This window comes from Syngnathoides biaculeatus, chromosome 8 (assembly GCF_019802595.1).
Source record: "Syngnathoides biaculeatus isolate LvHL_M chromosome 8, ASM1980259v1, whole genome shotgun sequence".
Taxonomy (NCBI): Eukaryota; Metazoa; Chordata; class Actinopteri; order Syngnathiformes; family Syngnathidae; genus Syngnathoides; species Syngnathoides biaculeatus.
Genome location: NC_084647.1, coordinates 23,339,149 through 23,411,237, shown reverse-complemented (window position 1 = coordinate 23,411,237; position 72,089 = coordinate 23,339,149). Strand labels below are relative to the sequence as shown.

At 41.0% G+C, this 72,089-nt stretch overlaps 2 protein-coding genes and 1 long non-coding RNA gene across 8 annotated transcripts; 1 reads left to right on the top strand and 2 right to left on the bottom strand.

Annotated features, from left to right (window-relative positions):
- Window positions 1-26,858: 26,858 nt before the first annotated feature.
- mfsd1 (major facilitator superfamily domain containing 1) lies at window positions 26,859-41,222 on the bottom strand. Of its 2 annotated transcripts, XM_061826654.1 has the most exons (17): window positions 40,654-41,222; window positions 40,449-40,501; window positions 39,669-39,781; window positions 39,474-39,516; window positions 39,321-39,388; window positions 38,084-38,192; window positions 37,907-38,009; window positions 36,331-36,429; window positions 35,970-36,081; window positions 34,121-34,177; window positions 33,014-33,170; window positions 32,241-32,338; window positions 32,050-32,162; window positions 31,902-31,949; window positions 31,743-31,809; window positions 28,576-28,681; window positions 26,859-27,179 (listed from the first exon to the last, which is right to left on the bottom strand). In XM_061826654.1, exons 1-17 carry the CDS (start codon window positions 40,826-40,828, stop codon window positions 27,120-27,122), a joined length of 1,581 nt encoding a protein of 526 aa, XP_061682638.1. In that variant the 5' UTR covers window positions 40,829-41,222; the 3' UTR covers window positions 26,859-27,119. The 2 variants fall into 2 exon arrangements, with proteins under 2 accessions (XP_061682638.1, XP_061682639.1); XM_061826655.1 differs by lacking the exons at window positions 26,859-27,179; window positions 28,576-28,681 and adding an exon at window positions 28,774-29,557.
- On the top strand, window positions 41,112-51,627 carry LOC133504440 (uncharacterized). Its single transcript, XR_009795958.1, has 3 exons — window positions 41,112-41,250; window positions 46,339-46,389; window positions 51,335-51,627. It is a non-coding gene; the product is annotated as an uncharacterized LOC133504440 (long non-coding RNA).
- p2ry13 (purinergic receptor P2Y13) lies at window positions 44,064-52,523 on the bottom strand. 5 transcript variants are annotated; one of them, XM_061826665.1, is made up of 5 exons: window positions 52,473-52,523; window positions 51,076-51,091; window positions 49,678-49,777; window positions 48,553-48,942; window positions 44,065-46,026 (listed from the first exon to the last, which is right to left on the bottom strand). In XM_061826665.1, exons 1-5 carry the CDS (start codon window positions 52,516-52,518, stop codon window positions 45,559-45,561), a joined length of 1,020 nt encoding a protein of 339 aa, XP_061682649.1. In that variant the 5' UTR covers window positions 52,519-52,523; the 3' UTR covers window positions 44,065-45,558. The 5 variants fall into 5 exon arrangements, with proteins under 5 accessions (XP_061682646.1, XP_061682649.1, XP_061682648.1 ...); XM_061826662.1 differs by lacking the exon at window positions 52,473-52,523 and having other exon boundaries at window positions 44,064-46,026; window positions 49,678-49,869; window positions 51,076-51,274; XM_061826664.1 differs by lacking the exon at window positions 51,076-51,091 and having other exon boundaries at window positions 49,678-49,869; window positions 52,473-52,517.
- Window positions 52,524-72,089: the final 19,566 nt, after the last annotated feature.

The window sequence follows — 72,089 nt, the reverse complement described above, 5'->3', positions numbered from 1 at the left end:
GGAATTTGAACCCCGGTCTTAAGAACTGTGAGGCCAACGCTCTACAAATGCTCCACCATAATGCCCTGAATATTAGAAGTATTGGAGCCTCTCCCTGGTAACAATCATGGGAAAAAAAAGATGTACTACATTTTTATTTTGTTTAAAGCTTTCACTTGACAGGAATTATTATATGGGTTGCAGTTGGAGAAATAAATGGCCTGGCAACAATGTGCCATGAGCCAAAGTGTATAAATAAAGACCGCAGCCCCCAAAATCAGGTCAATTAATCGCACCTGCCTGCATGTCGGACTTGAAAATAGCGTCTTATAACTCCAAAGATGCAGAACATTAATTCCATCCTCTGCAGCATCCAAATGCCCTACTCAACCACAGTCCAGAGGCTTAATAGCAGCCAGCTCACATTTTCTAAAGGCAGCTCGTTCCTGGCTCTTTGGGTGACCAAGGGGAACAAAATTGAGTCACAAACGTAAACATCACTGCATTCAAATGAACAACCCAACTACATCTAAAGACAATGCTGCCTATTCATTTCTGTTGAGGTATAAAAAGACCTCAATATATGTGACATGTACCGTAATTTCCGGCCTATAAGCAGCGACTTTTTTTTCCCCACACGGTTTCAACCCTGCGGCTTATGCGGTGATGCGGCTAATTGGTGCATTTTTTCAAACGGCCGTAAGGATGCACTTGAGCAAAAAAGGTAAGAGTGAGACCAGTGAAATATATGTGCCAAGAAAGTGACTTTTACCGGTATGTTTTTTTTAAACTGGCCCTGTTAGCGCCGTGTTTCTGCTGTGTTACTGCCGTGTCTCAGTGATTTAGGTATGTTTTTTTTTTTTTTTGACCGGCCATGTTAGTGCTGCGCTACTGTGTTTCTACTGTGTAGCTGCCGCAGAGGTTTTTTTTTTTTTTATCTGTATGTTTTTGTTTGTTTTTTTTAACCAGCCCAGTTTGTGCTACCGTGTTGTTGCTATGTTAAGCTAAACTAAGGTATTAAAACTTTGAAAACCATATTACCATATTTCTTTGTAAATATCTTGTGTTTCAATGTGGGTATCAATGTGGGCACTTGCAGCTTTTACACAGGTGCGGCTTATGTATGTACCAAATGGTATTTCCTTTACAAATGTACTGGGTGAGTCTTATAATCCGGTACGCTCTGTAGGCTGGAAATTATGGTAAATGTAAAGTTGTCAAAGAAGTGGAAAAACAGTCATCCATTCCATCCATTATGCGAGCCGCTAATCCATATGAGGGTTGCAGGAGTGCTGGAGCCTATCCAAGCTATCTTCGGCCAGGAAGCGGGGTATACCCTGAACTGGTTGCCAGCCAATTGCAGGGCACCTAGAGATAAGCATTCACAATTACAATCACACCTAAGGGCAATTCAGAGTTTCCAATTAATACATGATTTTGGGATGTGGGAGGAAACCGAAGTGCCACGCAGGCACGGGGAGAACATGCAAATTCCACACAGGCGGGGCCGGGATTTGAACCACGGTCCTCAGAACTTTGAGGCCAACGCTCTAACCAGACGCCCAACTGTTCCACCAGTGGAACAACACCTGCTTATACACAGCAAAATAGACTGTCCGATAAGTAGCGCAGGCTGTTTGAAGTCAAAATGTAAGCTACAAGGTTGCATATTTTAAAGTTTACACTGTTGATATAGAAAATATAAATTATGGACTCTCACAGAGGGGAACCTTAGTTTTCATATATTTTTCACACGATTCAGTTGCTGGTGAATTTTTTGTCAATATATGAAGGCAATTTTTGTACAGCCACTCAGTTTTTGTACAAAGAAAAAAGGTGTGACTCAGCCATTAAATTTGCCAAAATCAATGTGGCATATGAGACTTTGTTTTTGTTTGAGTGGGCATGAGCTCACATGCTCATCTGAAGCATTTTGTAAGTTGTGTAAAGGGGGATCACCAGATGGCAAGACATATTCCACAATGAAGCTTTTAGAAGTCGCCAAGGCAATAAGAACCGTGCCGGTCTAACACATCTCGCCTTCAGTCAAGCCTTCAAAACAAAAGTACAAAGTATAACAACATAGTTTCAGCACGCATTCTTCAGCTCCACAGTGGCTTATTTAGCTGTGGAACTCAGTAAGCAAGAACAAAATTGTCTGATAGTAACTGGCAGACAAGCCACCATAGCCCCAAAAATGTTTTGAAGTGGTTATTAGGTGTGCGTTTATTTGAAAGGCCTTCCTTTCAATAGGATGCATGGCGCTAATGCTGCCCCAACTTATAGTGCTTCTGCCAAGCTTATTTTATGCAATACAACAAAAAGTTCAAAATGGTAGCTCTTTGAGAAAGAAGGCATGAAACAAGACAACAAAAAACAACTTGCAGTGAAGTACTAATATAACTAATCTCCCGTTCTTGCCATTTTCCATTCACAGTTAAGAATCTTGAATGAAGGCAAAAGTGATAAAAATTGTTCATTTAACCACTTCATTAAAAGTTATTTCGTACTGTTTTTAGTATGTAAAAGTTAATTCCCTATAAAATATACTTTTGTAAATATTCTGTAGAGGCTCTTAGTTGCCCTTTCAGTGTGAATGTGAATGTTACAATGTGCCGCGATTGGCTGGCGACCAGGTCAGGGTGTACCCCACCTCTTACCTGAACATAGCTAGGATAGGCTCCACCACACCTGTGACCCTAGTGAGGATAAGCAGAACGGAAGATGGAGTGAATGAATTTTGGTGTGGTTAGAATTATTTTTTTTAATTTTGGGGGATTTACTATACATTGTTTCCTTTGAAAATATTGCTTTACTTTTCATACGATTCGGTTTTAGTCCAATTTTTAGGGAACAGTTTTATCACAAGAACTAAGGACCCACTAATGGAAAAATGGCACCCCAATGGATTAGTGGTTAGCAGGTCAGTCTCACAGTCAATCTCAGTTCTATGAAGTTTGCATATTCACTATTTGATTGTGTGTGTGTTTTTATGCGTCCTCCCACATTAAACACAAAACATGAAAGTTAGATTAATTAAAGACTAACTTTTCCAAACAGGAGGTGTGAATTGTCATGAACTGTTTAGGATTTTTTTTTTTTTTTTGTGGTTTGTGATTGGCTGGTGACAGTCTAGGAAGTACCTCAACTCTTGCAAAGTCAGGTGAGACTGGTTCCCTCTTACCCGTGATGAAAATGGATGGATAGCTAATGGACAAAATTTCTGTCCACATGAGGGAGTACGAAGGTGTGTATTTTCCACATCCACATACATTAGTCAACACTTGATGAAGGTAGGACGAGCGAAAGAGATGAAGGAGGAGTGATGCACATCTAACAAGACTCACAAATGCAATCTCGCCGAAGCTTTAATGCAAAGTGATCATCTTTCCAAAAGCCACTCCATGTTCTCTTTCCCTCCTCCTCTTTTTCCTCTTTTCAGCTCATCAGCCATCCATCGTTCCCGCCACACGTCCCAGAGTCATCAGCACACTCTCATCTTTCCTTCGCCAAACTGTCCGGCCATGATGAATCCCTGAGAAATCCTCCCAATGGGCTTTTACAGAATCAATGGCTGTTTCTTGAGCATGGCGTTATAGTTTTTTATGTCTGGGCGTAAGCCAGCTGTCAACTCTTACATGGAAGAGGGTAATTGTAAAATATGAGCATTTATTAAAAGAAAAAAAAAAGGAAACTATAATGGAGCCAGGAAGCAGAAATAAATGATGGATTTAACATTATGTACCTCTGCGACTTAATGGACTTCCATTTTTGTTGAATCGTGAGTTCTAATGGTACGTGTCCATAGGAAGCAACCCCAAACGCTGTCACTATTAACTTCTCTCTGTATTTATTCTAGTATGGAACATTGCAAGGACGTGGTTGGAGAGGTTCGTAATTAGTCACATGCGGAACAAACCCAGTTATTGAAAGATAAAAATCACAAGCTTTACAACCACGAGAATCACCTCCCTTCATTATGCTGATTTAGTGCCTATAATCTATTATGTGGAACCAGCTAAAAGCCTAATAAACATGGATTAAATAGTCACGTCTTTAACTTGTTTCTTTAATGAAATGTGAAATAAAAATAAAAAAGCCACGCAGTTGAACTCCGCAATCGAGACTGCATACACGGATGCCATCCAAGTCATATTTTGCAAGAGCAATTACATTTTCTGCCATAACCGATACAAATGCGAAGAGTTACGGCTGCCCAGGAAGCTGGCCCGGCCCCATTTTGACAGTAAATAAGCTAATAGGCAAATGGCGCGGCTATTAAATGAGTTAAACCCGATCGATGTCAACTCCAGAGCAGAGGTATATAAATTTATTTCAAATGAGTCACCGAGTGGCACCAATAAAGCAAGTCATCTGTTAGCATCTGTCTGCAGAAACGAGGGACTGCTGTGTGTCTCCATGGATGTGTGTGCGCACACAGGCAAGAGAGGGAGCGAATGATGACTTCAGAGCGAGCGGGTGGGAAACGGGGGATTTCGGGAGGGGGGGAGTGGAGGTATAGATGAAGTCGTCACTTCCCTTTGTGAGAGTGCGGTGCTGTGAGATGAGAGAATGATCTCCCACACGAGGCTGCAGGAATGCTTACACTAACACATTCCAAGCAATAGGAATAATTCAGAAAAAAAATTTCCACAAAGCTGGAAACAGATCAATGTCCACAACACAAAAACGCCCGCAGAGGGACAAAGTTGCCTGAGCTCTGATGATGTTAAAGTCCCTCGTTTAATGGCACTTTCACGCTTACTGTATATTAACAAAGGAGTAGAGGTGTGTTATTACTTTGTGTGCAATGGTGCATCAGCACCCCATTTTCAACAAAGCGCTGATCCTTTAAAAAAAAAAAAAAAAAAAAAAGCAGCCAATGGACTGTGAATGGCTCGTGACCAGTACCAGATGGGTCAGCTGAGATCGGTTCCAGTTTACTTAGAACTTTGTGAGGAGAAGCTCTGTAGAGGTCGTGGTTGTGACGTCACAGTTTGCACGGCGCCATTTTGCCGGTCAAACCTAGCAACTCTGCACTGCGCGAGCCGTTGAACCAGAGCAGATTTTTCAAATTACCAGAGACCTGTTATGCTGTTGGTTGTCACAACAGACGAGACAGATATTCAAAGAGATCATTCTTTGGAATACCATCTGAAAAGACCAGAAAAGATCGATGGATTTTGGCAGTTAAATATGAAGGATGGTGCCAACCAAAATACACACACCTGGGTAGCGATCGCTTTATTTCAGGTAGGAATTATTCTTCTCAATCTCAAATTACCAAGAAACATTTATAATTCCAAATTGGCTCATTTGAGAGCAATGGGTATTTAAAAAAAAGAAAATAAATAGTCTCTTGCTGCATTGAGGTTAACGTGTGGCCGCAAACCCTTCATTGTACACTCCGTGGAGATGACTGTCCTCTGTTTGTTTTTTTTTTTCAATTATAGTTAATGAATGAGAGTTTGTGTAAAACCAAAGGTCATTTATTTAACTATTGGTATTTGTATTGAATACCAGCTGAAAATATCGATGGATTTCGGCAAAGGTTAACGTGTGGCTGAATACGCTTCCGCATTCACGAGCCGTCAACCCGTCACTATGTCGGATTTATTCCTGATTGAGAACAGATCCAGCAATGAAGTATTTGTATGCGTCCAGACTTTTATACGCTTTCAAACCTTTCTGTGTAAATCTCGACGACTTACTCACCAGATACATATATGCAGTTGTCCAAGACAAGCGGAAGTGAATTAACGGTCCAATTTCTTATCCGTGAAAACATCGACTTCGGCATTAAAAATGGGTCCTCTATGCCAAACGTCTCTAATTTTTCCACGTACCTTTGTTTGTTATCACCTAATTGTTTAATGGTATCGGGCAAAATTCTGGGCATCGTGCTTTTCGTTTCATTTCAACAGACTTAGCATTGAACAATGATTTGTTTGACCAGCAATATGGCCAGTAACGTGATTTCGGTGATGTAGGTGCATGAACCCTATACTGTATTAAATTAATTTAGACTTAACGATAACAAAAACAAATATATTTGAGACAAAATGCACTACATGTAAATCCAAGATATTTGATTAAATACTCTTTCATAATTATAAAATATGATGGATTCTTTGGAGATTGAATGGCCTTTGACGACTTAATTGACCTTGTTGAAAAAATATGAATTCACTGATGACTGTATTGACTGTTTACAAAAACAGGGAGGCTAGAGCAATTTAGGACTAAATTAAGGAGCACTACTCAGTTTCACCATTTCAAACGTTGCGACCATTAAATTCAAAACAAGTTGCCATGTTGTCACCAGTGTTAATGGTAGATCCAAAAGTTCCTCTTCTGAAGATCTTTATTCAATCACATTAAGCTCTAATGTGGTCTCCCTGTATTCAGTTTTTACAATCCATATTTGTCATTTTGACACGAGCATCCATCCGCCTGTCATAAAACGCCCAAATGTCACAGTGTTGATTTGCCAGAAGCTGACACGGTCTGTCTATTAAAGACTGCTGCAGTACACACCCCGGAAGGATGCTACCTGGTTTGGAGCAACTCTGCCTTTGACAAAACACACGACTAACCCCCGGAGGTTAGGAAGGAGAGGGAAAGCGGTGTGTTCAAACTGTCAGATAAATTGATTTACTATCAGAAAGGCCAGGGAAGGTGAGAGCAGGGCATGTAGGGCTCGGCGCCTCTGTGTAAAGGTAATAGTTTACAGCAGGCCTGTGTCCGCAGAGGCTCGGGATACATACTGTACATACATGCGAGAAGACTCCCAGGGAGATGAGCAGTAGTAGCAGTGTTGTAGTAGTAGCTGACATTGAGAGAAAGTTTTATTTTTGCTGTTGTGCCACTGGGAAAGTGTTCTTAGATAGAAAAAAGAAGGGGGAAAATCCAGTGGATGTTGCAGTCAGCCACATTGTGTGTGGGTAAGTGTGTTGGTTTGTGTGTATGCCTCGTGCTCAATAGCAGTTTCATGAAATATGCATGAAGCACGTTTGAACCCAGGATACCCGCCCATCCCCTCCCCTTCCAGACCAGCAGTTTACCAAGGTCCTTGGAACCCACAAGAGCCTTCCACACACGTTCACTTACACGGGGTGCACACATTCTGCCATTTGGGATGAGCATATGCATTTTTACTCCCTTTCAAATCAAAGTCGGCAAAATCTCAATTATTGGATTCCTCCGAAAGATTATCCTGGGAGAATATCCTGTGTGGGGTGTTTGAAAAAGTGAGTTTTCCTTCCTGATCTGCTCAGAAAATTATCGAGCCTGACAATCATCAATGTTATTTTTTTTGAATATTTTGAATTACAAACCCTTACATATGTGGTGAACATCAAGTTCATTCTGAATCTTACAACTACTTTGGGTGAGGGTACAGAGGATATACAGTGAAGAAAATAAGTATTTGAACACACTGCTATATTGCAAGTTCTCACACTTAGAAATCATGGAGGGGTCTGAAATTTTCATCGTAGATGCATGTCCTCTGTGAGAGAGATAATCTAAAAAGAAAAATCCAGAAATCACAATGTATGATTTTTTAACGATTTATTTGACAGTCTCCAGACCTAAACCCAATAGAAAATCTTTGGACGGTGCTGAAACTCCATGTTTCTCAGCGACAGCCCAGAAACCTGTCTGATCTAGAGAAGATCTGTGTGGAGGAATGGGCCAAAATCCCTCCTACAGTGTGTGCAAACCTGGTGAACAACTACAGGAAACGTTTGACATCTGTAATTGCAAACAAAGGCTACTGTACCAAATATTAACATTGCTTTTCTCTGGTGTTCAAATATTTATTTGCAGCTGTATCACACAAATAAATCATTAAAAAATTATACATTGTGATTTCCGGATTTTCATTGCTTTTCTCTGGTGTTCAAATATTTATTTGCAGCTGTATCACACAAATAAATCATTAAAAAATTATACATTGTGATTTCCGGATTTTTATTTTTAGATTATCTCTCTCACAGTGGACATGCACCTACGATGCAAATTTCAGACCCCTCCATGATTTCTAAGTGCAATATATTTATACTTGCAATATAGCAGGGTGTTTAAATATTTATTTTCGTCACTGTATGTCTATGGTGTCCTGTATTAGAGTCACACAGTGTGTTTTTCATTGTCATTGTTAAAAAGTGGTTAAGATGTTACAAATGTGTATGTTGTAACCTACCTGAGACGTCTAATGTGACACCACTTTGCACGCCAAGGCTGGTAGGGCCATTTTCGCCAGTCAAAAACCTTCTGGTTGTTGTGTACAGTTCTACAAGACAACTTGTATTGCTTAATGACGCTCCGTGTTTATGTCCTCAATGCATATTCTGTTGCAGAGGGTTCATTGCTGGAGTACTTAGAGTGGGTCAAACAACATCCTTGTGTGTTTTAACATACTTGGCCTCCACTGATGATTCTGATTTTGAAGACAGCAAGGTAGAAAAAGGCACAGCTACTATAACAGCACTCAGTAAAAGTGCGGACCACAGCTCAGGCGTATCGTGAAAACAGCATCTAATCAGGGCTTGGAAAGACTCATCCATGAATTTATCTCAAGAAGGTTATACTACAGAAATGGCAGGAAGAAGGAAGAAGAGCTGCAGTACATCCAGAATGCTGCTGCTTGAATCCAGACTAGAACCAGGGAAATACAAGCATATGAGCCCAGTGCCAAGATCTTTACACTGGTTTCTGTCACTCAGAGAATAGAGTTAACAACAGTTCTGCTTGTGTATAATCCTCTTCGTGGTCTAGTGCGAAGGTAAATTTCTGATATTTTACAGCTGTATGAACCTTGGACTCTGAGAACTTTGGGAGTGATCTCGTGCTAGCAGCCAGAGTTAAGACTAAACAGTGTGGCTATGTTTCAGTTTTATGCTGGTAAAATCTGGAACAGAAGAAAGGAGACTGGCCTTAACTGCGTTCAAAGTTAAAATACCTGCTTCTGTTAGCTTTGCCGAAGACAACAACGTATTTTATCTGCACTCCTCACTTTCAATTTAATGAAATATATGGAATTATTTTATTTGCCTTCTTATTTGATGTGCCCGTTAAGCATTTTGAATTGCTTTATGTACAACTACTGCTCTACAAATGAGAGAGGGATATGGCGCAGGTAGAGGCAGGAATCATGGCAAGTACAGAGGAGGAATAATACAATGTGAATCATCGGCCATCACTCCTGTACTACTTTGCTAAAAACAGCTTTTGTATGCTGGTGAACCAGTGTCCCAGTTTATTAAAATAGCCCTGATACACACTGTGTCCAGAAGGTACAGCAAATATCTGGTCAAGTCCTGTCTGGATATGTAGGTAGAATATTGCATTTGTATTGTTTAATAAATGGGGCAACAAACATAATTTATTGGTATTTTGTTGGTTGCAGGTGTGTATGCGTGTGTGCGTGATTTTGGTTTTTAAGTTACAGCAACTTTGTAATTAAGAAACCATTTGCAGCTGCGCTAATGAACAACAAACTCCTTCAAGCAGAACAAACAAGCTCAAAACAAACATAACAAACACATGCATATACACACACTGGTCTCACCAGGAGACCGGTCCATCTGTTTGTTAAGGGAATCTTTTTTTTTCCTCCCAAAGCCAAAAAAGAAGGCCACATACACAACAGAGAAAATGCGGACATGACATCATATTTTTCTGTCTCTGCAAAGGGTTTGTACTAAATGCATGGCTGGAGCTGTGCACACACTGCGAAGGTGGTAGACTGTGTGAGTGCGTCCTTGTCTATCATTTCAATGTGAAAGCATCTTTTGCTGGGATTCATCTCAGCCTCTGTTGTGACTGTTTATCTGCAATACCTTTGTCTTTCATTTGGCTGCCATGGCCTGTGAGCACTGTTTAATTTCTACCTCGTCTCTCTTGGGAAACACGAGGGGGGAGGAGGGATAGTGGGGAAGAGGGGGTGATATTGAGGGTAGAGGAGGTGTAGGCAGGGGAGGACACGGCAAAAGACACTTCATTAATCAATCAACCAGCTTTGAAAATGTAGCTAATTAAGGGCTAATTACAGATCTCGGCAGCTGGCACCCTGATCTGTCTATGCCGACGTGACCCTCGTGCCGCCCCGGATGACACTGAAGGTAAACACCCCTCCCTCCCCATCTTCCTCATCCCTCCTGCTTTCTTAGTCTACCTATTCAGCACAGCAGATAAGGCTCACAAGGCTCCTGTCACAGCGTTTGTGTTTTTCTTACCGGGAAAAGGTCGGTGGTCGTAACAGTGTCGTCAGGACTCTGGCTGCTTCCATGCTTGTCATGTTCCTGCCAGCTCCCACGACGCGACACGCTGGCACGCCAGGCACGCTGGATACTGGAAAGTGAAGGACGGTTGAGTGATAACAAATAAATTCACCTGAACTCTCACACAAGATGATGCAGAGCGCAATCCTATCGAAACTGCCGGTGAACATTGGTGCTCCTGCTTAGGCACATTACTGAAGGCGTGCCTACAGTACATCTAATGAGAACTGTTACAAAAGCTGTATCAAAAATGTTTTGGCTTAACATATCACCAGAATATTCGAAACTCTTGAAAATTACAAGCACTATAACAAGCCACCTAACCCAGGGGTGCCCAACATACAGCCTCAGGACAAAAAAAATGGTCTGGTACCGGAGTTCAATCCCCAGGATAAATTTGAAAGTGAAAAAAATTATATAGCGACCATGAATTTATTGTATTTGTACTGTTAAGAATTCTATAATTTCCAACTATCTGTGACGCAGTGAATGTGTACACACTATAGAGTGGCTATCAAATCAAACCTAGACCCTCACCCACTCTTCCACATTCAAGTCAGAATACTATCTGATGTATTGCTAGCTAGCTCACTGCACATCACAATTGCGCCGTATAACCACTGAAGTAAATGAAGGCAGCCAGTTTGGATTTAGTGAGATAGAAAGAACTCACACCAGAGTACACAGTGTGTAACACGGTGTAGTTTTAGCCATGCACTACAAAAAAAAAAAAAAAAAAAAAAAAAAATCAGGTAAAAGTAAAGTGGTGAAAAATAATTTGTCTCCACAAGTGAGTATGACTTATTTGGGCATTTTCAGCATCAAATAACAAATCAAGTTTTTTAAATATAGGAGGCCATGCAAGCAAAGCAGGCCTATCATAAAGGAGAAGCTTTATTCCTACAAAGTATATTTAATAGTATTTTAAGCCTGTATCATGTTATGCACTTTGAACATCAACACTAAGTTTAACTTGGTAAAACTAAAACTTTTGTAAAATAATTCAAATACAATGTATGGCACAGGCGGCATAATGGAGCGACTGGTTAGAGTGTCTGTCTCACAGTTTTGAGGTTCAAATCCCTGTGTGGAGTTTGCATGTTCTCACTGTGCCTGCTTGGGTTTTCTCCAAGCACTCCGGTTTCCTCCCACATCCCATAAACATACCTTAATTGGAGACTCTAAATTCCCCTTAGGTGTGATTGTGAGTGCGACTGTTGTCTGTCTCTATGTAGCCTGCGATTAGCTGGCAACCAGTTCAGGGTGCACCATGCGTCCTGCCGGAAGATAACTGCGATAGGCTTCACCATTTCTCCCACCCTTGTGATGATAAGCAGTTGAGATAATGGATGAATGGATGGATGTATTGCACATAAATTTTAAATAAACATTGCAGTTCAATACTTCTAATAAGCAGTTGTTAAATCTTAAATACAAATAAATTCAAGTTGAATACAGCTGAAATGTACTTGGGCATTGTTTTGTGTATATACCATTAGCACAGCCTGCACACCACGCGTGGTGCTCGTAACATAATTTGTGTACCACTGCTTTAAAAGATGATTTTTTTTTTAATCTATATAATTACAAAATTCTTCAACACTTCCCTTAACTATTCAGTAACACATAAATCTTAACGACACACATCTGGGTATAAGCAGGAGGTGGTTATGTAAGTCCACAATTTGATTATTTTATAATCAAATAGAATTATGATATTGCTCAGTCTTGGAGGATGTCTGCTTGATAGTTTCTGCGCTGATTTTCTGAGTTCAGAATCCATTTTATGTTGTAAAAACAGAGCTTTGGAAGATATTATTAAGGAATCCACATGGCTGATGTTATTTCTCTTCCGTGCGTGTCTATTTCTTAATTGTTTTCATGTTTTGTTTTTTTTTAATTAACTGTTTTCTACTTGGAGAATTTATTCAGCCTGTCCTGACTTCTCCCCAATTGTCTGGACCCACACCTCTGAGAGAGTGCCACTCACTCTCCACTTTTCTTTCATCCCCTCAGTGGCCCCGACACTGAGGTCCAGTGTGGGGTGTCGCATCAATTACCCGATGGGAAAACGCATTCACCTCCGCTAGAGCAGAGAGACAGCTGAAGCAAATGGAACAAATTGAATCAAGAAGCAGAAATCCAAGTTCACCAAACCAATAACTATGCCCTTTTCTTTCCCCCCATTCCTCGTTTTCTCCACTTTTACTTTTCCGTCCACTCCCTTTCCCTGGAAGTCTGTCTCTGCCCTCTGCGTCGCAATCATATTAACTCTACACTGAAACAATGGCTTTCCCTTTCTAATCTCCACTTTCGTGGAAAGAAAAGCCCAAGGCAAGAGCCGTTTTACCCTGTTACACCGCAGAAAGAGGAGATGTGTCGTCGTTGGTCGGCGTCATGGTCAAAAATCCACACGTGCACAACTAACACACAACAGCTGGGAGGCAAAGAGCCCACCGGTCATGTGCAAGGTGACAATGAGCAAATGAGGGAATAATGGTAACAACGGGCTTTGGAAAGTAATCACACAGTTGTCACTCACACAATGGCCTTGATTTCCAGTTGCAGCTGCTGTTGCCCGCGGCGATGAGCCCTGTTGTCTGCCTCCATCTCGCTCCTCTGGGGGTGGCTGAGGATGAGCAAGGATAGGAAAGAGACAGCAAGACAGACTTGGGTGCAGTTTCAATACGCTGTTAGGGTTTCTAAATAGGGTTCCTAGACAATGTTAGGGATTTAAGCCTGGGTAGGTTTCAAAATAGGGTTTCAAGACTGGCTGAGGTTATTAAATATGGTGTTTCAAGGTACGGTTACGTTTTCAAATTAGGGGTTCAAGCTTGGATTGAGGTCTCAAATTAGAGTTTACGTTTTAGGTTAGGTTATTGTTTCCATCCAGGACTGAGGGTACAAATTAATGTTTCAAGAGATATTTATAGTTTCAAATTAGTGTTGCAACACTCTGTTGGGGTTTTAAATATGTGTTTCAACACAGGGTTATGGTACAAATTAGGTGTTCAAATCTGGGTTGGGGTTTCAAATTATAGTTAGGGTTTCAATTTAAGGTTTTAAGAATGGGTTATGTTTTAAAATTAGGGTTTGAAAACGGTTATAATTTCCAATTAGGGGCTAAAGCCTGGGTTATGGTTTCCATCAAGAGTTAGGGTAGCAAAATTTTGTTTGAAAACTCTATTTGGGTTTCAAATTAGTGTTAGTGATTTAATTTATTCTTTGAACCCTGGAATTATGCTTCCAAATAGGGTTTCAAAATTAGATTAGGGTTTAACATTAGTTACAAGAAAGGGTTGTTTCAAAGTATGGTATCTCGAGATTAGCATTCTATATTCAGATTTCAGCCCAGAGTTAGGGTTATAGAGCATCCGAAATGCAATTTGAAAAATAAACAAGTAGGCCGTCACCCAGTATCCAGGTGTGTAGTGTATTGATCCTTAAAAGGTATGGTGAGGTTTTTTTATGAATGTGTGTCAATAATGCTGTATGCGGAGTCTTACCTCTCCGTCTTGGGAGCTGTTTGCCCTCCACTGTGATTGCAGTAGCGATGATACCTCTTCACTTCTTCCTGCATGGCATATGGGAAAAAAAAAACACCAATACATCACAAACAACCGCATACATCACAAACCAGACGAGAATTGGCTATCTATGAAAGAGTTTGGTGTTGATCCAAATTGGTATTTTTCAACCCTGGCAAAGAAAAGGTCTGTGCTCTAATGAGAGTTATTCTAGTTTAGCACATCTTTCTATTATCTGTTGATTGGCCACAAGGCTGTATTCCTCGATTTGTTCACATGAATGTAAATAACACAGAGTGCAGTCAAAGGCTGATTATGCATAAATGTGTGTGTGTGAGTATGTTTAGTGTGTTTGTGCGTCTGTGCCAACCAGGAAAACACAGAGTGTGGTCCAAGGTGTGGTGCTGCCACAGAGCTAATTGGGAATATGCAGATGGAAACAAGTGAGCAACACGGCTTCATCAACCATTTTCCTGGATGCCAGCAAAATGTGCACAATGACGCGCGTAAAAGTACTAGGACAATTCGTTATTACATTCAGTACTACAGGGAGAGGAAGCAAATATAGTTTCTACAAAATGTTAAAAGTGAGTGACTCTCTAACATGGACTTCGGATAAAAGTGTCAATTTAATTTAAAAAAAAAACAAATTGGTCTTATCATAAGAGTGTCCAAAAATGCCCTTCTTACAGCTACTTCTTTTTGACCAAGTTTTGTATCCGCTTTAATCATATTTGGCTAAGACTCTGTGTAGAGGACCTATTTGTGAGAGCATGCATGTTTTTTATGTTGACAGCGCTGGCTCAGGAGTAGAAAAGGTAGGCAGATATATTTGCTCGTGATGTAAATAAGCTTGAGAAATTTGAATGAAATTGGGATTTTAGCCCTCTTGGCAGGAAAAAGGTCTAAAAATCGGGAATGCATGGGTGATTTTAATTCATATTTCACATTTACTCAGGCACCATAGAGACAATGTCCATCCATTATACGAGCCACTTATCCTCATTAGCGTCGCAGTTGTGCTGGAGTCCATTCCCAGCTATCTTTGGGGAGAAGGTGGGGTACACCCTGAACTGACTGCCAGCCAACCGCAGGTGACATTACATTCCAAATACTAGAAAACGTTGGTTTGGTAAAATTTGTACCCTTTAAGCGTGTATCTATGGCAATTTTCAGCCATTCATAAGGAAGAACATTGCAAACAGTGATTAATGATGATATCGGTATAGGATGCCGAGAGATAGGATCTTAATTTTGTGCCTCTGCTTGTATCTTCATTGGCATGAATGGAAATCTCTCATTATAATCCAAAATTATAATCATTATATATCATTCTAATCCAAAATTGATTACTTCGGGGCACTCGTGGTTGAGAACTCTTCGCACCATTTACACAATTGGACCCTATCCCAGGTGACCCTGGGCGAGAAGTGGGGTATACCATGAACTGGTCGCCAGCGACATCTCGTATCAAGAAAAAACTATAAGTCGAGTTCCTTGTATCTCAAGGCGCCGCTATGGCTCTACCAAACCAAGCTCATCCAAGCACATACTGAAAAATTTTGCTCTTTTTTTTTTTTATTAAAAACTATTCAACGGGTTTAACATTTTGGATTACGGACCTAGATGGGACAGATTGGGACAGAAAAAATTCACTTACCACATGGTAATCTCTCAGTATATTATTTCAGTGATATTCGACAATTGAGCCTTTGCTGGCTTTGATCAGAGAGGAGGGGGATGCTCAAATTCACTCCATTTATCAGAAACCTGAACCTCACCTCTGTCCCAACCTCAATTGGGATGGGGTCCAGCTCAAGAGTGATCTTAATGGAGATAATCAAGATTGAACATCAATGGATGGTCTTTGACGAGATCTGTACAGGCAGAATCTGTCTCAGATTGTGTACGTTTAATTCTGACGAGTATTGGGGAACTGAACATCTGCAGAGTGAATGACACCAACTGTTCAAAACAACAACATAAATGAAAGTTAAAAAAAAAACAATATTTAAGTCAAAGCTACATTAACAAGAAGACTAACTTCTTTCTCCAGCCATATGTTCAATTAAACATTGGCGTCCATGATGAATTGTCCAAAGTTGGCTTTTCTTTTCATCTGAATATAGATTTAGCTCATCAGATACCATTCATTACGAATTCAGCGCACCGCTACTACATCTTCATGACAAGATAATGGAATTTTTAATTCAGACGGCAATATTTCAGAAGTGAAATATCACATATTAAAAGTTACATTGGAGCTCGAGTCGCTCATCTTGTTTTGCAGATGCCTTCATTATCGTCCTGAGGCTTCTGGGTGTTTACAACTGGCCATAAAGCGCGGGTCACCGCAGAGGAGGAAAAACACTTGGAAGATGTACGTGAGCAAAACGGACTAAGATCACTGCGGCTGACGACAGGGGAACCGCAATAGTTCAAATCAATATTGTAATTGCCTGAAACATTGATACGAATACCAAACTTCCCTGAGGAGCTTGTGATTCACATTACAATCGCATTTAGTTTCCCCAATTCTAAAAGGCTGATCAATACACTGTGCAGCGGACACAGTAATTTGCTGATGAAAAATTAAAAGGATGCATTCAAAAAATCATTTGTAGGAGTGGTCATCTCATTCACATGCATGAGTACACTCACATGTACATACTATAGTCTTCTGATTTCATAGTAACACACTCGGCAGGTCAGTCTGTACACACACACATACACACGCACACGCACACACACCTGCACACATCAATCACCCGGGATTGGCCATGGAGTGTGAACCATCTGCATCAGTCCAATGTCTAGTGAGCTGCAGCTGGACATGCATGGAAGTGACTGATGAAGAGGAGCCGCACCAGTCGAGATGCACATTAAGTCTGAATTAGCGTAAATCAATTCTGTTTAAAAGGAACATATCATGAAAAATTGACTTTTTAATTGCTTGAACACAAAGAGTTGGAATTTAACAACCAATAAAAAATGTCTGTAATTGTGTTTGGTGAGGTGTCCAAGCACCACGTACACACAGTGTATGAACTTTTTCTCCACCATTTAAAATACTTTTATTGTCATTAGGGTCAATAATTTTTTTCCATACATTCTGAGCTCTGCTTCAGGAAGGAGAAGCAAACCGGCGAGCTCTAACCCACTGTTAGAGTACACTTGCCAGCAGTAGCTGTTGCTGGTATTGGCATTATGCGTGCCCACACATCACATTAGAGTATCAATGGATGGGCGGCAACATGCCCCACAAAAAATAAATGCTACATAAATTGATTTACTATTGGCATTATGGCATGTAAATTCTGCATTATTTTTCTGGTGAATTTCCACCCATTTGTGGAAACATTGTAGGGGGCATTTAAGGAGTTTTGCTAGTAAAGTGAGCGGTGGTTGATGTCAAGGTAGTATGACATCTTACTTGTTGGAAGAGCTCTGTATTTGGAGGAGCTGCGAAAGTTAGCTTATTGTCGGATGACTGAGAGTGTCACGACTGCATCTGTATTTTCTATCTTTGCCGAGTGGTTAATTAAAAACTCGAGTTAACCAGTGATATAGGTCTTGTTACTGCTCAACAATCAACAATTGCAAGTGGTGGTGTTTTTTTCTGGTTGCAAATGAATTCACATTACATCTAAGTTAAAGTGTAGTGTTCTTTGAAAAGTTTTTTTGGTATAGTGTACGGCTACAAATGTTAAACAGCAGAAGTTCTTAATGTACACTTACTGGAAATAGGCTTTTTGTTTTCCTGTTTATTGATACTATATCTGTATTAATAGATGAATTGAGAGCACTTAGGTTCATGACCATGCTCAATTCATGCATGTTATTGTATTTGTTTGCAACATAAGGACCATTTTGGCATTTGAGGAGCAAAGAGTGTTTGCTCACTTGCATGAAATGTGGTCAGCTCCTAATGCTAATGTTACTAAGACAAATTGTAGTATCCAATTCCTGATCCTTGGGTTAGAATGTTACAGAAGTGTTAGTAAAGCACTTGGGACCTCTTTTCAATTGTAAAAATGAGTGCGTAATATGCCTCCAATAACATACAAAAATCCGTACTTGAATGTGATACAAGTGTGTGCAAAGGAAATTTTAAGTTTTGTAGACCTCAACTTAAGGTTGATTAAAACTTCAATTTCTGTCAGATCTCTTTCACATGCTTCTCAATGTCTCTGAGTGCAATTCTTAGTAATTCAGGATACAATACATAACCATCATATTAGAACACCTTCCCCTGTGATGGAGCATGTATCAAAATGCAAAATGGAGCACCTGAGACTATTCCCTCCACGCCGATTTACCGTTAGAGAGAGAATCTGGCTAACATATGGTGAGGGAGGGGGGAATGAAAGCAGGCTCACGCACACACACACAAACTTGCTTCCATCATTGCGAGGGTTTTTTCTTCAGTGATCAGAGTCCAAGCTTACTCATTCAGATGATACTCATCGTTCAAGACATGGTAATAGCAGAGAAATGACTACACACAGGGCAGCAGTCAATGGTTGCTACACAGAGTTGTGTCAAATACTGTCTTACAAAGAGACCAACACTCAGTTTTAGTTGACATTGGATAAATAATGATGAGATCACCGGAATAATAGGTAGGCATGATGCAGAGTAACTTTACAGCAAACTCCAACCAGTGTGAATAAGTGTGTTAAATACTGTACATTAAAAGATAGCCGTATCAGTGTAAAATATGTATTAATATAATTCTCCTGGTTCTTCATCAATCAGCACCCTCTCTCTCTCTCCCCCAAATATGAATACAGTGCCTCCAGGGATGTCTGGATCTTAAGGAGGATACAGACATACAATACTCTGGCCAAATTTGAGCATCTTTTACCCCTTCCGATCAAAGACCGTAAAGACCTGATTAGCGGATGTCTCTGAAAGATTATCCCCAGCATACACGAAGAGTGTTTTTTTTTTTTGTTTGTTTTTTTCACTCCCTGATGTGCTCGTGAAATTTATTGTTAAACCCGCTCAACATTTACAATGGCAAATCCTTACGCGTCTGATGAACAGACTCTGGCCAAACCACAAACTCCACGAATGAGATGAATTTGACGTGAAACTGAATGCTGGAATCAATCAAGAAGCAAACTGAAGCTCACGCCTACGTTTGAGCAAGAAGTGGTTGTGTTGAGTGTATAGTGTTTTGTTTGCGTACTCTGTCTCATAAATCATTCACAACAATAAAAATGATAAGAGAAAGTTTGTCACCATAATCTACATGCAGTTACCAGATAAACTAACAATCTATCTAACTCCTATTTCATCTACTATATTCTTACTTTGTGGTATTTTACGGTAGTCTGGATGCCATATGCCATTATGGTGCCTCTTACATGTAAGTCTTGGTAGCAGGGCTTCCAAGTTGAGATAACTGGTCACAACGACGTCCACTATCAAAACCATTGACGACCAATGTATTATTAGAGAGTAATATACTTGTACTTTTTTAATCTTTGTTTTTCTCTTAAAACTCCCTATGTGCCTTATGCTGCCCTCTATGCCTTCCTGTCCTGATGCAAATGCGCAGTTTGGTAATCAGGGTCGGACGGGATGTCACTATGTCCAAACAGAAAATCTGCATGACATAACTTGTCTTTAATGGCACCGGGGCATGGACACATTTAAATCAAACTGCGGCTGGATCCATTTCTGTTGAAAAGGGACAGTTATATCAGTATGCTATTTGGCTAGTTAGCTGCTAACAATAATGTTGACACTATTCAGCTACTTATGGCTATGAAAGGTTTACTTTAGCCTAAGGCTAAAAATTGACGATTTCATTAGCCTTAGCATACAGTAGTTATGCGTGTGATCTAACCGCAATGTCATGTTTAAGTAGGAAATGTGGCAAAGCTAATGTCTTAGAACGATAATTTACAGTGTTAAAATAATGTGTTCTTGTGTCATGGACGACTTTGTTAACGGTCAACAATATTCACACCTCGGCAGTCAAATATCCTGACTGAACAATCGTAAACATGAGACCAAGTTAGCGCTAGAGTTCTGGTTACTAAGACTCACAAATGTTGGTTCATAAATCCTGATGCGGTTGGTGAGAAACAGTACAATATGCTGCACATCTTGAGTACACCTCACAATGTAAGATCAGTAATACAGGTTTTGTTTCCCCTCATCATATGTGGGCTCTCTCACGTTTAAAAACATCAGCTGTAGACCACATTCGATAACCCATAGCTACCAATGCAAACACCTCTTTAGAAGTGGACAGAGTCAGAACCGAATGACACTAATTCAGTTTAGGATGAAATTGCTCAACAATAGCACTCCATATTGCATTCAAATACGACAATTTCATCTGTAATGGGCATTTTCCCCACGCAAAAATTGTCAAAAGACAATAGTGGTCATTATACGTAGCTATAAGGAAAAGTAAAAAAAAAAACTGACCTTTTGGTGACCAGTTCAATGCCTTTCGCCCATCGTTTTCTGGGTTAGGCTTCAACACTCTTGCAACCCATGTGAGAATAAGCACATGGAAAATGGATGGATTTTAAAAATGTATGCCACCAAATAGAGGTTATGAAAAGCTGTACAGGGCACTTTCATTCCAATATGCCACTGCCACCTAGAGGTTATGAGAAGGATGTACACTTTCATTCTAATAATGCCACCGCCACTTAGAGGTTAAAAAAATGTAGCCTCTCCTCTAATTGCAATATGACAGGTATACGTGTGACTGCACATATGTAAAGTTGTCCTCATAAATTTACATAATCTGTCAGAAATTGTAAAATGCCCGTTTTTTCAAATACAACTGATGATTAAACAACAAATATTGTTTTTTTTATGTTTAGGTTTTGTTTGATAATAATGCTTTTCTAAAATGCTTGACAGTTTAATTTGAATCCAATTAAAACAAGATTAAATTCTTTGGTGCCACCGGTTTTCTTTCAAGAAATGTACCCATTTTACAAATTCTGCCTGGGTAGTCAAACATATGACCACAACTGTGTATATTCCCACTTACTAAATAAAAGTAGAGCTGGGAATTTCAAACAGAGTAAGTAAGTAAAGTCCAGTATTTTCCACACCATAAACCGCACCCGATTATAAAACAGAGCCTCAATCACAGAGTCTATTTTTGTACATAACACATACGTAAGAAACACGGTATAATAGGGCGCATGCTAAAACACACGCTATACATATACCATTTACAACCGTGTTACTGATAGATAGCCTGTAGTTAGAATTGTGCCCCATAGGGAGGTTTCTTTGCTGATGCCATTTTCTGGGGTCTTTACGCAAACAAATGTTTTGCAGCATATCAGTAGACCTACCAGAGGTGTGGCAGAGGTAAGCGTAAGTACTGTAGGGATTTCATACTCTTGCCTGATTAGTTTGTCGCTGCCACCATAAGTAATGTATGTCTTACGTCCCTGTGTCCCCAGAAAATGGTTCAACAGTCAATCAAGCACAACGCTTACCAAAGACAGACAACAAAGTGTTTTAGAGATTTTGGAACTCAATGTACGCATAAGGATTAAAAGGCGCACTGTCAATTTTTGAGAAAATTACAGGCTTTTAATTGTGTCTTAATGTGCAGAAAATACGATATTACATGTTCAAATCAAGTGCTTAAGTTTAGAATTATTATTTGAAAATTTAACAAAATACAGATAATACTTCATGTTTTGATCCTATCAGTAGAAGCAAAATCATGCATTGTAAAAATGCATTATTCATAGGTAGAAGTGGTTTCCAGAATTCTGAGGTCAACTTTGGAGGTCATATTACACATGGATGAGCATTATACACAAGAAATGATGGTACTCTAACAAAACAGAAAGCTGTGGTGATTATTACGGTTTCTTCAGGATTTTCTTTTGCATTACGCAAACAATTTCTTAATTAACAGAGTAACAGAGATATTTATTTTCAGTATTGTAGTTGACATGGCAACGATCAGCTCTGAGTATGATGAAAAACACGATACTAAAACAACAGAAATCTTTATAATGTGAAAATATTGCTGCTGGTATGAACATTTCACACATTGGAGGAAAAAAATGATATCCCCGTCATAAACATCCTACTACTTCAACCACAGCATCTGTGTTTCCAGTTTGAGCGGTGAGCAGATGTTCTGATTAAGTGTGTTGCATGCTGGGGCTTTCTGATCAGGAACGACCTCATGCTGGATGGTGATGGATGACTTCATCATTCCAGCTACAAGTGCTGCGTCAACAATACCACCTGCGCTGTATATATCCTGCCTAACCCGATTAAAAAAAAAAAAAAAAAGTCCCCCTTCAACCCCCAGAAAGCTGCTTAAATAAGCTCTGTGTAAAATGGTTAACAGCACCAGCCTATTGACCATAAACACTCTGCTGTCCCATTGATTACGGGGTAATAGATAGACAGATGAACGTGTCTCTGAGCGGTGGGTTGGGGAGGGGATGAAGGAAACGCGGGGGGGGGGGGTGCACGCCTGAATGATGAACCTGAATCACTCCCACAGACACCACCAAGTGGAGTGGCCTCTATATCCAATAAACTGCATTTCTATATCCTCACTCATATTTCACATGCCGATTACTGCTTATAGTGCTTTCTCCAGGGGGGACAGCAAGTGTCCTCCATGGAGGTGAATTCCTTCTCGGAGATAAACCGCACCAAATTCGGGAAATGTCATTTTTGTGGATAATAGAAAGTCCACGATCAGGTGGCACAGTAAAAATGGATTGGAGAAAAAACAATTCAGAAAGTAACAGTGGCATGTGTGCAAGTGTATTACCGGGGCTGTATGTTGCACCGTAGTAACATATTGCCATGTGTTGAAAAACTGCGCTGGAACAGCGCTTGCACTGCTCTCAAAGCTCAATGTCCTCAGCCGCCAATAATACGCACCACTACATCACGGGCATCAAATATTCAGCAGTTCATTGCAAGCAGGTGAACTTGCGCACTTCAATGTTTGCAGGACGCATATGACTGGGCTAAAACAAATAAATTTGAAATTATATGATGCCTTTAATGACAACATTGTTGAGAAAGAAAATGATTGCATTTGTCAGTCCATTTCTACCCCTAGTAATGCTACGATATGGAGCTCCAGTGTAAATAGTTTACCCTTTTCTAGGGCCAAAATTGATTTGTAGACTGAGGAAATACCGAGAGTACAAAGGTTCTGTCTTTAAGATTGCACCAATAAAATATACAATTCTGTACTTTAAGTAGTATACACTGCAGCATGTAGATGTTATGATAAATCTGATGACATTAAAGGTAAATTATACCTCTAAAATGACAATGATGGACTTTGACAAGAGTGTAGAATACTTCTGCATTATATGACGAATCAAGCACTATTAAGGGTATAAATTGTTCCCTTGGGCGCAATAACAGAGTTTGAGAACAGTGCAGTTTTCTTTGCTATATAAAAAAGACACAATCTGCCTGAAGGAGTACCTTTACGAGGATTAAACGTGTGTACCACGGCAAATAAAAGTGTCCGTGAGCCTATATAGATAAAAACCAAACTGAATCCATCCATCTGAAAGACGGAGGGAAAATTGTTAGCAGTTAAAGTTGCATGTTGGCTTTGAGTTAGCCTGATAATGTTGTTTAAATGGCTCTACTCCTTTTTTTTCTCTGCTGCTTTTTAATTCTAATCAATGAGCCTTCATGTCATCAAATCAACTTCCTGCTCCCATTAAAAGCCCGGAAAGTGCATTACATCATTGCTTGTGCCACTCGGAGAACTGGAGAGTGTGGGAAGGGAAGAGGAGGAGATCCACCCACGCAAACATTTTTCTGTTGCATGAATCCAACCCACCCTAAGAAGGCTGAAACAATAGTAAGGAGGGTGAGGGGGTGGTGGGGGGGGGGGGTCTCACCTGGTTGTTGATGCGCAGGGCAAGGTGCTTCCTCTCCCGTGCCACACTACTCCCAACGCGCATCCTCGGCTCCTCTGCCGGATGCATGCCTCTACAAGGACACCGCTCAAGTTAGCACTCCGTACGCAGACGCGTGATCGCGTCTATGCAGAGCACAGCGCAATAGGAAGCCGCAGGAGTGACACCAACCTGTGCGTGGAGTTCCTCAGCATGGATCTGTCCCTCTCTCTCTCTCTCTCGCTTTCTCTCTTCTCTCTGCAGCCAGTCACGGATCAAGTGGACACTTTGAGAGGGGAGCAGCCGAAGAGATGACCTGACTTGGTTTGGAAGGGGGTGGGTGGAGGGGAGAAAATCTCCCAGCCAATTGGACGCTGAGCATGTGCGCGCGTTTTTATACAGCGTGTCGCTCCGTGTATTCGTGTGCACGCCAATATACATGCTTTGGAAATGCACCAAAAAGTGTGCAAAATACGTGTGCACGTAGACGTGAATGAAGCAAATGGCATTCTGCTCCATCATGTTATCATGTAAATCATATATTTACTACATGCTTTCAACAAGTTTACCAACTAATTCACTAAAATGAACAAGGATGGGAAAACAAATTAGACACTCTTCAACAAGTCTCTCGCCCACTGAAGTAAAAAAAAATATATATTTAGCACCATGAATAGTAATAAATTCAAATGTTGCAGAAAATTACGTTTCTTTCAGAAGTTACCGAAAATTATACTGATAGATTCTTTCTACGGAGTAAAACAATTTTCAGAAGGCTACTTAATTTTTATATTAGCAATCATTGTGTTTCTTTTGTAATATTCTAATTTCTTGAGATGTGTGGTGAATTGTAGTGTTTTTTTTTAATAAATGCAAACGAGTTTCACTTTTTGGCTATATTCCATAAAATATAATCAGTGTGTTGTGACTGTGTTTATTTTTTTTTAACTACTGAAATAAATTGACTTTTCTACAATATTCTCTCCTATTCAAATAAACCTGTCTTTGCCTTATTTATTCCTCATTTCCCTCTTCAAACAAAAGTTGAAAATCCTTATTTGCACGTGACATTCTAGAACCTCAAAAAAATTAACCATCCTCCGTGATTGTAACTGACTTTCAGTTTCCTCCAATTTACAACTAATAAAGAAGCTAATTTGTTCCAGGCTCGAAGTGTCACCGTAAAAGCTTAAATCTACAGCCAGTTTTTCCCCTTGATGCCTAACGAGTGGAAACAAAATCTAACCACTGGGTAATTAAAGGGAAAAGTAAGTAAAACTATTCACCCTTTGAAGACACCCGGGATGTTATAGTAAGGAAGCAGGAACTTTAAGGAGCAATACTCAACTTGTTATAGGTTTAATGCTGGTAAATGTGGTCCATGGAAATTAAAAAAGAAAATGGAAAAAATAAAACTAGATTTGAATCTATTAAGATTATGGGTGCTCAATAGGCACTAACTTCTTTATGGGCTCCAAACTGTTACAGTAATTCTCAATACCAGACGAGATCTGGATTGTGAGGTCAACTACAGTGGTTTAGCAAATTGTTCCAATTTCAATCCCAAAAAAAATCTAATAGTTTAACACATTTGAATCGTGTGTAACTGATGTCATTTTCAAGTTAAGTAAATTCAAAGGACTTTTTTCTGTGCAGCCCATTAATTGTGTATGCGAAGCAAGCACCAAGTGTCGAACTGAAAAATGACTTCCCTCACGTCAGTACGTGTATACAGGGATTTGTCTCCATGCCAATGATACACTGGAGAAAGTCACAAAGTCAAAGTCTTGTAGAGGAGGGTGCACATCAATGACAGTGACACACAAGTATAGTTTAAGGGCCTTTTTGGTATTAGATTTAACCTGTGGCACCAGAATGGGCAATTAGTGTTTTATGAAATTAACACACACAGCTAAAACTTACTGAGAAGGACTCAGCCAACAGGAAAGTTTTTGTGGTTCTGCTTTTGCCCCACCTGTACTGTTAACCGTCCTGCAATGCCGTCTTCTAACAATACTGCAAAGCTTTCCCATGATCCAGGAATAATTATCGTACCGTGAGCTTAATACCATGATAAAACCATACGGTGAGACATAAGTAGATATTGTTACATGCTTAGTTGGTAACTAACAGCATTTGTGATATATGTAATGTGATGTGTGATTTAGTGTTTGTGCTCATTTTATTAATTGTGGTTATTTTGTGACATGGTGCTACTGGGGGATAGAAAAACGCTTTTGGATCCTTGATGTTTCACAGCTTGGGGAAGAGCCCACAAAACGTAAGATCTGAAAAAACGCATTTTGGGGTATTGTACACTAATCGATATCTCCATATAGCAAAATGTATAGTCACATTTGTAATCTCACTCAAACATTCTTCCTCTCTACTTTACTCAGTGATCCAATTTGGTATTGCATGCACCACTTTTAGCTTTAAGATTGTCATGGCAACATGCTTTGGTCCTCCTTGATTGAGATGTAATTGTTTAATTTTGGTCTTAAGCAGCACTAACTCTCACAGTGAAGACAAGGGATGACGATCTTGGTTGCCTTGGGGTCTTGGTACTGTGTTACAATCCTTTTGCGAAAAACTTGGGTGCACTTACAGGACCTTGGAAAATGTTCATTTGCACTGCATGAACTTTTGGGCCTTGTGGGGAAACACAATGGGACAGAGGAAAATTGAAATAATTAATGATTGTCTTAACTTTAAAGGGAAATGGAGCTTTTGTGTCCAATGCATTATACTAAGGGTATCATGACTGTAGAGCCCTCTGTGATCCCTCCTGCCCGATAATATCAGGGACAGGCTGCAGCACTCCCGCGATCATGAGAACTAGCGGCTCAGAAAATGGATGGATAGATAATTTATACTCAACAGGTCTGATTCATCCTACTTAGCACATTGAATTTAAGTAATTTAAGGCACCTCTAAAACGATTGCACGGAGTGTAAAGTTGTTAAATGTGTCGAGTAGTTCCAAGTGCACACCGAAAGGCTGTGAAATCAAATAAACGGAAGAAAAATGCCAGCATTGAAATTTGAAGGAGTTGGTGCCCTCTGTCGTTGCATCTGGACGGTCCCCATTAGTTTGACATTTCCCTCGGAGTATGTGTATTGTGGGGACGCAGTGGCTGTTTGATTTTTTTTTTTTTTTTTTTTGTTTAATGGAAAAAAAAAGGGACTGGTGCATGACAGGCAAACAAATAGAAATCAAACAAGGGCAGAGGCTATACCTGTCCACACATCCGCAACAACAATTACCAATGTGAAGGTAGAAAGTGACGTGAAGGTACATATGTGATATCTACAAGTTCAGAAAGCGGTAAACAAGCTCTTCCTTTCTCCTTCTTCTTATTGTCATTGCATACTTGTCTAGAGTGACATCGCTAAAGTGCCAGAGGTGTGCAGACAGCCGAATGAAGGGCATTACTTCAGAACGCTCCTGTGGGCAAGCGATGACAGATGGCTGGAGCAGTGGCCTGGCAGCTGAGAGCAGACGGGAAAGAGCATGAGAAGACCTCATTTGGAGCCGAGGAGATGGTGATAGATAAACAAATACATCAGCGGGGCATTAAAATCAATCCTCCTGGCTCACCATCAAGTTCTGAAGTAGGACATTATAGGCCTAATGAATTACGGACAAACCCTAGAACAAATAAGGTTCTGAAGATGCACATGAATGCTCACCTCTGCAAGCATTTAAAGCAGGGGTGGGCAAAATATGGCCCATGGGTCAGAGACGGCCCAGTCTGTTCTTTAATCCACCGATTTACATTATCAAGACTACAGTAATACAAAAACATAGTAATATAAAAAGATCTAATCTAATAAAAACATAAGCTGATTGTTATTATAACAATTTAAAAAATATCAGGAAAATAAACAAACATACAAACTACTATTTAACAGTGAGTGGTCTTAGAATGTCCTTATTTTGAAGAAAAGCACCCTTTTTGTTTTTTTTAACCGATTTTACAAACTCTAGAGCAGCTGTCATTGCTGAACTTTTAGAAACTGAGAGCTACCAGTTTGATACGCACTTCCAAAATAGCAGATTTGCTCAAAACACCTTCAATAAAGTTATTAATAATAATATTCATCCATGCAAAAACAGTGATAATGTTAATGACTTCTCAGAACTACAAGCAGCAATCTGTTCACAAGCTAGACAATTAATATGCAATACGATGTAAAACCAGATCAAAAAGGTGTGAAATAACAGTCAGAAAATAAGGCAGAATAACTGCACAATTTAAAACTCAAATGTGATTCTTAAGTAAAAAAGTATGCCTACGCGTTTTGAAGATTAACTACAAGTTGGTTTTGCTTTTTCTTTGGCTTTGGCAGTGATGGGAACAAGGTCAAACCTGATAATAACCATTGAACAGGAAATCATACATGTTGAAACGGGAACTAAATTTTTCTGACCTAGTCAGTACGATAAGCAACTGAAATCAAAGAATGTAAGGTGCACAACTCCTTAAAAACTGATCTCCCAGGCAAAGGCATAGTTGTCACACTGCACTACACAGAAATTAAAATCTCTTCATCATATTGCCCTTTCCCCTTCTTTCAGTCTGTGTCAGTGTGAGAGTAATTCCACTTTAACTTAATTTTAGAAGTACGACACAGAGCTCTTCATTGATACTTTTATCAGCTCGGAATGTCAAATTGGTAAGACAAAGCATGTGCCTTAATTAAGATGAAATGATGGTGTCAGTTGTATACAAGATCATTTAAATTAAAATTGCTTCCGAAATGGAGAAAAAGAAAAAAATCTGAAACAAATTGGGAGCAAAACATTGCAGTCCACCTTATAGGTGCAACTGCAATGGCTGATACTACACTCTCGCCATTAAGTGATTATTTGTGTGCATGATACCTGTGCTCCCAGCTTCGAGAGGTAGCGGTTGCGCAAGCGAAAAGCCGACATGGGTGACAGTCTAGCCAGGTCGCCCTCTGTCAGATGACTGGCCCGCCGCTTGTTCCTGAACCAACAACAAAGTTCACACTTTTAGCACCTCAACAAACAAACATAACCACACAGACTTTAAGTAAGATAGAAATTAAAATCTGTGAGTGGTGTTCAGAAACTTGTTTAATTTAAAAATGGTACTTGGTTTGACAAAAATAGCTAGTGATTGTTCAAGTGGTTTATAGCGTTTTTGACAGTACAACTTGCCTGTAGTGCATCTATCACTCTCATACGAAAAAGTCAATTACTTTTTTCAGCCCGCAACTTGAACTTAATGAAAAACATTGTCCTCAAAAGGACACATTAATAAAATGTCTTTAAAATGTTGAATATCATAGTGGTTATAAAAATAAAAAAAAAAATGTAGTAATTAATCCCCAAGCCAGTGAGGAGTAGATAAAGCAATTACATGGTGACTAAAACTTAAAGAGCAATGTCCTTTTAAAGCAGTCAACATTAATGTTCCACAGTACAAATGATTAAAAATATCAAGTCCCTCTGCTTGGAGAGTCTCCAGAAATTATCACAATGATATCTACAGAAGATAAGCAGAACATTCAAATACATCTTTGAAAATGACTCTCCACAATATGAAAAGGTATTGGGTGTCTTGGGTTGCGAGGCTCCTCTTCCTTCAAACACTAAAAAGACCTTCAAAATGGAAATAGAAATTTCTTCTTCAACAGAAGGAAAAATAAAACATGTCATGTCCAGACAGTCAGTTGTGATGGGGAAGTGCCACAGATGACAGCACTGGGCAGAGTCACAAGTCTCGCAATCCCGCCCCCAAGGCCCAAGACTGAAAGCTGAGGGGTGGAAGGTGGGACCTGCTCCCTCTGTACGCCCAGGACCGTGAGCCATCCCTCATCATCACCATCAACATCATCATCTGGAAAATAGTAATTACAGCACGGAGGCGCATTAGTCAGACATAAAGTAGAAGACAACAAAGAGAAACAGATGTGATCCACAGTTTTGATACAATAGTTGTACTACTTTTTAACGAGTGCAGCCTTTCTTTAAACCCACTCTAGAGTCCTGTCTCATTGAAAGCCATAGCAATGAGTCTGAATACGCAGACTGATCGTACTTTATGGGTGCCTGCTAATTTTTCTGTCTCAGATGTGGGAGGCACATAAAACAAGATCCCTGAAGTGTGGCTCACAAAAACGGAGTGCAATACAGGGAGTTCTCAGGTTAAAAGGGTCTCGACCTAAAACGTTTCGACGTCCTCCGACTGCAATGGACAATCCAAACTGCTGAATGGATTGTCACCAGCACCCTAACCACCCTTGAAGACTTGGACACCACTCCAACTAGGGCCAGAGTGGGCAGGATGGTCTCAGACCCTCCACATCCGCCACCAGCTCTTCCAACTCCTTCCATTGGGTAAGCGCTACCAATCAATGGAAGTAAAAACTAGCAGGCATTCAAACTTTTTTTTTCCCCCCCTCTGGCAATTAAGTAATTAAACTTTTGATCAACAAACGTCCTATTTATCAGCCTTGCACTGTTGTTGGGACACATCCTCACATTTTGTTGGTCCAATAAGTATTAGTATTATTAATATACTGTAGACTATCGCACGATTCGTCACTTTAAACTGCTCCCTTTGCACAATTGTCATTGCACTGATCTATAACAGGAACTGCGAACAGGTAAGGGCACTCTGTATAATCCTAACATAATGTGGGGCATTAATGCACACTTAACTGCTCTGAATGAAGAAGACTGCATCTTGCACATCTGTGACGCTTGTGACAAATAGTTCCTATTAATTGAATGTCTCTTATTCGTTGTTCTTGTTTGTTTGTTCGGAATGTCATACGAGGGCGGCACTGACTGCCAGAGACAAATTCCTTGTGTGTTGTTACAAACCTGGCCATTAAAGCTGATTCTGAGTGAAGGCTTGCATGTACAAGCAAACGAGGAGAAGCCTATTTGAGGTTTAATGTCAGGCAGGCTTGACAATTGTAATATTCTTCTGACTGGACTCACCCAAAAGAGCGTTCAACAGCTGCAGCTCATTCAGAAAGCTACAGATCGGGTTCTGACCTCAACTAAAGAATTTAGTATTTCTACTCCAATTCTAAAGTCTCAACATTGTATAGGTGGGTAACTTTGATAGTAAAGTTCTGCTCCTGCTATAGAAATTACTAAATCGTTTAGGTTCTGAATACATTAAAGACATGCAGAAGGAATATAAGCTCAGTGGGGTTTTGACATCTGCAGATTCACAGATAATGGCACAGAGAGTCCAAAGCAAACATGGTGAAGCATCTTATCACTGCTATACTGGACGTCAACGAAATAAGTGGCGAATAGTATTTAAGTCAGCCCCAAGTGTCAACGTCTTTAAGTTCATATTAAAATGGAAGAAACTTTATTGAGAAGCAGGGTTAGAGTTATTAATACCATGTTGTAAAGCTCTAAACTTTGGGCACATTTTGAGAAGCCCTCTTAGCATGGTCTGCAATACTCTGGACGGTTCTGAAACTCAAAATGTTGTTAGACTATGTTGTTATGTTTCTCAGCATGCCACACCCCGGGAATGTTGGAGCGCACTCTGACAGGAAGAAAAAAAAATTAGAAAGATATATATATATATATATATATATATATATATATATATATATATATATATATATATATATATATATTGTTATATATGTTGACATTAACAGCAATATTTAAACAATACAGCATTTTAATATGGTTATAATGTGCAGTAGTGTACATCTACACTATACCTAACTGAGATGCAATTCTGTTATTTTTATTACATTTATCAGAGCGACAACAAACCATCTAAAAAGTGACTAATCTTTGTAAAGGCTCTTCAATTAGAGCTCACTGTGCTGTACCTAATGAAGTGGCTGGTGAGTGTAGCTGTGCTAGTAGACTAAATAGTCGATTCAGCTCAGGGTAAAATCTGCACTGTAGCTCTCAGAAGAGCCGCAAAATATGCATGAGCCACTTGATTAGATGAGTGGGTTGTTCATTACATTTCTAAGACGCCTGTGAGTGGGTGGAAAAGCAGCAACGACAGCGGGTGAAGAGCAGCAGCTACTCACTCGGCATCTGAAGTGGCTTCCTTCAGGAGTTTGGCTCTGGCTGCGGCTGACCGGTTCAAATCCCCTCCTAGAAAGAGAGGAAAAACAGGTGAGGGGGAAGTAATAAAGCGCAGCGGTAGACAGGTGCTCTTTACCAGCACAGATAAGATATTCTCTTACCTCTTAAAAAATCCACCAAGTACAGCATCACCACTCCCATCAATGAAACTGTAAGACAATTTACCACCAATTTGGATAAATCGCCTAAAACTGCCAATATATATTTTTTTTAATTAGTTTCAGAGTGGAAAAAAGGAAAGAGACTTACTGCAGATGCAGGAACAAAAAAAGACTTGCAGAAACAAGTATCCTTTGTTGTCAAGGATGGCTCCTGCTGCCATGGCAATGAGCGCAAGTCCTAGATTCTGAATGGACTGCATGCTACAGGGAGGAACATCACGATCAATGAATCCAAGGAAGCAACAGCTAATTAGGAGAATAAAGTAGAAGGGTTTATACAAGCCATAGGCAGTCCCCAGTTGGTGCTCAGGTACCACAAAGGCCACCATAGGCCAGAGAGCGCATGCCAGTAGGGAGTAGGACACACCCAGCAGTGACTGGAAGACATAATGATGTTTAGTAATATATTATACAGGCATGACCCAAATTACTTCTAATAAGTGGGTTCTGCTTGATGCATTTTTTGCACGGTCTAACAAACTTCAATCTTTTTTTTTTATTTTTAAAATTCTAAATAATGTCAGCATTTCCTTAATTTATCATTCAATAATCTGTTGTGCATTCATGGGTGCCATAGTTACAGCTGCAGTGCACCAATCAGCCACGAGAAAGAGCATGTTAATCATGTTACACACTATAATCTCTAGTTCTGACTACATACAGTTTTCAACAAATGTATCAGACCACATATAAACAAACAACCATTCACACCGACATTTACACTTACAGACAATTTAGTCTTCAATTAACCTATCACACATGTTTTGGGTATGTGGGAGGAAACCAGAGAACCCAGAGAAAGCCTACGCAGGCATGCGGAGAACATGCAAACTCCACACATGCGAGGCTGGATTGGAATCCATGTTCTTAGAATTCAAACAATGTGTTAACCAGTCAGCCACATACCACCATATATATCATACATACAAACACATAGGGGAGTCAAGAGCTTGAAACAGTATTGCAATACAATTCCCTAATCCTAATTTTATTTAGGTCCTTTATTGCCACAATTACAACAGTAGCATCGGAAAAAGAATTTTACAGGTTACCATGCCAATCCATGGGTTCCAGAAGGTGAAGGCCAGCATCATGTGAGAGCAGAGCGTGGTGCACACAGCGCACATAACCCAAATCACGTTCCTCCCAGTCTTGTCTACTACGAAGCCCAAAATAGGAGATGCCGGAGCGGAGATGATGTAAACAATGCTAAAGGAGACAGAAGCACGCATGAAGATGGGTTACACTATAATAAATAAATCATTTTATGGGTAGATTAAAAATGCAGTCTCAAGAATTTCACGTAATATGCAGTGCTATAATGCTTTATAATCCAGAATCATTTCTTTTTAGAATGTATTTTAAGATAAACACGAGACAAAAAGTGGAACAAGAATAATCTTTTAAAAAGTATGATATGTGTTGAGGAAATATAGCTTTTTAAATGTTTATGGGAAAAATGTGAAAATGTACGTAGATAATTTTACATTTGAGACTATGTGAGGCCCAGGATGCACATGTCTGGAAAGAAAGAATCCCAACCCTGGAGCAATGAGTCACTTCATTTTATCACTACCAAGTACATAAAAAAACAATATACTATATGATGGTTGTTGCTTTGTGGTCGGACTGTATTGCAGATTTTTAACTGTCCAATCTGTACCATATTTGTGTTATCTATTGCTCTTGCTGTCTCAATATATTGTTTCAACCTGCAACAACAGCGAATTTTTTAGATTGATGTACAGTATTTTCCACAAAATGATGTAATGATAAAATAGAGCATTATAATTCAAGTGCTAGTATATCCTTTTTGAGAACAATTACCCTTCCGTGGTGAAGACCATTGAATAAATAAAAACAGATAACAGATTCAGACTGTGTTCCAAAATCTGCACTAAAACCAATATTAAATATTTGGTACATAGGTAAAGAGTCATGAACCCAATAAAGATGTCCAGAAAAGGTCTTAAAGGTTGGCGAATTTCAATTAATGGAAAAAAAATGTTTGTATGAGCAGGCATTTCGGTGTTGTCACGGTATTTAAATAAGATGCCATACATTTGCATGCGTCTATCTACTTTTTAAGTCAATTTAGTTATTACAGTTATTATACCCACCCCCACCTCTCAGCCCAACTTCCATTTGATGTAAATTACCTGTTGACAGCTCTCGCTTCGGCAGGGGAAAAGTCAAACTTCTCAATGAAGAAGACCCTTGACATAAAAAAGACAAGATGACGGTGTTGCACAGCACTTTCAGTCTGACATCCATCATTTTGGCTAAAATTTATTGTGATATCTATACAACTAGTTACTCTGGGAGCACACTGGATTGGACATTCTACGTCTGTTACTAAGTGATTTGCAAGCATCTTACAGGTTGTGACAACATTAAGTGATTTGTCTACTGACTTGGGCTTTTTGAAAACTAAACCACTTTGCATTTCTGACCCCACTTCCATCTCTCTCTATGCCTTGATAATAATGCTGCATTTTGCCACTAAAACTTACTGCAGACCCAGACTATGTGCTCATCTAATGAGGGTCTCTATTTTACTCCTAGCTTGCCCTTCAAACATAAGGACATCTTCATTAGGAGTTGAATTCTGTTCCTCATTCACCCAAGGACAATAAATGTGTTTTCCACAGATACCTAAGATGCTTAGTGCTCCCCATAAAAACAATTATTGTGAATTATGTGCATTATTATAGCATCTGTAAAATTAATAAAGACGCTAATGAGACATAAAACATTCTTGTTCAAAATTTAGCTGAACATTTCCAAAGACAAACTCGCAGTTCTCCATTTAGCTAGAGAAGAGTGGAAATGATTAACAAATACTTCAACATTTAAAAGGTCTGTCCTACACAAAAGACATTGGCAACCCAATGTGATAAAGATGACAAATGTTATTAAAAAAAAAAAAAAAAAAAACACCAATAGATTTTCCCTGTTAATTAAAATAGTACAATGATATATGAGCACAAACACAAACTTTTAGTATAAATATTATTTCATTAAAAGTAAAGACTGAAATAAAAAAAAATGAAAAAAACACAGTTGTGTATTCTAACCTCACTAATACAGTTGGGCAATATGATCTTTAAGAGAAAGAAAATCTACCTTTAACCACTTGCAGGGCAAGTACGATCTAACTTTGGGTGGGAGGCTATATTGAATTAGCGGTACGGTGGTCACAGCTCTGAAGACCCAAGTTGAAATCCGGCCTCGCCTCTGTGGCGTTTGTATGTTATCCCTCTGCCGTTTTCTCTGAGTAATCGGGTTTCTCCCACATCCCAAAAACATTAACATTGAAGACACTCAATTGTCCATATGTGAGTGTTCTTTGTTCATACAATATATTCCCTACGATTGTCTGGGATAGGTTTCAGCACACCTGCCACCGCCATGATGACTGAAAATGAATGAATGAATGAATGAATAATTACTTTAGCTAGTGTCGGCAAACATAAATGTGTTGTTATGCCAGCCGGGTCTGCTTTGCAGGGAGCACATTTGAACTGGTCTTTTATGGACTGTTTCCTCCTTGCTCACCTCTATCGCAGCAACTCACTATTTTCTACACAGAGTGGTCCGTGAACTCAAAATAATATTCGGCGGTATAGAAAAATTAACTCACCAAAGTTTCGAGGCAGAGATTTTGTGTCAACCTTTTTTATCTTTAATCAAATGATTTATTTGATTCATTGTTTCAGCACTAAATCACTATGAGAAGTTTACTCGCTTATAATAGTGATAATCATATAAGCATGCTATAATATCACGACGTGGGGAAGGGATGAAAACCACACGCCAATGTGTGGTTATTTGCAATAGGGACTTCTAGTTTTGCGGTAGTAGCACCAGAGACTATTGGAATGCTGACATGACTTTAGAACAATTTCAGTAAATTCAGTGAAGATAAACACACACAAAAAGAACACACACATTAAAGCGTTCAAAGTGATTTCTGGTTGACTGAGGGGGCACTTGTGGAATACTCACTGTCCCAGTCCAATAAAGGGGAAGATGGCTACATAGTAGCTCACGCAAATGATGAAGATCATCCACAGGGGCAAGGGGAAGTCTTTCACATCAGTCAGCTGAATTACCTCGCCTGACAGTCAAGATACAAAAGAAAGCATAGAAGCAGAAACTAATGGAAAAAAAGTTATGTTAAAACAGGGTTTTTTTTCTTAACATAGCACATTAATCAAAGAAATATTGTACCTATTGGACAGCAAAAAATAAAATAAAATACTGGTACAAGTAGTTGCTTTGCTTTAGGTTTACACTACCAGTGTAAAGCTGTTAAAATTCGGGGGTCAAAAGGCTGAATGGACAAGGCATATTTATGGTCCTTTACCTGTTTTGCCCTGCTCCTTTTGAAGGATTTTCTCTGCTCTTTTGTCAAGGAATGCCAGCACCAGCGCGCAGATTAGAGAGAATATGCAGGTTACAGCAGCTGAGGATAGAAAACAGTATTAAACTCACTTATGGTAATTGTTGGAAATACTGATGGAAAGGATTTACAGATACAATGACAGCTGAGTTTCATTTAGCGTGACAAGTGCGATATTGAAAAACAACATGAATGTCAGCTAAAAAGCGAGGACCATAAAGTCAGTAAAAGTGTACAATTTTCATTCATGGAGGCAGCATTTCATTACTAAACTGCTATATATCCATCCATCTGCCTCCTTCCCGTTGACAGTTGGGATAAGCTCCACCAGTCCCACGACCCTTATGAGGATAAGCGGCTAAGAAAATGGATGGAGATATATATACCTACACACACAGACAGACAGACAGACAGGTAGATAGATTCCTTCGCTGTAATTCATAACTGTGGCATTTTTAGAACAAATATATATTTTAGAAGAAAGGAACACTACACCTTTTTAAAACAGAATCAAGAGTATGAAAGCAATGATGTGATGATGTATCACTGTAGTTGTTGTGCCAGGGTTGAGGAATAAAATGACCTGTTACAGACTATTGTACATTTGAGTGAAATGTGTGACAAAATATTAAAAAAAAAAACCATACAAATGACAGTTGTTGCTCCAAAAGGATGTTATCAACCAGTATGGCAGAGTACATTAGGGTGCCGTAAGTGCTCTTCAGGTGTGCCATGGGAGATTATAACATTTTACATAACTGCTCCAAAAATGATTTACACAAAAATCATGCATCTTTGTTCATCTATTTATGCCAGTGAGGCATAATGACAGACAGAACAAATAAATGGTCTTCTACTGGATGACAGGAAGTACATACAGTAATTAATGTATACACCTGTGACATTTTTGTTGGTGGTGTGTCGTGAAATCTTTCAATTGTAAATATGTGCCTTGGCTCCATAATCAGTGCTCTAATGTGTTATATTTGAGTTAGACTTACATGATTTTCAAGAAAAGTTTGTTTTTGAACAATATTTGATTTAAATAAAACATTTTAATCACATTTACAAGCACTATCAAGTAGTGGTACTTTGTTTTGGTGAGGACACAATTGTCTAAACAAAAGTGCTAATTGTCCATCAACCCTTATAAACAATTACATTTTAATAATTTATGATGACTTTAATAATGTTTGGAAAATAACTGTGAGCAAAATGTAAATCCTTGAACCCTTGGGGGGAAAAAAAACACAAGTGATTACCAAAAGAAAACGTAAACCAACAGAATGGAGAAAGTTGCTGAGAAAGTTTTAACTTCCTTATCACATCCATTATTAAAAACTGAAGCATATGAGTGAAGTATTTTAAAAAAGTAGAAGTGATACTTGCTGTGACTGGTGTGATTCACACGAATCAGCCATTTACACTTTCAGTTCTCCTTCCAGTGATATTTAGCTGAGATTGTTAGACTAAAAGCTCAAGTAACTCGAAGAATATGTAACCAAAAGCCTGATTGTCACATTTCACTTTGCTACATTACCTATCATGAGCGACCAGCCTAGCGTCATGTGACCAGGAGCGCCGACCAGGAGAGACACTTTGCTGTACACCCAGCCCATGATGTTCATGTTCACCGTGCTGCCCTGCAGACCACCGAAGTGTTTGCATTCATATATTAATGAGTTGCTTCTGAACACGAGGTGAAGGTTTTCCTTACCAAACGAGCCATGCTCAGTTGAAGACCAAACACCAGATTGAGTTCCTTCCCTTTAAACCAGTTGACTGCATACGTATTCTGGGCCACAGCCAGGGACTCCCCTCCAATTCTAGCCACAACAAACAGTGTATATAGACTAAGTACAGTGGGAACTCCATAAACCGGACCACGAAATAAAGGATAATGGATAAAACAGACTGTTGGGATTGAACAATTGCAGGGCACATTGAGACAAACACCCACACTCACAATCGCACCTAGGGCCAATTTAGAGTGTCCAATTAATGTTGCATGTTTTGGGGAGGAAACCGAAGTACCCAGAGGAAACTCACGCAGGCACGGGGAGCACATGCAAACTCCCCAAGGCTGGTCCGGGATTGAACCCGGGACCTCAGACCTGTGAGGCCAACACTTTACAAGCTTACCCACTGTTCCGCACAACATGAATTTGACACACTGAATTGCCCCTCGGTGTGATTGCGAGTGTGGCTGTTTGTCTCCATGTGCCCTGCAATTGGCTGGCAACCAGTTCAGGGTGTACCACTCCTCCTGCCCATTGACAGCTGGGAAAGGCTCCAGCATTTCCCATGACCCTCGTGAGGTTAAGCGGCAAAAGAAAATAGATAGAGATATAGATGCTTAATTTCCCCACCATTTGAATAAAATTACTATTTAAAATTGGATTTACCTCACAAGCTTAACTGAGTAAAATGCAGTAAGGTATGTGCAAAAAAGGACTTTCCCAATAATCTCAATTGTCTTTTAAGAAAAACAATTGCCTATATTGACCTTTAACTCTGTACGAATAAAATTTGCCAAACTAAATCTCTACGCTTTTAATAGTGTTTTACACAAAACCCATAAATTTAGAATCTCCCTTATCAAACCATACAACACAAATAGTTTTGAAATCAGACAGATAGTAGTTGTGTTAACTGTCAAGTTAAAGAAAATAAAAATAAAAAGGGTTTGGTCAGGCAACAAAAAAATCTTGCAATACCTCAATGATATTTGTTACATAACACAATTTGAAATTTTGGTACCGATTTTGGCAAGAATGGTGGACGTTGCAGCAGATTTGCTTTCACAGGTCACGTAAAATGTCATCTAAAGTGGTGATGGGCATATCACTTTGTGGATAAAATGATTGTTGCTTATGATGTGAAATTGATTGTTGATTACTCTTCAATTGAGAGATCTACACGAATTTACTTTTATAAAGAGATCCTTTCCTTACCCAAATATAAAACGTCCCATTTCCATCAGCCAAAAACGATAGACCAAAGCTCCAGTGGCAAATATGACCTGCAAGGAAAGGGGGGAGGGGGTCAAAATCCAATGCATAGAGTTTTTGTCTGAGAATACAAGAAGGGTACTCGTAAAAACCTACCTGTCCAACACAAACAAACAGGGAAAAAATAATGGTTCCCAGCCTAAATAAGAAAAAAGAAAAAGACATGAAATAATCTCAATCGTCTATCAATCAAAACTACCAGTACTTCCACTGGGAGTTTTTTTTTTTTATTTGTACAAAATTGGTAGTCATAAAAGCTGAAAACAACAACACATTAAACGCTGATATTACCTGATGCCAAAGACTCGGTCAATGAGGAATCCTCCAAAAAAACAGAGGATGACATTGGGCCACGAGTACCAGGCATAAAGCTGCATGAACTTGGCCGTGTTTAAGTTCAAATCCTTCACAAAACACAAATTCACCAAGTCATTTTTATACACCATAACTTTGAATGAATACCAGGCCTTTGCTTTAATTTTGCATCCTTGAATAAAACTCATAAAGCCACAAGGTGATGGATTCTGGATATTTAACATTTCAAAACTTTTATCACCATTATTGTGACCTATAAACTGTGCCACTCAATGGATTTCATAACTACAAAATGTAGAATTGGTGTAAACATTATCATGTAATCATGTGTTTTTTGTACTCCCCCTTTTGAAAAGACTTTAGAAATTCAATTGTCATTTAGGTTATAGGTCACATTAATGGTGGATGAGTTTTTAAATTGTTTATTATGGTCTCATTTTTTATGTCATATTAAAAAAAAAAAACATCATCTCTATTAATCTAACATCGACATGAATCTACATGGTATACACATTACTCTGATACAAAAGATGTTGGTTATTTATGCGGAAGTTCACTACACAACTATAGCAAAATCCAGAAGGGGAAGAAATAAAGAGAATGTTTTACATAATGAGATTAGCAAGTGCTTATTTAAGGGGAAACATCGTAAATATGTTTTTTTTTTTTTTTGAGGATTTTATTTTAAGGCATGCCAAGCCCCAGCTAATTTCGTGTTGCTCATTTTACTCTAAAATATGATATAGTATAATTTACCTGGAGGACTTGAGTCTGAAGGGAAGCTGGGTTGTCATAACAGAAATAGCTCCCTGGAACAAAATAACACAAGCACACGGTTTAAACATTTGAGTTCTTCGGAGAAGCTGAATGTTGTTTTTTTTTTTTTTTTTTTAACGTATACCAATAAAAAAATAAAAATAAAGTAACCCCAAAACTCCACGTCGGCGCCTTTTGTTCTTACCGAATCCGAGGAAACACATAAAAACCAGGATGACGACCCGGTGTAAGACGTGAGCAGGGTCGCAGATGGCTGGGAGCCCCGAACCGGCACGGCCGCTCGCCTCTCCGCCGGACAGGGAGACATCATCCCCGGCTTCCGTTGGCAGCAGACTCCGATCCTCCTCAAGGTCCGCCATGTTGGAGATTGGCGGAGGAAAAGTTGACGGAAGTGGAGAAGAAGCAGCTGGTATATCACGTGATCATCCACATGCAAGTCATGTGACTGTGACAGGCGGCACGAGACTGACAGGAGTCAGGAAGTTTCGAAACCAATGTCACAGGAGAGTTCAGATGTTCTTATAAGAATATAAGTAGGGACTACATGTCCCTTTTGAGCTGCATGTTTACGGCGACGCTAAAACAAATTTTGCCGCATGTTTATGACTGCTATTTTTTTTTTCCTGCACGTTTATGGCGTCGCAAAACTAGGAGGGGGCAAAGTCGTCAGCACATTTCATGGAAGCAGAAGTAGCGGAACCGAGAGGAGGCTTGGGGGCACGTGACACCCTGCACATCTCACACACACACCTTTACCCTAAGTGGCCCCCTTTTTTTTACCGTAAGTGTCCTTATGTGTGCGGCAAAAAAAAAAAGGAAAAAGAAAAACAGATCAGCATGGTAAGGGTGGGGCATAGCTACACCCCCCCCCCCCTGCCTGTTGATTTTACAGCAATACAAAAGGAATTGAATTGAAAATTTACTGCAGCCTTATGGGGGGCACAAACCAATGTAAACTAAAGACCAGTCCCAAGTCTGGATAAATGCTGAGGGAGGGCGTCTGTCTTAAAACTTGGCTGAACAAAATACTCATTTGAGATTTCATCCAAAGAATTTGGTACTGAATCAATCGCGGCCCAGGCTATCTATCTGACACCAGTGTCATTAACCTACAGGGAGTCGAGGGGAATGCAGGTACTGTGAATTGAAGACAAATGAGGGGTGGAAAGCAGTTTCTTAGAAGGAGAAGACAAAGGCAAAGAGCCTAGAACTGAATCTGGAGACTATAAATGTTGGGACCATGAAAGAAGTGTCTGGACTTGGTTGACATGATTCTTAGGAGAAAGGTTGATATATTGTTTCCAGGAGAACAGGTGGGAAGGTAATTAGGCTAAAAGTTAAGGGATGGGGTTCAAATTATTTGACCTGGTGTGGATGGGAAGAGAAATGGAGTAGGGATTAAATGAACAATTAGCTAAGAATGTCTTGAAGGTGAAATGTATCAGATTGAGTGATGAAGCTGGAACTTGAAATTGAGAGTACAATGTATAATGTGATCCGTGGCAATACACCATATGCGGGATGTTTTTTTAGAGATGAAAGAGAAATTCTACAATTAGAACCAGAATCTGCTTTTTTGGCCAAATATGTTAAGAACACACAAGGAATTTGTCTCCAGTATTTGGAGCCACCCTAGTAGGGCATACTGTACATGTTGAGTACGACAGCAGACAGTCAATTGACAGAGAGCATTTTTTTTTTTAGGTGATAGTCCAGATACTCCTCAGTCATGCAAGTACTGCAGATCAGGTAGGAGAGGCTAGTATTGGTCAACAACAGACGTGCAGATTGTGCAGAGTGGTCAGACTCCACAGTGAGTTCACAAATAATCTATAATATATAACACTATTATCTATTATTATCTATTTGATCTGGTTTTTGACTGGGAAATTACATGTTATGGTCAGAAGTTTTGTCACCCAATTATAGTCCCAGTGAGTATATTCATTTAAGATAATAATAATAGCAATAATGATGATGAGAAAAAAATAATAAGAAGTTTCCTTGCCTCACCTGTACAATTACATTACAACAGACCACACAAGCGTTAAACATCTGCGGACATGCAGGTATGTATGATTTATTAATTACATCAACTATATCAGAGCTTTTAGTTGGCTTGAAACTAGGTTAGGGAGAAATAATTGGTTGGTTGTTTTATTGATGTGCCAGTCATTATTAATATTGTTGGTATCTACTTTTGAATTATAAGACTGCATCATTTCAGGGAGCCCAGTTGAAAAATGAAAGATCTAGAATACATGGCGTGATGACTCAATTCATGTAGAGACATGTGACACCTACGAGCAAGCAGACAGTAACATAAAAGGTAATGCCTTTTAAGCTGTTGCTTACCGGTCTTGACTCTTTCCTGACCTATGTGGTGCCAAGCAACATTTTATCCAGAGATGATTTAATTTCAATGAATGTCATTTAGGATTTCTCATAACTCACTCCCGCGACTGTCAGAGGATGTAATCGGCGGGTGACAAATGGCCTTTCTTCTGGCTCCAGTTAACTGCAGCTCCGGCTTCGGCGAATAGCTCGTTAATTTTCTGACCAAATATCTTCCTTTGCAGTGAAGCCAATACGTGGTGGGATGGAGAAGCTCATAATTCATTATTACATTAATCAGATCTGCACACAGACAAGATTGTAAATCAGGAGAAAGGTAACATGAATCCACCCACAACTAGTTTATAAATCTGAAAATTGTTCAAGTAGGAAGTGGTGGTGGTGGTGGTGGTGGTGGGGGAACATCTATCGATTCTACTTCCTTCTGTGGTTCGTCTTTCAATACTTAAGTGCTGACTGCTTCTGTTGTGGCTTTGATTCAGCATAATGAAACATGTGATACTGTATGTGCAGTCTGTAGCTCAGTGACTTTACACTGTAATTCTGTTTCTAATAACATTTACTGTTTTATTCAAGTGGTAAACTCGAATAACTTGTATCTGTTTCCGTGGAGAGAATTTGTTTGGGTTGTTTGCACTCTTTGGGGTACTGACACCTCTTCATGGATGTTGGTAGGCTATATTGCGCAAACTTCACTTTGACCAGAAAAGTCCATCCATCCATCCTTGCCGCTTATCCTCACGAAGGTCGCGGGGAGTGCTGGAGCCTATCCCAGCTTCCCCGTGTACAAACATGAATCTATTTTTGTGTTACCTGTAATTTTCATACCATTTTCTTCACCACTTATCCTCATGAGCGTTGCGGGGAGTGCTGGAGCCTATCCGAGCTGTCAACGGGCAGGAGGCGGGGTACACCCTGAACTGGTTGCCAGCCAATCGCAAGGCACATTGAGACAAACAGACGCACTCACAATCACACCTAGGGGCAATTTACAGTGTCCAATTAATATTGCATGATTTTGGGATGTGGGAGGAAACCGGAGTGCCCGGAGAAGTCCCACGCAGGCACGGGGAGAACATGCAAACTCCACACAGGCGCCGGGATTGAAACCGGGTCCTCAGAACTGTGAGGCCAACGGTTTACCAGCTGATCCACCGTGCTGCCGACCAGAAAAGTCATTTTCCAAAAAAATTTTGTTCCATCGCCTGCAAATGTGCAACTGAAAGCAATAGCATGAAAGTAGATTGTCCTGTTTAATTTTTACTGATCTTGGTCTTTTAGAGACATCCCACGATCATGCCGATCACAAGGCAGAGAAAATGCTCATATTTGACACGATTGTGTGTACTGTGTGCCCCACTTACGTCTTTTGTGAGGAACTATGGTACAGTACATGACATATACTGTATGTTCAATACATGTAGAATAACACAGGTTACTTAAAAAAAAACTTAATTACATTTATTTATTTTTATTCAAATTGGATATGTTGAGATAATTGACATAAGAATCCCTAACCCTAACCTGAAAATCGTGGTGACTATGCACAAGACAATTTGCCACTGCAAATACTGAACAGGTTTAACATTTACAAGTAAAGAAAAAATCATTCTTGACACTCCCCAAACCAGTGGATAAGTGCTAATCATAATATTTCAGAGGCATCTGTAAACCTGGCTTTTGACAACATTGATCGGAAAAAGGGAAAAATGTTCAAAATTGGCCCAATTATCAGTACAGTTGTATGTCACAGCCACTGGATTCCAGGCATTACTCAAACTATCTCCAGAGTTTGTGTACAGTTTAGTGAAAATCAATCAATCAATCAATTAATCCACCTCAATGAGTAAATCAAGCATGTATTGTGCAATCATGCTAAAATGCAACAGAAAATATTATATCCTTAATGAAACATAAAAAAACATTTAAAATATAAAAACATTTTTTCTCAACTTTAGTCCAAGCAGTACACGTGTGCATAAGTGCAAACTAAATGTTTGCATTTGAGTTTACAGTGGAAAAGTATACGTTTAAGTAAGTTAGAGATCAGGAAGTTGACGACATTGTTTGGCAGGAACAGTGCGGTCATTGCTGCAATGTCATGATCAGCTGCAGTGACATTGTTTCCTTTAAGCTTCTGTATTGTCTCTGTGGTTTGCCATTCTCCCACAAACTAGAAAGGTTTAGAGGTGTCTTAGCAAAGAAAAAATGACAGTGCTACCCTATCTCATGCAAATAAGCCACAGCTCGCACTGTCAGTCCCTGCTATGTTTTGCCCAATGGAAGTATGGCTGTGGTGGCTAGGCTTGTGACTGCTACAGCCCAACAATATATACTGTACTCTGTTTATATGTTAGCAATCAGACGCTGACGTGTGCCTCCAACAACACTGCACTTCTGGTCCTGTTTAGTCAGCTTTGTTTATGAAAAAAGAAAATGGTGGCTATTCACCTTGGTTCCTTCCAAGTCTTGAGTGGAAAAAAATCAACTCTTGCTTTAAGACATGTTTTCTGGCATGGTTTAGACATTGCATAAGTTAAATTAAAAGCTTGTAAGCAATGCCATCTCAGAAGCTGTAATATTAGCCATTGATGTTGCCATAGTAGCAGTCTTATCAGAACTGGACAACATTTCTAACATTTGACCAATCGTTTTTAAAGTTTCTCACCGTTTTACAAGCACTATCTAATTATCAATCAAATATCAAATATTATAATTAGATCACTCCAGTGTGTTATTTTGGTGGGCTAGCTTGTACAACTCGGTTGTTATTTGCAATCTGCGACATCTCCAGCTGCGTGGATGTGGCAGTGGGGGAGTCTCCCTTAGGCAGGGGCTTGCGTCTGAGCGTGGCTCTGAGTCTCCTCCTGAACACACTGCACAGGAACACATAAATAAGTGGGTCCAGACACACATTGGAGGCCGACAGCCAAAGTGTGGCTTCCTTGGCGACGAAAAGGGCGTTCTTCGTCCGACAGTGGCTGATGGCATTGCTAGTCTGCGTCAGAGTGTAAGGAACTCGTGCAAAGTGGTAGGGGGCGAAACAGATGAAGAAGACAGCGACCACAACAAAGACTTTTGCTTTGGTTCGGCGGGTGGCTGCCTGAGAGCTGCTCTTTGAGGCTTTGTATGACTCATAGACCTTCTTGCTGATGAACGTGTAGCAGAACACCATCAGGGCCAGCGTTCCCCAGAAGATCACCTGCAACACAAAGAAATGGAAAGCATGACATACCGACACAGATACCTCTTTCTATGTATATTTATCTTCAACAGAGTCATAGTAGGAACTGAAGTCTTGGAGAAATGAGCAGTTATTAATCAGCTATTTGAACCACCACATGATTAACTGCAACACCAGCACAAATGAAAAGTAAATGCCTGGATGGCACTGAGAAGACGTCTATCAAGACCAAATTGTTAGCAGACATAAAAAAGAAATTGAGTCAGTTAAATGCAAACCAAACAATATGTGAACATTTATAGCTGACTTTCTGTCTGAAATTTTTTTTAGGCAGATGCCCCCATCCAGCTACATAATTCTCATGGAAAGTGACGACAACAGGTAACTAACTAACTAACTAACTACTAACTAACTAACTAACTAACTAACTAACTAACTAACTAACTAAACTAACTAACTAACTAACTAACCAAAGAAGTGTGTGAGGTTTACCATGTTATTTATTCATAAATTGTGTATTGCCAAAAGTATTTGCTCACTTGACTTGCCTTGACTCACAAATTATGTAATATCCCTATTCTAAATCCATGATGTTGGATGTTTTGAAGCTGTAACAGCTTCAACTCTTGTGGGAAGGATTTCAACAAAGTTTGGGAGTCAAGTTAGTTTATTGGAATTTTTACCAATTCTTCCAGGAGCATACTGTAGGTGAGGTCCCGCACAGATGTTGGACGAGAAAGCCTGGCTTACAGTCCACTCGAAATAATACTAAAGGTAATTTATCGGGTTGAAGGCAGGGTCATCAATGTTCACCCACAACAAATTAAATCATCCATGTTTTTATGTACCTTGGATTATACATCCGTGCACTCAATGTTGGAACAGGAATGGATAAACCCCAAACTGTTGTCCAAAATCTCTTATGATGAAGCATTCAGAGATCATTTCACTGTAGCTCAGGGGCTAATAGTTTGGACATTTCCAACTTTGTGCGAACAGTTTGGGCCAGGGCCCTTCCTATTCCAACATAATTGTGCATCAGGACACACATCAAAGTTCACAAAGACATGGATAGTTTGATGTGGTGGAACTTTACTGGGCTGGACAATCCTGACCTCATGACCACCTAGAACATTCCTCGATGAATTTGAGCAGAAACTGAAACTTTACGTCCAACACTGGGGTGTAACCTCATAGATGCACTTCTAGAAAAAATAGTCTTAATTCTGATAAACATATTCCTTGTGGGAAACCTTCCCAGAAGAGTTTAAGTTATAACTTAACTTTAACTTAACTAATGCAGTTATAAGTGCAGAAGGAGGACAAATGTCATATTAAACCCTATTGATTAAAACTGGGATTAAACGTCAGTTCGTATTGGAGTCCAGGCAGGTGAGCAAATACTCTTCAATATAATAGAGTATACAATATAGTGTAGAGTCTTTAGCCCATGACCCAATCCATAGCCAAAGTTGATGTGAAAGGTGACTAGCTAAATTACGAACCAACTAACTATAAGCCTGTGAGTTTAATACTGATACACTGTCCTCTGTTTGGTAGCAGGCTTACTGCGAGGGCGTGGAGGAGAACATAAGACGTTGCAAATGGATATACTGTCTTGATTCATACAGTAAAACGGGAAAATAAATTACTTTATCCATTTTCGATTAGATCTGTACGAACAGATCTTCCCTGCCAGTTATCATGATAATTAATTGACCTTGTAGCAAACTAATGAACTAGTAAGCTAACTAACTGATTAAGCTTGTGAGTTTAACAATTTGATACAGTTTATCAATATGTCCTTGCCCATTCAAAACCGAAGTAGAAACAATTCCTGATAAATGCCAATGTTTCACGAGTGTTCCTGGAGCTAAGAGCCTCTTAAAATTGCGATGTTCTCGAAACAAAAAAAAAATAGCTTTGTAAAATACTTCTTGCTGTCTGAGGAACCCACTTTTCTTCATAAAATGACAACGGGAAAGACATTTTTGTTTGCAGTTGTTGTTGGTTGCGCATTTGTCAGTTTTAGGTTATTTTTTGATTGGATACTTTCTGTTCTGTGTCACCATTCTCATTGTCAGAAATCAGCGTTCCCCACAGACATGAAATGGAGCATTCTGGTTGTAAATATTGAACATCTATCTTTATATCCTGGTTGGGGTCGTGGGGCACTGGAGCCTATCCCAGCTGACTTAGTGTGAAAGGTGGACTACGCCCTGAAGTAGTCTCCAGTCAGTCGCAGGGCAAAATACTGACCATGGTCATTATTTAAAAATTATCGTCTCCACCCTTTTTCAGACATTAAAACTCGGATGAACCCACTCTTAGATATCAGACCTAAGGACAATCTTATACACTAATCTTATAAAACATAACATTTTCAGGTGTTTGCTCTGGAAATCGGAACAAAAACACGGCAACATTCTTTTTGTGTTATGTTTGTATTTTTTGTTACTTAACTATACTGTAATATAACTACACTGTACTGTTCCTAATTAAGACAATCAAGAGTGTGTGATGAATTATTTTTTTCATGGATACCTCACAGAAATAGATGAATCCTTCATGCCAGAACAAGCCGGCCTGGCTCTTCATGGAGGTGCACTTGACTCGTCCGTTAGAGTAGCGTGGTGGCTGGTTGCTTAGAATCACATTGGGAAGCGCTAAAGACAACATGCCTATCCACACAGAGGCACTCAGCAGCTTGCCGACCCAGACACGCTGCAAGGCACCCTTTCCGAAGGGCCGGACTATCTTCAGGTAGCGGTCAAGGCTGATGAGGCCGAGCAGGATGATGCTGATGTACATGGTGGTGTAGAAGAGTACAGCCGAGTAACGGCAGTGGAAGGCCCGCAGTGAACCTGAGCCCACACCAGCGTCTGTTAGGGCTTTCAGGGGGATGGTCAACGTCATTAACACATCAGCCACCACCTGTGGGTTTTAAAGATCATATGGTTTGGTTAGATTTAAAAGTGGGAAGTAGAATAATGCCCATCCATCCACTAATAACCCCATCTCTACACCACGCTGCCTAAGCTGTTTAGCATTTCGTGCCATATCATTAAAAAAAAAATTCTTATTTTATTGAAAAGTATTGGTTTATGAAGGCGGCACGGTGGGTCAGCTCGAAAGCATTGGCCTCACAGTCCTGAGGTCCCGGGTTCAGTCCCGGACCCGCCTGTGTGGACTTTGCATGTTCTCGTGCTTGCGTGGGTTTTCTCCAGGTACTCCGGTTTCCTCCCACATCACAAAAACAGGCATCATTAATTGGAGACTCTAAATTGCCCCTACGTGTGATTGTGAGTGTGAGTGTTGTCTGTCGCCATGTGTCCTGCGATTGGCAGGCAACTGGTTCAGGGTGTGTCCCGCCTCCTGCGTGTCGACAGCTGGGATTAACTCCAGTACTCCCATGACCCTCGTGAGCATAAGCGGCTAAGAAAATGTATGGATGGATTTGTTTATGAAATACCCTTTTGTTTATTCATATATGTATAGTTAGGTTCGATTTTTGTGGTCATTCTAATCTTGTTCCAGTTTCAACTAAAGAGAAGCAGCTTTGCATTTTGTTACCTACTCTACTGAATGTCAATCAAACCTTAAAATCAGACTGTATCTGAACAATGAATTTTAGTGCATTGTTATGAACAATAATGTAGATTCACTCACCACATTCTTTAGAAAAACCATGAATGTTGACTTGCTCGGAATGCTGAAGAAGATCCATGCTGCTCCAAAATTAAGCACCAGGGCGACTATAAAGAGGACGCTGTACAGGGAGGGAAACACCACTGAAGTCACGCTGTAATCCCTGACGCACTTGAAGGAGACATTGGCTAGTGAGCTGTTCATCTTTTGTGTCTGGGGATGACAAGGTGCTATGACCACAAACGAAATTCAATATATGCAGTCCTAGAACTTAAAGGGTCTGCATACATTTGCATTCTAACAATAAGAAAAACACAATGTCTAGCCACTCTTCAGAAAAAAAATCTGAGTAGGGACTAGCGGCACCAAATTTTAGACATTGTTATTTAGATATGCAATTACAATGTTGTACCTATTCAAATTACTGCACCCTAATGAAGTGCATGGCTGTTGGCTATAATTATAACAGACTGTTATAGCACCAAACTTTCAGGCCCTCCCTTTATCGCTTAGCAGTTCCAAGAATCTGATAATCACATCAATTTTATCTGTCTGCTGTAAAACTCAGGAAGCAACAGAATTCCAGTTCGCTCTAGTTTGCCCCAGTCAGGCATCATCCTGATTTTGAGGAAGAAGTTCATCATATGGAAGAAAGGGGAATCGACCGTCTACTGTTCATCAGATGTTAAAAACAAAATTATACATCTATGACGTTTTTGAAAACAAGAATTTCAAATAAATAACCTCCATACAAGACCATGAATTAAAAACAAATTATAATTAAAAAAAAAGAGAGAATCTCAACAATTCGGAGTACCTTACAGCCATAATATTTTTTTTCTGAAGAAAAAGGTGCGGCTTCTGTCACAAAACTGTACCAAAAAGTTTAGAAATTAATCTCAAGTGTAATTCTGTACACTTACCACTCACAAAATAATAATAATAAAAAAAACTTTGCATATCTACTCATCGCACATGGACACAGTTCTATAGAAATACATTCATGATGATGATGAAAAACCCCAAATTTGCAATTCACCTCACCCCAGGTTTACAAAAGTGTTTCCTATTAGTGTCAAGGCTGTTAGAGTTTCAAATGAGGTTTAAGATGTCAAATTTCTAGGTTTCACACAAGCATTACTTTCATTCATAATGAATAATTGTAAATGAAATAATGAATATATTAGTATTTGAGAAAATTAATATTATACTGAATTATGGTGTTCTTTTTCATCATCATGGTATTTCTAACGTGTCTTCTTTGGGAACAGCTTATAGACCAACTGCCAAGCACCTGCTGTTATGGCTACTCACATAATATTGTACAGTACTTTAAAAAATGTTAGTTACTTTTGTGACATCACATAAATGCTAGTGAAGCCTTTTTAAAAATGAAGTTTTGAAATGATTCTTTCTTACCTTGTCCTCTCCGGTACTATGTGACAGTGTGGAGTATGAGAAAAAGAAGAACATATAAGGAATGATGGGGTGCCGGGGGAAACAATATTTCAAAAGAAGGAAGAAGTGAAATATCTGATTCCGCTTACTCCACTCTTATCCACAGGAAGTTAGCCAAACTAGGGAAACCCATTGAACATGTATTGGTGTTACTTGAGTTCTAGGGTTCAAGTACTTCTTTCCTGAAGACTGCGTGTATGTTTGCATGTGTTCTCTATAGCTTCTGTCTCCGCCCCTGACCCCGAACCCGACGACTTTGCCAGGCTTCCTGTGAGTGAAAGAGACTTTCCTCACTGACTTCCTGTCCCAATTGTTCACCGTGTGGTTGGCGCTCATGCGTGCCAGTCGACGAACAAACACCACTGGCTCGTTCCCCGGCGGCCCTCGTCCAAGAACCCGCCGCACACTCCTGCCCACCCCATTGACTAGCCTACTTCTCTTTTATCATGAGACATTGTAGTCAAAAACCAAAATTATGATATTCAGGATGTTAGAATGCTCATCAAATGTGTGTCAACATACCATTTATGTCTTATGTCGAGTCCTTTATGCATCCTGCCTTAGTGTTGTTCGATCGAGTTTAATTCCCTTTGGCTTCCTTCTACAAATAAAATGAGCCCAGTGAGAGAACATGACATGCGTAATTTCCTGTGTGGTTTTGCTGGTTGGATCAGGACCAGGAATGACAGCAGATGGGAAAAGGGCGGCTAGTAGAAATGTTGCCGTTGGAAAGCGGTCCCCGGGCGATAGTTTAATTAACTCTGCGCTTTTGTACTTGAACTAGTGGTTGTCTTTGTGTCAGGTGCAGGAGCTTGAGGAAAACAAAGCAAAACCTACATTTTGTTTTAAATACTGTAATTGTTATACTATGTAGAACCCAGTGGGCAGAAGTGGCAGCCCCCAAAAAATGCTTCATTAGCTCCCCTGGGAAAGAGGGTCTCAAGCCAGGGTCAGGGATTCAACGGTGTGTTAGGGTTTAAAACAAAGAGTTTCAATTTAGCGTTTCAAGACCAGGTCAGGGTTTCAAGTTAGTGTTCAAAGCCAAAGTTAAGGTTTCTACTGAGGGTTTCAAGCCTGCGTTAGAGTTTCAAACAAAGGTTAGGGTTTCATGTTGGGATTTTAAGTATGTGTTATGGTTTTGAGCAAAGTTTAGAGTTTCAATTCAGGCTTGGAAGGGGTGCATCCCCTTGAGGAGGTGCCAGAAGACTTCAGGGCAGGGGCATCTGCTTGAGAAACACTTAAACCTTACCTTTTTTATAATTATATCAGATTTTTTTGTGATATTAAAAATTCTTTATACCTTTTATTATGTTGTAATATAAAGGTCACCCATATTTGAGGATGTGAGAATATCATACCAGTGATTTGGTGCGAGGAGAATTTTGCCTCTTCTTTCGTCGTCATCTCACCTGAAAGAATTGATACATTGATAAAAAGATCCAATTTGAGTTTTCACAAAGGCCTAGCTGTGAATTTTATGTGCACACTTTGGAAAAAAATCCATCAGATCCTATTTCCTTTAAATGAAACAGAAATTAGTCATCTCTTGTTATAGGTGATGTGTTTACCGCATTGTCTAGCCATCTGTCAACACTTTCAGTGTTGAATAAAATGTTATGGTCACAATTAATCAGTCCCAGAAAGCCATATGTGCTCCTTTTCTTTCCCCTCACACACCACAAACTTATGACTTTGTAATAAAAAAAAAAAGAAGCCCATAAAGATGCTTTTTTTTAAAGGTTAGCGGGCAAAATAAATGAAAATGTTGACAGTCAAAGGGAAGGTTTTCTAATTAGGGATTGATGCTAAGGGGTTTAAAACATGGATTTGAGTTTCAATTTAGGGTTTTGTTTCCAATGTTAGTGCCAGGATGTGTTTTACATGAGGGTTAGGCTTGCAAAATAGGCCTAAAAGGAGGTAAAGTAGGATTTTGATGAAAGGTTTTACACCAGGCATTCACATTTGGGTTCATCCTTGAATCCAAACTCATTGTAAGCATAAGTTAGGGTTTCAAACCAAGTTTGGGGTTTCAAATTAGGGTTTGGGTTAGGGACGTTGTCAGGGTCACAAGACGGTATGAGGGTTTCAAATGAACCTTTCAAGTCTCAGTTCAAGCTTCAAATGAGGGTTTGAAGCTGATGTTGGTGTTTCAAGACACTGTAAAAATGTACCACAAAATTTATAACAAATTGTTGTAGGGTTCAGTAAACAGAAAAAAAACACTGAAACAGTGTCACCGTGCTGCGTTTTCAAACGAGTGTATGCATTTCAAATTTGGGTTTCAAGAAGGGAATTGTGATTCAAAAGGGGCCAAGGTTTTGAAGTCGGGAGGACTTCACGCCTCAATTTGGGTGTCAGCTGAGGGTTACACTGTCTTGCTTGCTGACAATAAAGCATTGGTTCAGTTCATAAAAAAAAAATCATAATTTCCACAGACTTGTGTTTCATGAGAACATGAGAGGAAAAAACACAATAGCGCAATTGTCGAATGTCACATTTGGCTCATACGCAAGCGTGTATCCTTTTCCCAGTTTCTCTTAAATGGAACTCCCTTACAACATACTGTATTTGAAAGAGTGACTGCCAGAGAATAACCTCCCTCACTCCAAATATGACATTTTAATAACCCCACAGTTGACTCACTGGCCTCATGTCACAGGGCCACGCTTGCGTGAGAAACACGATTGAGTAACCTAACAAACAGATTTGTAACATCCATGAGCAATCATGAGAAAAAAAAAACTCAGTGGTCACAAATTAATTTATCCATCCATCCATCCATCCATCCACCCATGCATCCATCCATCCATCCATCCATCCATCCATCATCCATCCATCCATCCATCCATCCATCCATCCATCCATCCATCCATCCATTTTCTTAGCCGTTTATCCTCACAAGGGTTGTGGGTAGTGTTGGAGCCTATCCCAGCTGTCAATGGGGAGGAGGCAGGGTACACCCTGAAGTGGTTGCTAGCCAATCGCAGGGCACATGGAGACAAACAGCTGCACTCACAATCACACCTAGGCGCAATTTAGAGTCTCCAATTAATGTTGCATGTTTTTGGGATGTGGGAGGAAACCGGAGTGCCCGGAGAAAATCCACGCAGGCATGGGGAGAACATCCAAACTCCACACAGGCGGGTCCGGGATCGAACCCAGGACCTCAGAACTGTGAGGCCAACGCTTTACCAGTTAATCGACCGTGCCGCCCAAATTAATTTATGTTTTTCTATATTTTTAAGTACTTCTTTCAACGAGTAAAAAACGACTAAAACAAGCCTCCTTCTTCTCATGCTCCCTTAATGGCCCCGTCACACCATGAAGTTCTGGTCAGTGTTCTATAGCATTTGAGGAAACGGTAGTCGCCCATGGTCGCCGGGATAGCTCCAGAAGAGCGTTGTTTGAATGCTAGTGAACGTCAATGATCGCCGGCCCGGAAAAGAAATTTTGAACATGCACAAAAGTTCTCACCAAGACCAGCGTTCATCAACGTTTAATTTTAAACGCTGCAGAACGTTCAAGAACGTCCGTGGAACGTTTTACTAAGGTTCGCCGAGCGTTGCACACGTTTGGCTATCGTTAGTCAGTCGTAACTTGAGCTTTACATGGTTGTTACTTAATCGTTTACTTTGCAGTGAACGACTCACTGGCGACCTGTCAACGACCCCTGAAGAATCCCCTAGTGCACACAGCGTGTAACTAAAGTGGAACAAACGTCGTTTGGCGTCCATTGAGCGTCATTTGAGCGTTTCCTGAACTTTCATGCATATGGGTATATAAACCGATGCTTTGTAGACAAGGTCCATTTAATATTAAGCTACAGGAGAGAGCACCTACTATGGAAGATCCAGAAAGCAGCAGTTCGTTTTCACGGAAAAACTCCACCAGACTATCCTCAACAGCCCGGTCCAGGATCCTGCAATCCTTTCTCTACCTTCTTTTGTCTCTTTGTCGGACCGTCCTCACTGGGGTTTGCAAGGTGTTTAGGGTCCCCAGGGGGTGTCACATGGTGCGTGACTTCGCGGACGTGTTCTTCCTCCTGCTGTTGTTTTTCCTCCAAACACATTGCTCGTGATGAAAGTGGCTTAGCTTTCTTATTAGCAGCACTAGTTGCTGAAGTCCGCGCCCTAACTTTTTTTCTTCTCGGCGGCATGATGCTCACTGTTCTAACCACGACAACAACTGAAGTGACTATGAACTTTCCAACGTTTTAGTGCCGGTTCCACTTTAAAAATTACACGCCAGAAAAACGCTTTTCTGTCGTTATTCACCCATTGGTCACACGCTCAACACGCTCGTCTTACGTTGACAAATCGCTCGTCGCGCCCCAATGACACATTTGCACACACTAATATTTTTTAGGGGTATCTTATTTGGTCGCTGTTACACGCTTTTTGTGCGTTAGACACGCTTTTCGTGCGTTAGACACACGTTAAGTCATGCGTTAAACACACGTTAATCACACGCCATATGTGTCATCCACGTTTCAGAACGCTGAAAAATAGAATGATTGAAATGTTCACAGGACGTTGACCAGAACGTCATGGTGTGACAGAGCCTTAAGAGAAAGCCTGACAAGACACAACAGGAAACCTAACTGTGCAACATCCTTGCTCATCACTTTAGGTAAACCCCACTGCCAGTGCAAACTCAATTTTGTGTTCACGTCACAATAAATAGGCTATAGTACGTTCACTGACCACTAAATGAGCTTTGTTTTGTAAAATAGATACTTGCTGTAAATGTCACAGTTCAGGCTTGAGGATGTGAGGAAAGCAAGGCAAAGACGTGGAAGGCCCAAGCGCAGGGAGGCAAGACAGGAGTCCGGGAATCTAAAAATAAAAAATGCAAAAACGGCAAACTCGAATCTAACAATCAATAAAGTGACAGACAACCTTAGATATACTTAAACTGGAAACAAGACCAGACGGGGCACAGAGAGATAATGGCATGGCCACAGACAAACATGACCTCAACCAACAATGGACCGACAAGAACTGAAAGAAACCAGGGCGTTAAAAAAAAAATAGATTGACGAGACAACGAGCAACTTCTGTACAAGACACGAGTGGTTGGAAGGGAGCTGATTGGTCAACACAATGGAGGATATTAATAGTTAATTAACAGGTGGACACAGCTAACAAAATGAGACCATGAGTCGACCCTCACCCCAATATAAAAACCTTAGCATCTTCATTCGCATGAGAGGTTATCTGACCCCACATTTGCAGCTTCCCGACCGACAGTCTGCTGGCGTGGTCACTTTAGTGCGCCTCATTGTCAGCTGTGAGTGCATGTTCGCTATGCAGAGAAAGGGAAAGGCGGAAGAGCGAGGACGGTGGAGGGGGGGAAAAAGTGATTTAACTGCCAGTTTTTGGGCAAAGGCTTCAAGCTATTCGGGGTGCTTTCGGATGCAGATATATTTTCATAGCTCAAGAATCTAGTCTTGTGTAGGCTCAAATGGAAGTAGACAAGCATCCTTTTTTTTCTCCGTTGTTATTTACACAAGTGGTGACATTGTTATAGCATCTACAAGGTAATTGGATCTTTTACTTTTCTAATTATTCTATTATTCATTTGGGTTTTAATCCCTCCTAGTGCATTCTTCTGTGCTGTTTAACCTTGAAAAGCCTGTCTTGTTAATGCAGTTAAAAGTTAGATTGTGGGAGGAACAACAGAAGTCAAATAAAAGTCTTCCCCACTCCCACCGTATTATCAATCTGATAGCAAAAAAACATTATAATAAAATACAATAAAAAAATCCAAATAAAAGCTACTCGGTGCAATAAGGTTTTACAATTGCATCATAAAATTTCTGCTGTAAGAGCAGAATTTTTATAATTCGGTTTTATGTCCAATTTGGGCTTCTCCACCTCCCCAAAAAGAAGTAGAAAATGCACTCACAATGATTTTTTTATTTGAACTTAATTTAGACCTATAACATAATAACATTTAAATTCAATTCCATTTATTTAGTATACCTACAATTAGATCAAATACAAGCGCTGCATGAAACAAATATGCCTTTACAGAGATCATACGGTCACTTAAAAAAAAAAAAAAAAAAATATATATATATATATATATATATATATATATATATAGATTGTTGTAGTCTGCATTTGGAAAATACTACGACGCCGTATTAATAACATTAAAATAAACTGACCACGCAATGCAAACTGGTCATGACCCAAGTTTGCTTCTTTTTTTGAAAGTTAAAAGCTATCCCTTGTACTTGTACAGTACATGTAGATTTTACTATATTATATTGAATACGTTATGGGGCAAAATAAAGAAAAATACTTTAGTATATTAATGTTAATTATTTACTTGCCATTAATTAAAGAAAAAATACTCCTATATTGCTACGTTTGATCATTAAAAAATTCTACTTAGTAATGAAATGATTGCGGCAATGTGAAAGCTCTGCTACGTAATCCATTTCTTAGCCACCGGGGGGCAGCTTTTACAAACCCGGTGTTTGACGACAACAGGGAAAAGAATAAAAGTAGAATAATTAAATTGAATCACAAGGTTAATTTGTTGGATGCTTTTTGAGACTAATTTTGGCTCGGATTAATTCAATGTGTAGAATTATGATCTCATATTTTGTTTCATTTTATGGATTTTATTTTTAAATTTGTTATATAGTGGGGGTCACGTGATTCACTAACACCAATAAGCTGTAAAGACGCGATTCTTTTCGGTTCTGTTGCATTGTGGGATGTATGGTGACAGCGAAAACGCTGCCACTCTGTTCAGTGTGTATGTGTCTATGGCATAAATAAATTAAATATATATATATATATCTGTCTATCTATCAATATATATATATGTATAAAGAAAGAGACGGCCTCAAGTATTTTCCCTCTAAACTGCGGCAGACGACGGTAAAAAGGCTCTTCAAATATTACGAAGACATTACGCAAGTCAGGGAAAACCCAGAATTATTGCTCTATACACGAAGCTAATTTCCCTAAAGAAACACTAAAAGACTATATTATTCGTGCTGAAAAGACTTACCTCCCTGAGAAGTGCAAAGGAAGAAATTAGTGATGGACTGGTAATAGCCATGATTCTGAAGAGTCTTCCAGAATCATACAAATCTTTTGCCATTCATACAACACAGAGTGATGAAGAATTAACGTTCACACAGTTCAAAAGTAAGCTGCGAAGTTACGAGGAAACTGAAAAGTTTGACACTAAACCTAAAATGGACAATGTAATGAAAGCGGAGGTGACCTGCTGCAGATGTGGAAACCGTGGCCACATATCCAGAGACTGTCAGCAAAAAGGAACACCAAAGTGGTGTCACTTTCACAGAAGCTGTACACACAATGATACATGCAGAAGAAAATCCAAGCACAAAGATGATGCCAAACAAACTGCAGAAAGAGAACAGAAACATGACGATGAAAAGACATTTCTTTTCAAGGTCAGTCAACAGTATCTCCCAGATAACATTAAGAAAAATGGAGTGATGATAGATTGTGGTGCTACATCACACATTATGAATGAGATCCCCAAATTCACAAGGTTTGATGAGATGTTTAATCCAGAAAAACACAAAAAACTCTCAGATGGAAGCAGGAGAAACAACGTGGCATTAAAATGTGGTGATGCCAAAATAGTTCTTCAGGACATTAATGGAAGAAATGTTGCTATCAAAGAAAGCATGATTCCCAACCTACCCCCAGAGCATAGTCTCTATGAAAGCTGCCACGACTGATGGAGCCAAAGTGATCTTTCAGGTTGGAGGAAATGAATTTACCACCAAAGATGGAATTGTATTCTGCATCAAGGAACGCGAGAGACGATACTACGTAAGAACAGCAAATATCCAGCAACAAGGTGTTGATGACTCTGTAAATGATATCATGCGCAGAAACAAAGTAAGTCTAACTTGTGATGTTAAAACATCGCACAAGACATTGGGACACCGCAATGTGGATGATGTATTAATGCAGCCTTATGGGGCCACAAACCAGTGCAATCTGTAGGTCGGTCCCAAGCCCGGATAAATGCACAGGGTTGCGTCAGGAAGGGCATCCGGCGTAAAAACTGTGCCAAACAAATATGAGCATTCATCTAAAGAATCCCATACCGGATCGGTCGTGGCCCGGGTTAACAACGCCCGCCCCCGGCACTGCTAACCTGCAGGCCGTCGGTGGAAATTCAACTACAGTGGGTCAAAGACAAAGAAGTTGAGGAAACTGGATCCATCGTCAGAAGAAAAAGAGGAATGCACAGAGCCTACAACTGAGTGTAGGGACTTTGAATGTTGGGACTATGACAGGAAAAGCTCAGGAGTTGGTTGACATGATGATTAGGAGAAAGGTTGATATTCTGTGCATCCAAGAGAGCAGGTGGAAAGGTAGTAAGGCTAGAAGTTTAGGAGCAGGGTTTAAATTATTCTACCACCGAGTAGATGGGAAGCGAAATGGAGTAGGGGTTATTTTAAAGGAAGAGCTGCCTAAGAATGTCTTGGAGGTGAAAAGAGTATCAGATCGAGTGATGAAACTAAAATTTGAAATTGAGGGTGTTATGTATAATGTGGTTTGCGGCAATGCCCCACAGGTAGGATGTGACCTAGAGTTGAAAGAGAAATTCTGGAAGGAACTAGATGAAGTAGTTCTGAGCATCCCAAACAGAGACAGAGTGGTGTAGATTGTAATGGACATATTGGTAAAGGAAACAGGGGCGATGAAGAAGTGATGGGTAAGTACGGCATCCAGGAAAGGAACTTTGAAGGGCAGATGGTGGTGGACTTTGCAAAAAGGATGGAGATGGCTGTAGTGAACACTTATTTCCAGAAGAGGGAGGAGCATATAGTGACCTACAAGAGCGGAGGTAGAACCACGCAGGAAGATTATATTTTGTGCAGACGATGTAATCTGAAGGAGGTTACTGACTGTAAAGTAGTGGTAGAGGATAGTGTAGCTCGACAGCATAGGATGGTAGAGTGTGGGATGACTCTGGTGGTGGGTTGGAAGATTAAGAAGACAAAGGTAGAGCAGAGAACCATGTGGTGGAAGCTGAGAAAGGAAGAATGTTGTGCAGCCTTTCGGAAAGAGGTAAGACAGGCTCTCGATGGACAGCAGAAGCTCCCGGAAGACTGGACGACGACACCCAAGGTGATCAGAGAGACAGGCAGGAGAGTACTTGGTGTGTCATCTGGTAGGAAAGGGGAGAAGGAGACTTGGTGGTGGAACCCCAAAATACAGGGAGTCATACAAGGAAAGAGATTAGCGAAGAAGAAGTGGGATACTGAGAGGAGTGAGGAGAGGCGAAAGGAGGACATCGAGATGCGACGTAGGGCAAAGGTAGAGGTGGCAAAGGCTAAACAAGAGGCGTATGAAGACATGTACACCAGGTTGGACATGAAAGAAGGAGAAAAGGATCTCTACGGGTTGGCCAGACAGAGGGATAGAGATGGGAAGGATGTGCAGCAGGTAAGGGTGATTAAGGATAGAGATGGAAATGTGTTGACTGGTGCCAGTAATGTGCTAAATAGATGGAAAGAATACTTTGAGAAGTTGATGAATGAAGAAAATGAGAGAGAAGGAAGAGTTGAAGAGGCAAGAGTGAAGGACCAGGAAGTGGCAATGATTACTAAGGGGGAAGTCAGAAAGGCACTACAAAGGATGAAAAATGGAAAAGTAGTTGGTCCTGATGACATACCGGTAGAGGTATGGAAGCAATTTGGAGAGATGGCTGTGGAGTTTTTGACCAACCTATTCAACAGAATACTAGCGGGCGAAAAGATGCCTGAAGAATGGAGGAAAAGTGTTCTAGTTTCCATTTTTAAGAACAAAGGGGATGTTCAGAGCTGTGGGAACTATAGAGGAATAAAGTTGATGAGCCACACAATGAAGTTATGGGAAAGAGTAGTGGAGGCTAGACTCAGGACAAAAGTAAGTATCTGCGAGCAACAGTATGGTTTCATGCCTAGAAAGAGTACCATTATTTGCCTTGAGGATGCTAGTGGAAAAGTACAGAGAAGGTCAGAAGGAGCTACATTGTGTCTTTGTGGATCTAGAGAAAGCCTATGACAGGGTACCAAGAGAGGAACTGTGGTACTGCATGCGTAAGTCTTGTGTGGCAGAGAAGTATGTTAAAATAGTACAGGACATGTATGATGGCAACAGAACAATGGTGAGGTGTGCCTTAGGTGTGACAAAGGAATTTAAGGTGGAGGTGGGACTCCATCAGGGATCAGCTCTGAGCCCCTTCCTGTTTGCAGTGGTAATGGATAGGCTGACAGATGAGGTTAGACTGGAATCCCCTTGGACCATGATGTTCGCAGATGATATTGTGATATGCAGTGAAAGCAGGGAGCATGCAGAGGAACAATTAGAAAGATGGAGACATGCACTGGAAAGGAGAGGAATGAAGATTAGCCAAAGTAAAACAGAATATATGTGCGTGAATGAGAAAAGTGGAGGGGGAAGAGTGAGGCTACAAGGAGAAGAGATAGCGAGGGTGGACAAGTTCAAATATTTAGGGTCAACAATCCAGAGCAATGGTGAGTGTGGTAAGGAAGTGAAGAAACGGGTCCAAGCAGGTTGGAACAGCTGGGGGTAGGTGTCTGGTGTGTCATGTGACAAAAGAGTCTCTGCTAGGATGAAGGGCAAAGTTTACAAAACAGTGGTGAGGCCAGCCACGATGTACGGATTGGAGACGGTGGCAGTGAAGAAACAACAGGAAGCAGAACTGGAGGTGGGAGAAATGAAGATGTTGAGGTTCTCGCTCGGAGTGAGCAGGTTGGATAGGATTAGAAATGAGCTCATTAGAGGGACAGCCAAAGTTGGATGTTTTGCTGACAAGGTTCGAGAGAGCAGACTTCGATGGTTTGAACATGTTCAGAGGCGAGAGATTGAGTATATTGGTGGTAGGGTGCTGAGGATGGAGCTGCCAGGCAAAAGGGCGAGAGGAAGACCAAAGAGAAGGTTTATGGATGTGGTGAGGGAAGACATGAGGGCAGTTGGGGTTAGAGAGGAAGATGCAGGAGATAGGCTAAGATGGCAAAAGATGACAAGGTGTGGCGACCCCTAACGGGACAAGCCGAAAGGAAAAGAAGAAGAAGAATGTGGATGATGTATTAAACTTACCAAATGTGGTAGATGGTATGAAAATTACAGGTAACACAAAAATAATAATTTTTGTACATAGGGAACATTTACCAGAAACCGGAAAGCTGATCCAAAAGCTATGGTGCCTCTTGAATTGATAAATACAGATTTTTTAGGCCTCATTGAGCCGACCAGTCAGGACGGTCATAGATATGCCATTTCACTCACAGATGATTTTTCAGGAACAATATCTGTTTATATCCTTAAAAATAAGAATGATGCTACATTAGCAACAGAAAAATTTCTTGCAGCCAGTGCGCCATTTGGCAATGTAAAATGCATTAGGTCTGATAACAATACGGAATATACAGGGAATACCTTTCAGTCTCTATTGAGAGAAAAAAGGCATAAGACATTAGACATCATCATCAACCCTAACCACATTCTCCTCATCGAAATGGAACTGCTGAAAGACAGTGGAGAACGGTCTTTGAGATGGGAAGGTGCTTGCTACTCGAAAGGGATTACCTAAGGTACTATGGCCTTATGTCGTTCAAAATGCAGTTTATATTCAGAACAGGTGTTACAATCACAGGACTGAAAATACCCCATATTTTCTGATGACAGGAAGAAAAGCAGACCTCTCCAAAATGTGGGTGTTTGGGTCAGAGTGCTATGCATACAAAGATGAACCAAAAGAAATTAGACACCAGATGTGAGAGGAATATTTTTCGGGTATCGTAGAAACAGTCCCGCTTACCTGGTGTATAATCCACAAACAGGGAAAGTGTCAAAACACACCGGTAAAATTTATCAAAAAGAACTGTGCCGAACAACAGACACAAACAGATGAAGAAGATCATTCAGAAATTCAAAGTAACAGACGCAGAAACTGTAATCATGAGGAAAGGACAGAACACCAATCCTGAAATAAAAATGAAGAAAGTGTTAGTGAGGTGTGCAACTACATGATGAAACGACAGAAAATGGATGTGGTGAAAATGAAAACAGCGCAGATATAGAATCTAAAGATGGTCAGAAACACCGCTACCCAATAAGGGAGAGAAAAGCTCCAAAGTACCTGGATGAATACCTAATAGACCTTTAAGACAATGATGTAACTCCCACAAATATTGATTATTTCTTCAGGTCAGTGTGTCGAGTCCCCCAAACTTACTGTGAAGCTCAGTCGTCACCTGAGGCATCCAGATGGGAAAACGCTGTGAGTGAAGAACTCTGCTCACTTAAAGAAAATTACACCTTTGATTTGACTCCTTTACCTGAAGCCTGCAAGGTAGTAGGAGGAAAATGGGTATGGACAGGTTTCCAAATACCCCATCTTGTGTGTCATAGAGGTCAAAGAGCACAGGTCATTGTTGAAGTGTGAATTTTTTTTTTTCTACCGTTAATTTATCCGATTGGTCTAAGGGTGGTGGTGACACACAAGATGGCATAATTGGAAACCTATCCATGTGCCATCAAAGAATGCACTAAAGGGGGTAAAATCTTTAAAGCTAGATATGTCGCTAAAGGTTATAGTCAAACAGAGGGTATCGATTATCACAAAACATTTGCCCCAACAGGAAACATTACATCAGTACGAGCGTTGACGCAGATAGCTGTACAAAATGAGCTCATTGTCCACCAAATGGATGTTAAAACAGCATATTTACATGCACCTGTAGAGGAAGAGATTTTCTTAGAGCATCCAGAAGGTTTTGAAATAACATCTGAGACAGGAGAGAAGCTCGTGTACAATTAAAACAATCCCTTTATGGCTTAAAACAATCCGGGAGAAATTGGTATCAGCTTCTACATGATCACTTGGTAAAAGATAACGTTGTAAGAAATATATTTGACCACTGTATACCACTATATAGAAAACAGTTTGAAGAAGATGTCATCTTGGTCATCATTTGGGTAGATGATCTTATAATTGCAGCAACCAACAATGACATCCTAAACAAATTCAAAGACACAATGAAGTCCAGATTCAATATGAAGGATTTAGGAGAAATGTCATACTACTTGGGTATTGAGTTTGAACAAGATGGTGAACGGATCAAAATGAGTCAGAAAAAGTACATCTTCAAAATGCTTGAAAGGTTTGGAATGTCAAATTGTAAACCACGCTACACGCCATGTGAACCAAAACCAGAAACAAATGAGAGAGATACAAATGAGGTTCCCAAAGAGTATCGGGAAATTGATGGCAGTTTGAGTTATTCCATGACCTGTACCAGGCCAGACAATAGCTGGATAGTAAGCAAACCGTCACAAACTCTGGCAAAACCAAAAGCAGAAAACTTAGTATCTGCCAAACATGTTTTGAGGTACTTGAAAGGTACAAGTGACTATGAGCTGTGTTTCAAGACAAAATGTGGATGATTTAAACTTAATGGCCTTCAGTGACTCTGATTGGACATCTTCAGTTGAAGATCGATGAAGGACCACATGGTACTGCTTCAGCCTAACAAAACAGGGTCCTGCAATCTCATGGAAGTCAAAGAAGCAACCAACAGTTGCTCTCTCAACTTGTGAGGCAGAATACATTGCATTGGCTTCAACTACTCAAGAAAGCATTGATCTTACTCAGTTGATAAATGACATGGATAACAAAATGTGCAGTTGTACTACGATTCTGGGGACAACCGGGGTGGTATAGCACTGTGCAAACACCCAGTGAAACACATTGATGGGAAGTGTCACTTTATAAGAGACATGCTCAATGAAGGGAAAATAAGTGTTGTTTTTTGTTCGTCATAAGAAATGCGGGCAGATATGTTGACAAAGTCTGTTGCAAAACCAAAAATACTGAAGTTCAAAACATGGTTCTTTAGAAAGTGAGCATATGGTTTTATGGGGATCAGAACAAGTGGGGGTGTTGAATTATGTTCTTATATTTTGTTTTACTTTGTGGATTTTATTTTGAAACTAGTTATGTAGGGGGGTCACGTGATTTACTAAGACCAAAAAGCTGTAAGGGTGCGTTTCTTTTCGGTTGTGTTGCATTGTGGGATGTATGGTGATCGCAAAAACACTGCTACTCTGTTCACTGTGTGTGTCTATGGCATAAATAAACATATATATATATATATATATATATATATATATATATATATATATATATATGTAGCGCCGGAGAAAAGGAGTCGGAGGCGGAGTGTCGGACACAGAAACAGAACTTGCTTTATTGTTCGACATCACCAAACTACTCGCATAATGGCGGGAACTCTGTTAACCTTTCCTCCGGAAGCGCAACAACAAAAACAGTCCGTGCGGAACCCCGCACCCCAACTCGAGGTCCCGCGGGTGAATTATGTAAACACCACACAAGCCCCCCCAGAATTCACCCATAGTCAAAATCCTTGTGCCGTGGAGGGATGATGACCCGACCCCGGCGAGTGTGCACTGTAAGGGCCGATGGGGGCGGGGCCGCACTGTCCATTGAGTCACGGGACAAGGGCTCAGGCGGGGTCAAGGGTACCCCGGCGGGCGCAGGGGCACAGGGCAAAGGGGGACGACCCCGACGCGGGGGGAGGGCCAACCCCAAAGGCTGGGCAATGTCCAGGTGCGCGGGTTTGACCCTGTCCACGGAAACAGTCTCGGGTCTGCCGCCAATGTCCACGAGCAGGCTCTTATCCCCGTGCTCCAGGACCCTGAACGGCCCGTCGTATGGGGGGCGGAGAGGTCCACGGTGGGCGTCATGACGAACAAACACAAAATCCGCAGAGCGCAGGTGACGGGGCAGCCGGGCAGCTGGGGTGCCATGTTGCGACGTGGGAACCGGCGCAAACCCTTTTGCGGCCTCCAGCAGGGAGGACCGTTGCCTGGCTGCGGACCAGGGCGCTGTGGCGTCCGGGATGAATTCGCCGGGGACCCGCAGTGGCTGGCCGTAGACGAGTTCGGCGGATGAGGACAACAGGTCCTCCTTGGGGGCGCACCTGAGGCCGAGCATGACCCACGGGAGCTTATCCAACCAGTTGCCGTCCGTCAAGCCGGCACGCAGGGCTGCTTTCATGGAGCGGTGGAACCGCTCGCAAAGACCGTTCGCCTGGGGGTGATAGGCGGTAGTGCGGTGCAGCTTGACCCCCAAACTCTCAGCGACTGCGTTCCAGAGTTCAGAGGTAAACTGAGGCCACGATCTGAAGAAAGGTCGCACGGTGTCCCGAAGCGTGCAACCCACGTGCCGATGAACGCCCGGGCCACGTCTGACAACGTTGTCGAGGAGAGGGGAACGGCTTCGGGCCAGCGGGTCGTCCTGTCCACCATGGTGAGCAAGTAGGTGAATCCGTGCGAGGGAGGAAGTGGACCTACCAAGTCAACGTTGACGTGGTCAAACCTCCTCTCGGGGACAGCAAAGGGCTCCAAGGGGGCTTTTGTGTGGCGATGCACCTTAGCCCGCTGACAGGCCACGCACGAGTCGACCCAGGCCTGCACATCTTTCTTGAGACCGCGCCACACGAACTTCTGGGCCACCAGCCTCACGGACGGTTTCCTTCCGGGGTGGGAGAGATTGTGGACCGCCTCGAAAACAGCTCTTCGCCAGTTTGCAGGGACCAGCGGCCGAGGCTGGTCAGCCGAGAGGTCGCACAGCAACCTGACGCCCGAGTCACCAACCGCGACTTCCTCCAGGCGCAAACCCGTGTCAGAAGTCTTGAGGGCCTGCACCCCGTGGTCCGAGGCCTGGTCTGCGCTCATGCGGGAGTAGTCGAGACCCAGATGCACAGTGCCGACGATCGCCCTGGAGAGGCAGTCCGCGACCACATTGGATTTGCCGGCGATGTGTTGGATGTCCGTAGTGTACTCAGAGATGAACGACAGTTGGCGTTGCTGGCGGGCGGACCACGGCTCGGCCACCTTGGACATGGCGAAAGTGAGGGGTTTATGGTCCACATATGCCGTGAACTCACGGCCTTCCAATAGGGAGCGGAAGTGGCGGATCGCCAGCCAGAGGCCGAGGAGCTCTCTATCGAACGTGCTGTATTTGCGCTCCCTGGGGACCAGCTGACGGCTGAAAAAGGCAAGCGGTTGCCAGGCGCCGCCGACCCACTGTTCGAATACGGCTCCAACAGCGTAGTCCGATGCATCGGTAGTCAGAGCGACAGGGGCCCCGTGGGTCGGGTGAGCCAGCATAGCGGCACGACTCAGTGCGGCCTTCGTAGCCTCGAAGGCTTCCATCCTCTCGGCCGTCCATTCAACGTCCCGGTTGGGGGCCTTGTCTTTAAGAGCCTCATAGAGCGGGCGCATGATGTGGGCCGCCCGGCGGATGAACCGGTGGTAGAAAGTCACCATCCCCAGGAACTCCCGGAGGCCCCGAGCCGAGCGAGGTCGGGGAAAAGCGGAGACGGCCTCCACCTTTGCCGGAAGGGGGGCGGCGCCGTTCTTGTCTATGAGGTGCCCGAGGAACTGGATAGAGGGCACCCCGAAAACACACTTTGCCGGGTTGATGATCAGGCCATGCTGCTCAAGTCTTGCGAAGAGGTCGCGGAGGTGCATCAGATGTTCATCCTCCGAGGAGCTGGCGACGAGGATGTCATCCAAATAGACGAACACAAATGGCAAGTCCCTGAGCACAGAATCCATTAAACGCTGGAAAGATTGTGCCGCGTTTTTAAGACCAAACGGCATCCTCAGAAACTCGAACAGTCCAAACGGAGTGATTACAGCTGTCTTGGGAACGTCTGAGGGGTGCACGGGAACCTGGTGATACCCGCGCACCAGGTCGACCTTGGAGAACAAGATTTTGCCTGCCAGGTGGGCTGAGAAGTCCTGAATGTGTGGAACAGGGTAGCGGTCGGGCGTAGTGGCGTCGTTAAGGCGGCGGTAGTCACCACACGGTCGCCACCCACCACTCGGTTTAGGGACGATGTGTAGTGGCGAGGCCCACGGGCTATCCGAGCGGCGGACGATGCCCAGACGCTCCATGTTGGCAAACTCGGACTTAGCGACTGCTAGCTTCTCGGGATCAAGCCGTCGGGCCCTCGCGTGGATCGGGGGGCCCTTGGTCTCAATGTGGTGCTCGACCCCATGTTTAGTCGTGGTAGAGGAGAAAGTGGGCCGTGTCAAGGCAGGGAACTCACCAAGGAGGAGTTGGTACTTGGTGCCGTCCGATAGCGAACTGGAGAGACCACCATAAGTCGCCTCATTGCGGACGCAGGCGACCGTGGAAAAAGTCAGTGCATCCACCAGACGGCCCCTCTTAACATCCACCAGCAGCCCGTGGGCACAAAAAAAATCAGCGCCGAGGAGAGGGAATGAGACATCCGCAGTGACAAAGTCCCATGTGAAGCGCTGACTCCCGAAACACAAGTCCACAGTCCTCATGCCATAAGAGCGGATAGGGGAGCCATTGGCGGAAAGTAGGGGTGGCCCATGAGTCCCGCCAGCGGCGTCCTCCGCAGTGGCCGTCAGGACGCTCCTCTGGGCGCCGGTGTCACAAAGGAATTTGCGCCCGGAAAGGTTGTCCTTGACGAACAGCAGCCGGCTCTTCGCGCCCACGCTCACGGCCGCTGCGAAGCGTGGGCTTTGGCGTTTCCCGACGCGTCGTAGTTGCAAGGGGCGCGGCACCTCTTCGCTTTCGCACCGAAACGGGCATGGAAGTAGCACAAGCCTGTGCCAGCACGGCCGTCGGTGCCGAAGGGGCCCCTGCTGGATGCCACCCCCGCGCCCGAAGGTGAGTAACTGCGCGTCGCGGCCAGCGTCTCAGGGGAGAAGCGCTGGGTTGCCAGGAAGAAACGGTCGGCCTCCTCGGCCAGGGCCCGGGGCTCAGTGATAGTACTGTTCGCGAGCGCCGTCTGAACATGCGGTGGCATTTGCCTGAGAAACAGTTCCATGAAAATGAAATTGGGCTCTTCCGTGCCCAGCAGGTTTAGCATCATTTCCATGAGTTCGGAAGGTTTGCTGTCCCCCAGTCCATTAATAGCCAACAGACGTCGGGCACGTTCCGGCCGTGAAAGTTCAAAAACCTTGAGAAGGTGAGCCTTGATCCCAGCATACTTATCTCGGGCCGGGGGAGAGGTGATGAAGTTCACTGCTCTGGCCGCCGTTGAGCTCCCGAGTGCTGAGACAACGTGGTAGTAACGCGTGGAATCATCTGAGATCCCGCGGAGGGCGAACTGAGCCTCAGTCTGTGCGAACCACGCTGCCCCGGACGTCTCCCAAAACTCCGGCAATTTGAGGATGGCGGTTGCCATGTTCGTTTCAGTCTCGAAAACGCCGGGACTGACGTCGGGGTCACCAGTGTAGCGCCGGAGAAAAGGAGTCGGAGGCGGAGTGTCGGACACAGAAACAGAACTTGCTTTATTGTTCGACATCACCAAACTACTCGCATAACGGCGGGAACTCTGTTAACCTTTCCTCCGGAAGCGCAACAACAAAAACAGTCCGTGCGGAACCCCGCACCCCAACTCGTGGTCCCGCGGGTGAATTATGTAAACACCATATATATATATAATATATATATATATATATATATATATATATATATATATATATATAATATATATATATATAAAGAAAGAGACGGTGTCAAATATTTTCCCTCTACCAATGGAAGAGCCCGGAAGTACAAATGCAACACAATGTTATTGAAATATCCCCCTTGTAAATTGGAATTGTAAAATTAACCGTAACATTTTTTTTAAGTGTGGTTTGTTTTTATCCACTAGGTGGCCCCAAATATGTGTTAATACATTTCTATGAACTGTACCTACTTCATCCACATAGTATGCTCACTTTAAAATATAAAGTGTACAGTACTTATATTGTGACAAAAAATTGCAGAGCTGGTCACCATGTTTTCATCCTTAGAAACATCAGTTATTTCATCGATTACATTTATTGAGCACGTTTCACACCACATTAATTAGAATAAGACATACACGGACAACAATAATTAGAGCCAACACCACGAACATCAGAGAACAGGCTGTGAAGTACATAAAAATACAAATGACATTTAATGCTGAACAGTCAACTTAGTGCAATAGTAGGAGTATTTATTCAATGCAGTATCGATGCTATTAAGCTTATGTCAATGCTTCCAAATGTTTGTGCGCAGGTGTGTGTGTAGTACCGATATGCAAATAATATTATTTCACGAAGGGCAAGTGCAGTGAGTGAGTTGTTTGCACATTTCAGTTTTTTTTAGTGTGGGTTAAAATCTTGGTTTTGATTGGGTACTGTGGTTTCTTTCCATCAGTGATGAAAGTCCTCCGGATTTTCAAATTTTCATGAAAATTGCTCCGGAAAATTGAGGAAAAATTGCCTACAATTAATCCCGTTATTAGTTGACAACATTGAACAAACGTGTTTGAGTTTGTTGTTTTGCTTTCACGAGCGTAGAGCGAGCAGTGTGAAGGCGTAAAAAAAAAAAAAAAAAAAAAAGACATTCGACTATCATCCACCTCGTCGCTTGATTCAGGTGTGGCCAATACGTCTAGCGCACGCAGATAAAGCCGCGTTCAAGCAAGCCTATTTACGCCACTCCCGTGGTGCGTGTCCCCCCCCCCCCCCACCTTCTCAACAATACATCACGATTGGCGACAGGAATGTTTGTTCCACTGTTGCCACGAACGCTGATTAAGTGAAACTAAACTTTCAGCATTTTCAAAGCATTGCGAGTATAGACCGTTCGTGTTTATTCCTTGACAGGCCAGTGCATTTATCTTTTCTACAGATCAAGTTTGTCAGATTTATTGATGAAAAATGTTTGATACCGTTTTATATCATGTTCGACTAATATCACTTGAAATTGGAAATGATAATTTCTGAGTTTTAAATTTTAGTTGTCTATTTTATTTATCTATGTATTTGTTTATTTTATTTTTAATTTACAGTTATTTTATATTAATCCAGTAAATTAATTTAAGGATTTCCCTAATCACACCTGCAACTTTATCTGTGAGCATGACTGACCACACCCGTACATTTTTCAAATGTGACTGTGTTGTGTGTGTGTGTGTGTATGTATACATATATATATATATATATATATATATTAAAGGCAACTGATTATACTATTAGTATTACTAGATCTATATCTAAGATAGTGAGCAAAGTGGTCGAGGTTAACAGTACAACGTGACGTAACAAGTTTGAGACTTAAATCTTAATAGTAATTACTACAGATCAACTTCTTTAGCATGTTTTGCTGTGTGGTACAGAAATTCTAGGATATATTTTCGTGTATATTCTATATACTATATGTATAATGTGGGGAAAAGAGCAATTTTAGATGTTTTTTCACTTGATAGTTCACTTAATTCATTTGTCTTGAGATAAGATGGCATATTTAAAGCATATTTTAATGACAAATGTGATTTTGTGCTATCCGGTGATTGGGGATGGGGGGCAAAAATATCTGGGCTTGGCCCTTGAGGAACTTCTGCCCAATTTTTTTTTTTGGTCAGGACTTCGAAATTTTACTTTCAATTTTTGCCTGAATTTTGTTCACAGATATCGCCAGAATGCACCACAGCTATCCATTTGTTCAAATATTTCCCGGGGGCTTGCCCCAGGACCCCCGTAGTGCTCGCATATGTATTTTAAGGAATTTTCATGAAAGTCCACTTTCATCTCTTTTCCATGTTCCAGAAACATGCTTGTTAGGTCAGTGAAGCCTCTAAATTGTCCATTGGTGTGAATATAAGTGTGAACGGTTGCTTGTCTATGCAGTCCAGGTTGATGACCAGTTGCAGGCCATATACAGTCTTTGGCAATCTTCAGTATGGACTTGCATAACTTAATTCACCTTTTAATAATGACAATATCCCAATTCCGAAACTAAAAATACTACAAAAAACATAATATAACAGCACTGACCTGTATGTACATTGTCAGCAAACATAAAACTTGTCACTCAGAACACTTCACTTTATACTCACCATAGATGCC

Bases quoted from the DNA above. Each gene is read 5' to 3' on its own strand.
- mfsd1 (XM_061826654.1), bottom strand. From the start codon at position 40,828: ATGGCGGACCTTGAGGAGGATCGGAGTCTGCTGCCAACGGAAGCCGGG. The intron at 31,810-31,901 runs GTAAGAGAATAT...CTCTCTTTCTAG, and splicing joins CTTGGTGGATTTTTTAAGAG to GAGGGGATTTGAACCGGTCA. The intron at 27,180-28,575 runs GTATCATGCACA...GTCTGCTCTCAG, and splicing joins TCTCGAAGCTGGGAGCACAG to CTGCCAGGCCACTGCTCCAG.
- p2ry13 (XM_061826662.1), bottom strand. From the start codon at position 51,129: ATGTTCTTCTTTTTCTCATACTCCACACTGTCACATAGTACCGGAGAG. The intron at 49,870-51,075 runs GTAAGAAAGAAT...TGTCATCCCCAG, and splicing joins ATAGTACCGGAGAGGACAAG to ACACAAAAGATGAACAGCTC. The intron at 48,943-49,677 runs GTGAGTGAATCT...TAAAACCCACAG, and splicing joins TGGTTTTTCTAAAGAATGTG to GTGGTGGCTGATGTGTTAAT.